This window comes from Rhinolophus ferrumequinum, assembly GCF_004115265.2.
Source record: "Rhinolophus ferrumequinum isolate MPI-CBG mRhiFer1 chromosome 13 unlocalized genomic scaffold, mRhiFer1_v1.p Super_scaffold_3, whole genome shotgun sequence".
Classification (NCBI taxonomy): Eukaryota; Metazoa; Chordata; class Mammalia; order Chiroptera; family Rhinolophidae; genus Rhinolophus; species Rhinolophus ferrumequinum.
Genome location: NW_022680356.1, coordinates 730,246 through 802,334, shown reverse-complemented (window position 1 = coordinate 802,334; position 72,089 = coordinate 730,246). Strand labels below are relative to the sequence as shown.

The window sequence follows — 72,089 nt, the reverse complement described above, 5'->3', positions numbered from 1 at the left end:
TCCAGTCGAACACTAAGTACTCCTGAGAGGGACTTTGCAGATGTAAGTGAGGCCAGGCAAACTGCCCGTGAGAGAAGGGAGGGATGGGTGAGCCCTTTCAAAGCAGATGTGCTTCCTCGGCTGCAAGGGGAAGAGGAGGTTGGACACTCAGAGCACAAGGGCATCATGTGCTCAGAAAGGAGGGCTTCTTCAAGAGCTGAGGACCAGCAAGGACACAGGACCTCAGGTCCACAGTCACCAGCACCAGACTCTGCCAACAACCCAGGTGGGCTTGCGGGGGACTTGCCCTCCCAGCCTCTATAGGCGAGCCCTGCCCAGCCAACACCCTGGCTTCAGTGCGTGAGACCCTACATGAGCGCCACCAGGCTTCTGACCCACGGAACTGCGAGCTGATAAGCAGACTTCTTTTAAGCCACTCGGTTTGTGATGGTTTGTTACACAGCGTTAGCAAACAGATACACTCAGCCCATTTGCAAAACAGAGAACAGCAGTTCCAACCTCAGAGGGCTATGTGAAAATTAAAAGCTAATACATGTAAAATGCCTGAAACCATAAAGGATATCTAAATATGGGCTGTTGTTCATATATGCCATTGACTTGGTAAAATGCCAGATATGTGTGGTTGATTATTTGAAAGTCACCCCATCAATACAGTATCTGAGTCACAGGATACAGTCAAAAGTCTAGAATTTTAAATGAATGAATCACATTCTAAATATGCCTCATCTTTTAAAACTCAGTGCCTACGCATAAGCTGCATGGTTATCAAACATTAGTTAGCAGAGCAAGCCATAATAGAGAAGCTATCAGGCCACATGGTGACAAATACAAGAAGTCTGGACCTCAACCATCCAACAAATATTTAATGGATGCTTGCCAGATGCTGAGCACTGATGCAGGTCCTGGGGACACAGCAGGAAAAAAGACACAAAAGGTCCCTATTCTTGTGAAGCTTACATTCCGGTGAGACAGAGACAGAAATGAAGTACCCATGGAAAACGCAAGTAGTGATATGAACTGTGCAGAACACTAGCATAAGGTAAAAGGATTGACCAGGCCGTCTAGAAAGGCCAATCTGGAGAGGTGCCTTTGAAATTGACATCTGCATGATGGTCAGGTGCCAGCCTGCATTCAGGGGACAACAAATCAGATAACGCTGAGGCCCCCAAGGCCTGGAAAGTGGCAGGACCTGGAAAAGGGCAGCATGGCTGACGTTTTCCGAGCTGGAGCTGGGGAGGGTGGCAAGGAGAGAGCTCAGATTTTATGCCAAGTGCAACCAGGAGGCACTAGAGGGTTTTAACCCAGAGAGTGACATGCTCTGGTCTAAATTTTCCAAGGCTAACACCTGCTGCTCAGTGGAGAGCCCTTGTGAAGGACCAAGTGGAAACAGGAAGTGCAGTGTGTCCCGTGGGGAGGGGGTCTGATGATGATAGCAGAGATGGAGAGGTGAGGACCTACGAGAGTAATGTTTTAGAGGTAAAGCTGGTGAGTGGATTGGGTGTGGGGACATAGTCCCTAGATTTTTGGTTTGAGGAACTGAGTGGCGCCATTTACTGAGACGGGAAGGTTGAGAGAGGACAGACGCAGTTTGGAGCAGGTAGAAATCCTGGGTTCTGTCTCCACCACCTTAATTTGTACTTGCCTGTCAGACATCCAGGTGGAAAGGCTGAGTAGGCCTGGAGTTCTGGGGGAAGGTCAATGTCAGAGGCAGATTTGAGAATTCATGTCCTAGAGATGGACTTAAAGATCTGGTCTGGACAAGACAGAGAGATAACAGAGAAGGCAGGAAGGGAGCCCAGCACCCTTCCCAGGGAGGTTAGAGGAAAACCGAGAAAAATGGAGCTCAGGTGGAGAAGGCATTTCAGCCCAAGGTGAGGTGGGTGCCAGTAGAGATGCATATCCCTGGGTAAGCCTTCAACATACCATGATGCCATTTGGTCCTGGCACATGGTATCTGAGAATATTCTGAGGTTATGGTTTAAACCAGTTGTCTCTGGTTTGGAGAAGACAGGCTATACTCTTGAAACGTTAACAAGAAAAGCATAAAGCAAAACTATGGTTAAGAGCCGGCAGTTAAACTCCCCATTCTTGGCTAATAGGAAGACCTTATGAATGGATTCTTTCCACCATCATCAGAGACAGATAACAGCCTTCACCATTTTTTGCATGGTTTGGTATAACTGGAAGTTTCTCAGGCTTCATAACTGGCAAAACCAAATCAAACAAACCCTTCCTCGCTAAACAATCCCTTAGTCTGACGCACAATGCCTAGAGCTCAGGGGAAGATGCCCCTCCAAGGGGCCATCTTGGTTAGGAGCCCAGCGATGTTTTTCAGAGCAATATTAGCTTCTTGATTTTCACTTCATTTCACATGAACACAAACACCCCAAGCCATCCGAGTGTGCCCCTTGAGAAGCTCATAATTAAAAACTTTGACTGTATTGAAAACAAACAGCACATTTCCTGATCGTTATTAAACATAATCAAACAGAAACTCAAGACAGCACATTAATCTCTAGTGGCTCTTACTGAAAACTTATGAGATGAATATCTTATCTAACAGGGACCAACTCCACCGAGGGCTTGAGAAAGCTCAGCAATGAACACGCTCTAGTCCCCATGTCACTCACCCCACCTCACAGGCATTGCAGGTCTTCCTGCCTCCTGCCTGCCGTGAACCACTCCCTTCTCTGAACTGCTTTTTCACTTTTGTGACAGACAAAGCCACAGATCTGATTGGGCCACTCTCCTGCTTTCACATCTGCACAGCTTTTGGGGGATCTGTGTAGGGTTTAAGGGTTTGTCCCTGAGTCAAACAGAGCCAGATTGAAATCCAGCTCCCAAATGAGTGGCCTGGAGAAAGTGGCCTTCCTCAGCCTTTGTTCTCTCATTTGTACACTGAGACTCACCAGGGTCCTAAGAGAGTCTTGTCCCAGCATTTGGATGGGTCTTAAATGACAATGCAGGTACAGAGCTCAGCAGGGGCTGGGCCCTTAGAAAGTGGCAGCAAGTGGCAGGTGTTTGCAGTGGAGAAGCTGTCATCTAACGGCACCCTTCCTCGTGGACGCTCCCTTTTCCCTCCATGTGGTGCTGGAGGTGCTATCATCCTAGTGACTGCCTACCCTAAACCACCTGTCACTCTGTGGGCAAGTACATTAACTAAGATGTCATCTGGCTGCACAGTAACAATGGCTTAAGTTAGGACTTGGTTTCTGGCATAGGGGACACAGGCTGCTATGGCAGCATCAAAGTATCCCTAGAGCTGGAGTTCCGATCTTTCTGATCTGCCAGCCTGGAACATGGCTTTCAACCTCCAAGTGACGTCATGGTCCAAGATGGATGCTGGGACTCCAGCCAGCAAATCCATAGCCTCTGTGTTCACAGTAGGAGCAAGTGAGGGAAAACAAAAAAGTATAAAATGCTACCCCACCCCCAGCAATATGGAGTCTTACTCAAAGTTCTACATAATAATTCTGTGTATAAGACTAGATCATATGGCCTCTCCTAATTGCAAGCTGATCTTGGAATGTAGTCTTTTCCAGGACACATTGTCACTGGAAATAGAATGCGTTTTTGAATTAAGCAACAAGGGAGAGGCGATCTCAGTTGGCAACTAGCAGAACCTGCCATGGCATGGAGTCAGGCCATCTGTGTCCTCCCACAGGATCTGGACACTGGGAAAGAGAGGGCCCATGTTCCCCAGGGACCATGGGCTGGAGGGGCCCAGTTGCACACACAGAGGACAGAGTGTGTGCCAGGTGAGATTGCTGGCTGACATTCCTCCTCCCCTTCTTGCTTTCGTACTTTACTATAATCCTTTAATATAAACCCACCCCCACCTAGACTGAAGGGTCCTGGAGGGAAAATCCCACGCACCCGCGTGCACAGTACTCAGGTGACCCAGTGACAAATGCTGTCACTGGACGACTGAGTGAACAGCAAACACACTAACGCTCACAGATACAGAACCCATCCCGACAGCAGTCTTCTGCGCGAGGGCTGTGACGTGACTCTGCCGCCGCGGCTCTTCGGTGTAAGAGAGGTGATGATATTGACACTTCTCTCAAGGAGTGACCCACAGTGTCTGGCATGTAGTAAGGCCTCAGTACACGTTGGCCATTTGTGTCATTACCACATGCCATTGACTGTGACATGCACCGGTTTTGCTCACATTGTAACTGCTTTTTCATTACGTGACGTGTCATGATTTTATTAGCAGAGGGTTTTTTTTTCCACCTGGTGATATATAAAAGTCCTCTCTGTATGACAATCAGTGCTGTCTGAGAGCCATTGGAATTGTTATTATCTGGTAAGGAGTAGAGAGTTCAGAAATTCAGGGCCTTACAAGTCAAACAAGTCAACTGCCTTTAGGGCCCAAATGGAAAGAGATGAGACCGGCATGGTCTTTGAAAGTGGCCTAGAAAGAGACGAGGGGCAGGCACAGAGCTCCGGGAAGGCTCCAGGTCGCCACCGTCCAATTGAAGGAGAGAGGTGAGGTGCAAGAAAGGAAGGCATGAAGCAGACTTAAGACCAACGTCTTGGCGAGACCTTGGTATGATTGCAGCCGTGTGGGTGTGGAACTAACTGTCTAGAAGCAAATAGATCAGAAACTGACCATGCTTCTATTGAACCTGAATTGGCCAAGAAACTGTAAGCTGTTTGATACAATGGAGCGTTATTCAGCCATAAAAAGGAATGGAGTATGATACACACTCACACTACGCACTACAACACGGATGAACCCTGAAAGCGTTATGCTCAGTGACAGAAGCTAGTCACAAAGGACCACGTGTCTGATCCCATGTGTATGACATGTTCAAAGCAGGCAGGCCCACGGACACAAAGCAGTTCAGGGGTTGCCAGGGGCTGGGGGCAGAGAATGGGACACATGTTTAATGGCTATTTCTTAACATGTCCCTAAGGGGGAGCTCACCTCTGATGGAGTTTGTGGAATGTTTGTTTTTGTTTCCATATTGTTTCTGTGTTGCTTTCGTTTCGTAGGTGACTCCATCCGCTGGTGACTCACGTGACAGCGTCTGCCAACATTTGCTCAGTGAGCTCAGAAGGCGTATGGAGCAAGACAGCGGCTGCCTGTTCGAATTGCAGGGCTTCTTTGTCCGGTGATCTTAAACCTGAAGGGAGAGTGTGAACACCATGAACCATGTATGTTTTAATATAAAGTTTATTTTTTATGATGAGAAGAGCCACAAATGCTGCCTGGGGTTGATCTAGAAAATGCAGACAAGACCATTGATCCCAGCCCTCAACTCCAAGCCCCGTTAATATTTTAGTGTGTTTCCTCCCTTCTCCTCCCTTTTTACATAGGTGTATCCACACTGAGTACGTGGCTTCGTACCCTGCTATATTTCACTTAACATACAACATAAGCATTTGTCCCATGATTGAAAGTCCTGGCGCCCAGCATGGAGGCTTGTTTTCATCACGAAGCTTCGATGGCCCTCAAGGGCTCACCACACTAGTCTTCAGGGCACAAACTTGCCGGCTTCTCAATCACTAAAACAGTCATGGGGGAAGAACATGGCCACCTTGCTCAGCTGCCCGCCCAGCAGCCCCACCAATCCAGAGGTTCTTTCCTGCAGAAACACGCTGGCTTGGAAGCAAGGAGGCAGACCCAGGCTGCAGCTGCCCCGGGGAACTCAGACCCAAAAGGAGAAAGAACATTGTGCCTATGCTGGATGCTGAGACACTGGACTGCTCCGCTGGACTTCCAGGAGAGAAGAGCGTCATCCGAACTCAGTCACGTCACGGGGGAGGGTGCCCGGCAACGGCCAGCACACCTGAGGGTGCAGGAGCCTGTAGGCCTGGATGTGGGCCGTGGAGATCCGACCCCACTGTGCAGTCGCCGATGTCCTGGCATCTGATTTGGCATCTCTGGAGTCGAACGTCTCTTCTGCAGAAATGCAGCAGCACGAGGATGCAGTGACTTCTGTGTCCCCAGTACCGAGCATGTGCCTGACGTCTATTGTAGCATGTGGTACGTTTATTGAATAATAACTCTTTTTACAAACCCCCTTAAATGTGGACTATTAGCACTCCATCTGCGTTCACAGCATTTTCTCCAGGGACGTACACATGCTTAGCACTTACTCTTCCTGGGGACGGACCAGCCTTCTGTCCCTTCACTAACCGGCCCCCATGGTGAGCTGATCTTCGCTTCAGCCATGAAGGGTGGAGGGCCACGAATGAATGGAGGTGCAAGTGACCGTCGATAAAATTCCCCTTTTCAAAACGGTTTCAGACACTGTTTCAGTGTCTCCTTTAAAGTCCTTCTTTGTTTCTTATTCTTTTATCTCTCCCCAGTCTGTCCTACTAATGGCACACGCAGGTCATGCGAAGGGTTAAATTTGTCTGCAGTGGGCAGGTTTGTGTGCAAGTGACATCATATTATTTCTGGGAAAATGCAATGACACTTCTGTCCTTCAGAGAATACTTTGGGCCATGTGTGTGCTCGCAAGTTAGATGCCGCCGGCCTGCAGGTTTGCATGGGCTGCTGGATCCAAGGCTGTGCCGGAACCTCCTCTACCTGGGAGGCAGGGAGGCAGAGGGGCCCATCTGCCGTGGAAAAGCATCAGCCCCCACCATCCTCACCAAAATACCGACTCCTGAACAGAAAAAAAGGCTTGTAACACAGATGGCACATAGCAGGTGCTCAATAGATAAATGAATAAATAAATGAATGAGTGGGTGAGTGAATGAATGAACGAGTGAGTGAGTGAGTGAGTGAGTGAGCGAGAGGCACTGCATCCTGCTGAGCTGTCCTACAGCATCTGGGCCTCAATAAATATTGAACAAAGCCCATGGGTAAAGATAGGGGACGATAACCAAGTGTATCAAGTGAGACAACCATTATTACAGCCCCAAGAATTTCACTTGGTTGGCACTTCTAGGCTCAGCTCCGTGGTCCTCTGAGGGCAAATTCCTCCTGGGAGGCCTTATGAAGTTAGAGAGTATTTAACAGTTCCCCACATTTATCTCTGGGTCTAAAAGCAAACACAAGCTTTATTTATTACTGTGCTCAACTAAACAACATATTACTGTGATGTGCTCAAGCCAGAAGCTAGAAGTCAGATGGACAGACTGACAGCCAAAGCCCAACCTCACCAACTTCCCTGTAATTTATGAGCTGATGCAAAAGCAGAAACTGATTCAGAATCGGCGTCCAGGGACAATAGCGGCTGTTGGAGGGTTGCGAGGGGTCGTACTTTGCTGTCCGACAGACAAGATGCTTATGTTTGTCCATCCAGTTTTTGATTTCATCATCCAGGGCATTTAGATGGTAGCAAGCTGAGCAACGCACAGTGTGCTTTAATCAGAGCAAGACTGTTTAAAAGCTTTGTGCCAACCTGTGGTTAGTGGCCAAATTCCACTTTTATGTGTGAGGGGTCAGGGAAAAAGGATTTTGCAAAATAAAGACAGAGACTTGGCTGGTGAGGCGACCATGGGTATGGGGGCGACGGGCAGGAGGAAGGGCGAATGGCTGTGGGAGGGGCTGAGAGAGGGCCCCATGCTCCCCCGCACCTACAAAGGTCAGTGAGGACACACCAAACGCTCATATCAGAACCCGCGGCATTTCCACGCAGCGGGGACACAACTCCCTCGAAGGTTATTGACATGGCAGGGACACGACTTCTGAATCTATTCTCTAAAGCCAGTTTAAATTCAAAGGCAAACCTGCCTAGGCTTCTGTATGATTTGCTTCGATGCATTAAATGATGAGTGGTTGTCACTGGGGTCTGGCAGAGAGCTCAGAGGAAATTCTACACTTACGGAGCCTGGGGGCCTTGTCTGCTGTTTATTCTGGCAGGAGTGGGGTTCCCTCCATGCCCTCCGCATCCCCCCACCCTCCGGGACCAGTCCCTACAGGCCTATCGACCAGGACTCCCATTCTCGGCACAGGAGCATGTCCCGTATTTCTTAGGGAGGATTGTATCCCAACTAGCCACAGCGTAGACACCTAACTGGCCTCAGAGGAGAAGGCAAGTTCACAACGTCACTCGAGGAAATCGTCAGCATTGAGAAATAACCCTTACCTCGGCCATCTGGTGAAAGACAAAGGACTCTGGGAAAGCCAGTGTCTCCACCCACTCCCTTACCAGCCCACGAGACTAAAGGAAGTCTTCGGCCACACGCTGCTTACTTCCTGCAATAGGCCCGGTCCTGTGGTGGTACATTTCCAACCTCATCGCTCTGGACCCACCAGTAGTGAGGACCGTCCCTTTCCCCAGGTCTGTTGATCCATTTACATGGCAACTTCCTTCCCCAGCCAGCAAAGGAAAACTTCCATGCTCCCTATGCAGGAAGGGTCTTCCCCTGCAGAAACCAAAAGCCTCCTTCAGAAAGCACTCATGGGTTCTCACGCTTCCCCAGGCCAAGGTGCTATGCCTGGGAACGCAGCCAGGCCCATAGCTCCAGAGCAGCGAGGCAAAGCCTGTGAGAACCAGCCAGAAAAAATGTGGTTAAAGAAAAATCATACACTCACACGAGCAAGAAAATAGCAAGCGTTGGTGAGGATGTGGAGAAAAGGGAACGCTCGTGCACTGTTGGAAGGAATGTACACTGGTGCAGCCACTGTGGAAAACAGTAGAAAAGGTCCTCAAAAAGTTAAGACAAGAACTACCTTATGACCCAGCAATCCCTCTTCTGGGTGTTTATCCAAAAGATTTGAAAACACTGTACTTAAAAAGATATTTGCATCCCCATGTTCACAGCTGCATTACTCACAATAATCAAAAGATAGAAGCAACCCAAGTGTCCATGACAGATGATGGATAAACAAAATATGGCAGATACACACAATGGAATGTTACTCAGCCTTAAAAAAGAAGATTCTGACTCCTGCTACATGGATGGACCTTGAGGACATTATGGTCAGTGACACAAGCCAGTCACAAACGGACAAATACTGTGGGCTTCCACTTACACAGGTACCTACAGAAGTCAGAAGCATAGAGACAGAAGGTAGATGGTGGTGCCAGGGCTAGGAGGGCATGGGAATGGGGAGTGAGTGTTCAACAGGGACAGAGTTTCAGTTTTGGGGAAGATGAGAAAGTTCTGGAGATGGATGGCAGGGATGGTTGCACAACAATGTAAATGTACTTAATGCCCCTGAAATGAACTTAAATATGGTTAATATGATAAATTTTATGTTATGCATGTATATTCTACCACAATTAAAACTTTGTATCAAAAAAGATAAAGAAAAATCAGGTCACATCCCGAGTCTTCAAAGAACCTCCGACCTGAGCAGGCTCCATGGTTGCCGCCAAACACCAACCAACGTCCACCTGTCAGAGATGCCCCGTGGGGCCAGTACCAGGACGTCTGGATTCCCTGGACCCTGATGGGGGAGACTCTTCAGGCTTTCCACACTTCAGTGTCTGAACACCATCCAGCCAGACCGTTCCCCGGACTGAAAGCACCCAAATGCACTCAGCAACAGGTTTCTAGATGTGTCAGCTCCAGGATAAAAGTTGAAACACAGAACTATGCAAAAACAGATAAGACAAAATTGTGTATCCTTGAAATTACTGGGAGGTGGTGGGCACTGGCCAAACACACAGTTTCATTTGAAAGGGTCAGATCCCTACTCTGGTGGAAAACTAGAAGATCAGGAGTTTTATGATATGTGGTCCAGCAGCTTACTGTGTGGGTGAAGAAGCTGAGCCCACGTGGCCTGGGTTTCCCCACAGTTGGTGGCAGAGCCAGGGAGGGCCCCCACTCTGGCTCCATGTTGACTCCGGTTTGTGCCCTCACGGTGGGTTCTCCCAGCTCTGTTGGGCTCATGGTGATACAGTGACCTGGACTTGTGTCACACTCCATGTGAAGCCCATGGGCACAGAGCAGGTGACAGCCTGCCCTGTCCCGGAGTCCTGGCACCGTCACGAGGACATCCCCAGCACTGCCCGGTGGACTCGGTGTTGGGGGGAAGGCAGGGGCTGGGCACCATTTCTCGTGCCTGCCCCTTTCTGTCTTTCAAAATACAGTCAGTTCCCACTTGCTCCTACTAACATTTTTGTGACTTAGCCTATCATTCCTCCAGAGGCAGAAACCCTTCCCATGAGGGCCACACCTCCCAACCCAGCAGCATGTTCTCTAAGGCCGGCTGAGTTTGCATCGATGGAATTTGGTAGCTTGGAGCATGCCTGCAAACCCAGGAAATGACACACCCACCACTGTCACCATCCACAGGGCTATGCCCCGACCTGCTATGTTTCTGCTGGCATCCGTGGGATGTGGGCTGACAGGGGGCTGACTTGCTCCCACCCCCTCCCAGGCCTCACTGTGCACAGCTCTCTCTGATTCTGTGAGACTCTTCCAACACCTTCCAGAAATTCTCTCTCTTACATGATCCCGGGCTCCTAAGTTTTTTCTTTCTTGCTACCAAAAAACCCAACCAGCAAAACAAAGTGTCCCCACCTCTTTGCAGCCTAAGGTACCTGCACACCAATGACAGCATTTCATGTGATGTTTACAGCTTCACAGGCTGCACTGAACACAGAAGTGACCATTTTCCCACGGCAGCAGCGAGTGACCACGGTATCCACCCCACGGACTGACGCTCTGATGCCATTTTACGTCTCAGAGTCTCTCTCATTTGGAGAACTTGAGTCAGTATTTCTGTAGTTAAAAGCCACCTTGAGACTATGGGGATGAGAGCAAACCCATCCTTTTAGGTTAGCAGCTGAACTAGAAGCAGAAAGGACCTTCAGTGTGGCCCGGCTGAGGGTGGCAGGCTCGACCCTGCCCTTGCCATCATCTCTATGTGGCCCCGAGTTAATCTCCCTTACTGGTCTCCTTCACAGGGTGAATGCAGTCAGCAGGACAACGGTGACACCAGATACCACGGGGGCTGGGAGAGGGGGTATGAGCCACAGAGGACCCACTGCAAGTTCAAAGGCATGGGGGAGCTGACAGGCAAGGCCATACCATGTGTGACAGGTCCTCACAGGGCCCAGAGAGGAGAGGGGCCCCGTCCTGCCAAGTCCCCCATTCTGGGCTGCATTTTAATGTGTAAACACAGACACACAGCCTGCAAGAGACTCACCCTGTCCGTGTTACTTAGCATCTCTAAGAGTTGGGGCTTCGCCAGCAAGAAAAACATGGGAAGAATACGGGATAACTGGTGACTGCAAAACATAGAATTGGGTATTTGAATTTTGAATCTGGATATACGTTGAAAGGTATAAAATGAGGTGTCAAAGGTACATAGATTGAACGTGCATTATAAGCTTAATTCATCAGGGTTACAAAAATGTTTTAAGCACTTGGAAAGGGTTTGCTTGTTAAGGAGTACTTAAAAAGAAAATCAAATATATTAGGTGTGTATATGCAGCGTAAAATATTTAAAGGGTATAATTACAGGTTATACACCTAGATTAGTAAGTAGAATAATCAGATTTATACATTGAACTCTAAAGCTTAAGGCAACTAGGCTTTGGAAGTTTAATATTGGAGCATTTGCCTTTCAATTCCAGTGAGTCATATCTGGTCTTCTGTATGTACCTTGCCACCCTCTGGGACCCCACCCTGACTCGCAGGGACAGCGCCCAGTGGTGAGATATTGTATAAATAAGAGCAGGAGGGGGAGTAATTTGCAACAACATGGATGGACCTAGAGAACATTATGTTAAGCGAAATAAGTCAGACAGAGAAAGATGAGTACCATATGATCTCACTTATTTGCGGAATCTAAAGAAAAGAATAAGTGAATGAACTAATCAGAAACAGTTTTGGAGACAAAGAGGAAAAACTGAGGGTTGCTGGATGGGCGGGAGGGGTGGGGGGTGGGGGGGAGGGTGAGGGGATTGGAGGGCAGTCGGTGACCACAGGATGGCCACGGGTTTGAAAATAAATCTGGGCAACGTAATTTGGTGGTTACCAGAGGGTAAGGGGGTTGGGGGGCGGGGGATGAGGGTGAGGGGGATCAAATGTATGGTGATGGAAGGAGAACTGACTCTGGGTGGTGAACACACAGTGTGATTTATGGATGATGTGATACAGAATTGCACACCTGAAATCTATGTAATTTTACTAACAATTGTCACCCCAATAAATTAAAAAATAAAATAAAAAATAAAAAAGTGAATGATGAATGAGCGGGGCATGAAGACTGCACACTAGGCCAGAGGCGTCCGGTGTGGAGCAGGCCCAGACAGGGAACACAGAGCCAGCTTCTTTCCGTGCATGATGGACATTGATTGGCTGATCTTCATTCAATCAGATTGAACAAGAGTGACTTCAATGAGGCGGATGGAGACGGAGGGGCCAGCGGGATTAGACAGCAGGATTTGTCCCAGACTCAGTGCTCTTGCTCCTGGTGGTCCTTAATAAGTCTCTTCCCAGGTGAGAAACAGGCAGCGGTGGCAAGCTGCAGACTGAGAGAGGAGAGTTGTAAGAAAACACAACTGGCTTTGATGTGGAAGGTAGCCAGGAGCTACAGAGGGCGCTGGAGCCGGAGCAATGGCTGGTCAGGAAGCAGAAAGGAGAACATCTGAGAGGGAGGAGAAGAGGGGCTGACCCCACAGAGGTTGCTCCCCTAGGCACCTGAGGGGTGACCTGAGGGGTGATGGGAGGAAGTAGGAAGGGGAGGCAGGAAGAGGCATCCTGTGGGGAAGAGGAGGTCGGTGACGGGTGGGTGCCTTCACTCACAGGGCTAGCGAGACCCTGCACAGAGATGCCCCACAGGCAAGCAGATGGGGTTAGAGCCCCAGACCTGGGATTTGGACCAGAGCAACCCTGCACGGTGGGCAGAATGGGGGAGACGGGCTAAGGAAGACCCTGTCACCAGCAGGTATGGAGGGATGTCTCTGTGGAAACCCTCTCCCACCCACCCAGGGCTGAACACAGGGCCAACAGAGCAACTCTGCAAAGCAGTGACTGTGCCCCATTTTATAGATAAGGTAACTGAGGCCCAAGAAACTGTGCTTTGTGCCCAAGGCCAGAAGCTATCAGGTGGCAGAACTGGGTGAAGACCTAAGCCTGTGGGTCTTCCTTCCAGGCCCTGAAAGCTGATGCCTGCAGCCCCTCGTGTGATGTCCACACTGAGAACAGTTGGCTCAGGCTGGGCATGGTTACTGGATTACCTGAGTTTCACAAGAACTTGCTACATCTGTGCTTTAGGGGGAAAAAACAAAACAAAACAATTTTCAGGTTCTAGTAATAAGTTATGAAATCTACGGAAGTATAAAGAATGCAAAGCTGGCCTGGACCCTAGGTCGGTTCACAAAGGCTCAGCAACAACTCTATGCCCCAGAGAACCAGGGCCGAAGAAAACCTGGGGTGGGCACACAGGGGACGCCAGATCAAGACTCAGCCGCGCCGCAGCCCTGCCTCACTGGGCAACAGGCCGCAGCTGCCCTGGACAGTTAGTTAACTTCTTTCCCTCAATATGATCGCTGATAAAAGCAGCACAGGGAGTCCCTGGGAGCTGGCCATCCTCCCACGTCTCCCAACATGCGAGTAACCTGCCCAGGGCCTCAGCTCACTCTCTTTGAATGAAAAGGCCACCAGTTCCTCAGACTTCCACATAGGAAGTGCCGTTAAACTCTTGCATAAATGCATACAGCATGATGGAGAAGGCATATGTCAACCAAAATGTAATACCCTCCTCACAGAAACTGCCTGGCCCAGCCCCATGCGACCGGGGGCGAGAGGTGACAAGAAGGCTGTGGGTCTCATCCAGGCAAGGTTTCTGGGAAGCAGGGCCAGCTCTTCACCCCTCCTGCTGGCTGGAGGCCCGAATGCTGGAGAGCCGTGAGACGGGGGAACCAGGGTGTCCAGGCCCTGGAGATGAGGGGCCTGATGACAGGGAGTAGGGGGCGAGCATTCAGCCTGGTAGGCCGGGGCTTATTTGCATAGTGGCTGGCGTTACTGTCTGATACCTGTGTCTCTCGGTGTGTTTCCACATTTGCGTGGTGTGCGGTTCTTTTAAGGAACTCCACAGCATCCTGCAGGCTTTTATCACCTTAGCTGCATTTACATCAGGGAGAGTTCCACACTGTACAAGTGACACCCTTCCATGCCCTGTGCAATTAAAGTGTTATCCTGCTAAACAAAAACTGATATCCATACAGCCTGAGCACACACGGCCATGCCATGCAAGTGTGTGCTGATCCGCAGCGAAGACAGGGAGGACCCATCTCAGCCCGGGTCCCCGAGGCCTCTCCCCTGTCCCTGCCCACCCGCTGCTAAGGCTCTGCCTCCCAGGGGATAGCACATCTGAAACACAACTGGAGCACCCCAGGCTTTCCCTTTACCCACCCTCTCCCCGCCCCAACACAGACGCAGTTCCACGAGCAAGTCATGAAAAGAGCCAAGCGTGAATTTGAGTTGCCATGGGTCACTTCTTTTTGATCAGCAGGGAAGTCAAGTTCCCAGGCTGTTCCTTCCAGAGCTGTGTTTGGACACAGGGAGCCTGACCCCAAAATGCTGGGGCGAGTGGGGACGACACCTCCACACCTCCGTGTGCAGCCAGAGGTGGGGCTGCTGTGGCTGGCAGGAGGCGACACAGGAAGAAGAGAGAGTCTGAGAATGGTTCCCACAAAGGCAACAAACAGCGGATTTTAAGGAAACTCAGGGAAATCAGCTGGGACTAGTGGGACAAATCCAGGAAGGGAAATGAGTCCTAAAACCTGTCTGGCCTTTAAACCCATGAGTCATTTTATATAAAAAGTCAATGTGGCATGGTAAGAATTTAAAATTTTTTTATTTAGATTTTTTTTTGCGGGGGGAGCGGGGAAGTATTTTTTATCAAACAAAACAGTGGTTGTAAGAGTGGGCAGCCTGGAATTGAGGGCAGGCGGGTGACTCAGTTCCAAATAATCTGCTAAAATATCCTGTTGGCCCTGGTGACAGACCGGCAAGGATGTCTTGTCCCAGACACAATCCCTCCAAGGACTCAGCCACATGCGGCCAGCTCCGCAGCTCCTGTGTCTCTCCGGCTGCAGAGGTTCTGCCTGTGTCCAGAGACGGGTGTGGGGACAATGTGGCACATCTGATCGAGGAACCTCAGACTGCAGACAGGATGACGGACAAGCAAGAGAAAGCACAGTCAGTGCAGTCACCAAGGCGAGGGGCTGGGGACGCACAGAAGTGTGCCCCGAAGACACAAGGAGAGCAACGTTTCCCGCTTCCCCAGCCCGTGGCCATTCGGTCCAGAGGATCTCAGTGAAATGCAGACTCTGGTTCTGCGGATCAGGGGAGTCCAGGAGTCTGCATGTCTTACCTGCCCCTGGGGTGCCGCTGCTGCTGGTCCAAGGACATGGAGCCACTCAGGGGCCGGGGGATGAGAGGCACGACATCTGATCTCAGACGGCACTGGGGCGAAATAGTGGCACCAGCCAAGCTCTGCTCCAGTCCCCAGGGGTCAGGTGTAAACATACACACACACACACACACACACACACACACACACACACACTCGTGGTCACACAGGAAAGACTGTTCACACCCGACATCACATAGATAACACATTCAATCTGGAAGTTTGGACATCGATTCTTGAAGTTTCTGTTTGAGTCTCAGTTACAGCAGTGACTTTTATAAAGCAGACATCTGCAGTGCATTCTGCCATCCATGTCCTTTGGCAGCTGTGGTGGTAGTTGGCATCAACATGCTATATGGCACTCAAGTGCTCAAAGCTTGAGACCCCCCAAGATGAGCATGGTTCTCCTATTCTTCATAAACCTGGCAGCTGTTGATGCCAGCAACATGAAGTGTGGCAGGCACTATGGCAGAGGACATTCAAGGTCACTGAGTCTGGAGCAGGTCCCAAGGCGCCTCTCTCGAATCCCTCAGTAGTTAACTACCACCTGCAGTTACCTTGGCACTAACAAGGAGGCACTGTTCTTTATCCTCCAAATGTATCATACGGTCTTTAAAAGGAAAAAGACTTCCAATGAAAACGTGGTTTACAAGTAAGGGAAGCCAGCGGTGCCATTTCTTTGAATATCTTCTTGGTTTAGATCTAAATTATGTTGTGATTTTTCTATCAGTCCTCCATACTCTGAATGAAACAAAGCAGAGCATGTGGCCAAAGGGAGCCCTGGCCAGAACAAGGCAGGGCCGGAGCAGGCACAACGCACACTGAGCTGGGGGCCGCGGGGCTGTGGTACAGGAGCAGCCATGTGGCCTGCACGCAGGGAATGCAGTGCAGGGCCCTGTGGGACCACGATGGGCTCAGATTCCCCAGTTACCAGCTGCCTGAACTCGGGCTAGTCATTTGACTTTGCTCAGCATGGTACCAGCTTCGCTGGGTCACCACCATGATGGAAAGCAATCTCATACACAGAGGGCCAGTGTATGACCAGCCCTGCGTGGCAGTGGAGGACGCTGCTCCTGGGTCTTTCTCCTTTCCGAGAGTTTATACCTGTTTGCACATTGTCACTGACCTCTGCAGCCTGTCTTTCCAAGATAGAGAAAATGTCCCATCTCTGGTTTCTTTCTTATTCTCATCACCTCCTTTTTCTCTCAGGTGGGGGAATTAATTTATGTGCCCAGCATTACATCAATGACATTTCTTTATGGTGCTGTTGGTGTGCTCATGAGGAAATCGTTGCCTGTCGCGAGATCATGAAGATATTCTGCTGGTTTCTTCTAAAAGTTGACTGGTTTTACTTTTCACATTTAAACCGACCATGCCTCTGGAGCTAGTTTTTAGCAACATTACTGTCCATATTAATTTGGTGTTTAAGTAAATTTGAATATCAATTTGGTAGTATTTGTCATAGTTTTTTTTCTTTTTGGTTTTTAAATAAGAAACCAGGAATTTAGACAGTACTCATTTTCTGGGTGGAAAAAATATTATAAACCCTAAAATTATACTCTTGTTCTACTTTAACTTTAAAATAGTAAAAATATCAAAAAAACAACATTTATATTTTATGAGGCCAAACAAAAATCAATTTGTCATAAGTATTAATTACATGTCTCAAGAGAGAAAGCTTGTATGCGGTGAATGAATGATGGTGACGAAGTCACTTAGACTGTTTTAAGGAAGGGTCCACTCAACAACATTTTATTGATATATTATAAATACACATTTGCAATAAATACATTTCTATAAAATATTTATACTTGTTAGCTATGTTATTTGTATATGTTTATGTATTTATTCATATTTATTACACTAAATACATTTATATTGATATGCCCGTGAAGATATGGGATTGGCTTGGGTGAAACTGGAGAAATTCCCAAAAATCTCAGTCTAACCACCACAGGAAGACACTCAAAGATGTCATTTGGGTGCCATATCAGTCTTTCCTCTCTTCCTCAGCATCGTCATTATTTCAGAGCCACCATGCTATTCGTCCTTGTTGTGAATACGAAGAGAAATGCAACTGTGGAGTAACCTGATAGCCTTGGGTAAAAAGCAAAATTATACGTTGTCTGATTTACAGCACCACCAATCACCTTTTATTCCAACCTGAAAATGCTGTCGTCAGCGATCCTCGCGGGTTCACCTTAAAGCAAACGAAAGCTGCCTGAGGGAGGGCTCAGGCCAGGGTCCCAGGTTTCCATGGTAAAGAAGTGGTCATGGCCAGCGGCCAGCAGCCAGCACCAGGGCCCCGGCCACTGTGTCCGGCTGAATCGGAATGCTGGCTTGCCTGAAACAAAGCTATCAGGATATTCTGAAACTTTTCAAGTTTCTTTTATTCCGGCCCAGGTGAAAGACAATTGTACACCCACATGTCTTGTGGATGTCTGAGAGGACTCCTATTCTCCCCTGAATCACTTTAACCCGAACTCCTGAGTAAGACTCATGACCCAAACACTGTCCTGCACACTGGCCTTGAACACAAGTTCTAAACTGGTAACGTCTTTCAGAAGCAGAATTACTAAGGACACAGAAATGTCAGCATGGGACATGCCGGCTGTGTGACTCCATGTGGGGATCACAAAGCTCTATTTACTCCACTGTTCATGCCCATGTGGAAGGCACCTACTGAACACCCAGCTTTTGCTTAATTATAATGGATCCCAAGCGGCTCTTCCTCATAATAATTTACCTTTACGATCTGCTTCTTTTCACTTCAAAGTAGGAATAATAAAACTGAGGCCTGCGCTCAAGGGCGGACACTTCCCTGCTGGACACAGTTGTCACAGCTGGCCGCACCAGCTTGCCCACCATAGTTAGAAAGGGCCCCCTTTGACAGTGTTTCCAGTTCCTAACGGCACGTTTCTTTGCTGATTTTTGACAGGTGTGTCCTAGTTCATCGCCAAGCACGCCAGCAGGGTCAGCTCCCAACAGGACAGGGGAGAGCCGGGAGCAGCCTCTCCTATTCTTGGCTGGTTTCTTGATGAAGCACAATAGACGATGGTATGAAATCCCCAACCGCACCTGCTCTTTCCCTCAGTGTCAGTGGGGAGACCCCCTGTGCCCTGAGGGCCTTCATCGCCTCCAGGATCCCACTGCTCATCAGAGAAGATGTCGTCATTCCCATCACTTCTGTAATGGAGCCTTAGCAACAGGAAGTGACCCATTTAAACTCCTAGGACTGTTCAAACTTAAAACCTGTGTTAATGAATTCAACACCAGTTCCCTTCTGTCCAGCACAGGAAAGAGATGGTGAATCCTCAGTTTTACCCCATGGACTGCCCAGGTCCCAGTTCCATCCTAAGCTATGATTGAAGGATGTGGTTCAAAGAGTGTACAGCAAGGAATACGGAAACTGTGGCCAAAGTCTTGCAACTATGGTGAAAATTTTGATTTGGCTTTTTTTTTTTGGTGGGGAGGGACAACAGCTTGGAAATGAGAGGGTGGGAGCACTGGGGGCTTTCGTCTTCGTGGCTGCAGTGGTATGAGACGGCCCAAGTGCCATTGCCACATGGCCACGGTGTCTCCGCACAGAGAGCCACAAGCACACATTTGCTGAGTGTGGAAGCACGTTAAGTACTGAGAGTCACATCTCACGGCCGCTTTGCCTCTCACAGCCAGGCTACCTGGAGGCTGACTGGCCAGCTGGCTGCCTTGTTCTTCTTCCCAGCCCTTCACTAAACCACAACCTGTCAGCCTGGTTACACATTTTCAGGGGAAGGGGTTTGGGTTCCTCTCGGAACCCAAGAGGATGAAGGCCAGCAGACCATTTTCCACACGAGTATCATCTGCCATTTCATGGTGGTTGTGCTGATTTAATCAGTCTTGGCAAAATTTTGTCCTTCCCACACTGCAGTCCAAGACACTTGGTATCAACTGCTGTTGAAAGCACAGCCCGTGCTATGTCAGGCACAAAGGAAATAAAAATCGCTGACACTCTGTTTTGCAAGGACAAATTGCCTCTGAAATGGCAAGTTTGCCACCGATCTCATTAAAAGTACCATCAGATTATCAGGAAAAATTAATACAAGCTGTTGATCATCAGCTATGCCGTTCCAGCTCAGGAAGGCAAGTACTGCATGTCAGTTTGCTGCTAGGGGGAAGGACAGGCGTTAACAAAGAAAGTCACATTCAATGAGAAACCATCACCAGGGCTGGCATTTGCGGTCACGGTGAACAGATCAGCTTGAAGAATAACCACGCCACTGCTTGTGGGTTTGAACTTGAAAGCAAGGGGATCAAGTCCTCTTTCTAACGTACTGATGGGAAGAAGAGCTATTTGCCTGAGAAGGGTAGAAACTGGGGCACTGAGCATGCTCGGGAGAATAATTATCTTAAAAGTGCCATGGAAATACTCATTTACAAAGATGGGTGTTTGTGTCCACAAGGTGCCATGATGCCTCCAGCTGTCCCTGTGCTCAGGTCCTCTCAGAGCCCCTCCCCAGGTGACCGGCCTGCAGGCTCTGTGCAGGCAATAATCTAAGACCGAGGACAAGTGTCCCATGGACGACCCTCCTGTGCCTTCTGCAACATCCACTTAACGAGCACTTATTGGGCGATGGCCACGCACGTGAGGCCCTGGGCATAAGTGAGCAGGACACCAAGAAGGAGAACTCATTGCTAAACAAATGTCATTGAGTTTCCGGCCTTCACAGGTGGGTCATCTGGGCTGTGGGTTGCCTCTGAGTTAAGGTCATCCACACTTTTCAGGAGGAGCCCATTTCCCAGCTCTTCTGCCCAAGTATCTGTTGTAGGTGCTGCTGTGCTCTCCTTAGACCAACAGACTCAGACCTGCACACCTGACACCAGGGGAAGCCACCATCCCCTGTGGGCGCCAACCCCAGGGTCTTTGCACCAGACATGCTGTGCCTCGAGCTCTCTTCCTCCCAGTAATCTCAGTACATCATTTTCTCACTTCCTTCAGGTTTTACTCAAAAGCCAGCTTAATCTGGGTGAGGCCTTCCCTGGCCACACGTTCGAAAATCGTCCCATCCCCCAACCCCACTTCTTCACCCCTTATCTGCTTTATGTTTATCCCTTTTGATGTCTACACTTCATGTGTTATGTCTCATGTTTATTTCCACCTGCCTCACTGGCCTGTCAGCTCCCTGAGGACGGGGGCCTCGGTCTGTGCCTGGAAGAGGTGCTTGCGCACAGCCGGTGCTCAGCTGGTATTTGCTGGGTGAATGTCTGCACAAATGAATGAAAGCTGTCAGTATTTCCAGTGATCTTTCAACTTGCCTCTCTAAGGTGTACAATTGAAGCTTCTTATCATAAGCAGACAACACTTTCATTCTGCTTCCTGTTCATTTTTATAAAATAATAGAAACAAAATGCAACAGGCCATTCAAAAAATGGCAGCAATGTGGCTTGGAGAACGCTGCTGAAACTGGACTGGGGACAGCAGAGCCATGAAAGGTTTGTCAGCCAGCTGAAAGGACAGATTTTGGCCCTACTATCGGCCCCAGTATATTACGACCAAGGTTGTTCACGGGTATTTATTTTAAAGGACACATATTTTTACAGGCATATATAAAAGTCAGGAGGGTCTGTGTCTGATTTAACCTTGGTTAGAGCTGACCTGCTGGCATGTCACTCCTGCTAGAACTTCATAGCCTTGGGGATGGAGAGGGGAGATATAATTTATTGTATCATATCCACCATAGCGTCTTACATACAACTTTGCTGTAGTCAATGCCCCAAACAAAAATGTTGAAACGACTTGACCTTGGAGTTCTGGGTTGTGAATCGCAGATCCCTCAACCCTACAGCTGTCCCCCCCGCACTGAGAAGCAGGAGGAGGTCCCCAGCCTGGGAATGAAGAGCCAGGAGCCCGTCACCCGACTGGCCTGAGATGAACGCAGCTCCAGCCTCCCGTCTCTCCCAGTCCTGGAGTCCCACTGTCCCCTGGTTTCTCTTGCTGTGCTGTTTGGTTTGGGCTGTGGCCTTCATGCATCCACAAGGAACCCAAGCCCCTTCCCCAAAAAAATTTGTGTGAGGGAGGCGGGTACCTGGGCTGACAGGTTCCCATCACCCCAGCAGGGAGCATTGAGGATGAAAGGCTTGTATCTGTCTCTCCTTTTCTGGGTTCGTCTGGGGTACCTGTGCCTCTTCTGAGGGTGGCCTCGCACCTCCAGTTCATCCTGGGTTCCACTGTGTCCTCAAGGCTCAGCTCCACCAGCCTCAGCACTTTCCTCTGAGCTCTGAGAGGTGTCACTCTGTCAGTGACACGGGAACCAAGAGGACCAGCAAGTGACACTTCCAAGCAGTCACATCCAGTTCCTCAGAATGGTCCGAGAAGAAGCCAGAAAATTGCTCTGGGGCTGAAAGGAATTGGAGATGGTCCAGAAGCACAAGCTTCAGGTCCTGCCTCCGGTCTGGGCCCCAGAGACCGAGCCTCCCACCAGACACCTGTGCAGTCTAGGACACAGCCACGGACAACAACTCCCGTTTACACCCGAGAGGCTCTGTTCAGGCGGCCCCCATGGACCAGAGGATTCAGAAGCTCTTGGGGGCCTTCTGTGGGCCTCAGCTGCTCTCCATGCAGTACAAGGCTGTTGGGTGTCAACTGCTGTGAGGCTGGAGCTCAGAGCTATCTGATGGATTCATAAAACATCGCTTCACATAACAGTTCTAATTTTTCATTTCTCTTCACTCGACATCCTCTGGCAAGCTCTCCAACCCTCACCCTGGCTTAAAACCTGAGAAAGCCCTGTGATGAGAGTCCATATTAGGGAACTTTACATCCAGCCCTCAAATCACCCTTCCCTTCCAGGGCTCCACCTGGAGCTGGGCTAACCTTGACTTGGAGCTGGGCTAACCTTGGCCAAGGCTGTGGCCTGGAGAGCCGTGTGCTGTTGCAGTCCCAACTCCACAGGTGGGTTGTGTGTTTTCTCAACATACCCATTTTAGGCTTGTGTGGTATCAAACTTTTCTGCCAGTAAGTAGAAAAGGCAATTTTTGTAAAAAACTGAGAAACGATTTGTAGGCGAGAGCAGATATTTCAGAAATGACTCAGAATCATGTTTTGCTAGAAGAATGCTAATGAAACACAGAGCATATATTCATGAAACTGATAACACGCCCTCAGAAAGAAAATAAATGACTCTTATTAGACATCTGAACTTGAGCAAAACATTCCTGTCATTGATTAAAACATAATAGACTGGCTCCCGCTCTAGCAGGAATCGTGCTTTAATGTCCCCATGAAAAGAAGGTGATGCTTTGGACGACACTGAGAGAACATATCTTTCTGATCATCGGAAACAGTTCATTGGCCTCTGAAACTCACTGTGAAGCCTAGAGAAAATGCTTCCAGAAACATCTGACCCAGGAGGCAAAGAGCCAGCTCCCCTTCCACACCAAACCTCACACCCAGGGACCCACATAGACACAGCAGCCACAGCACCCTGAGGGCCCCTGGGGAAGGGGCACTGCCATCCTCGAGCCGACTACCCATGAAAAGTCAAACCAGCTAGTAAGCTTGAACGTGGCAACACCAAACTTCCTAATTTCTGACTGGTATAAGTTAATGGAGTTGTGGCATGTTTGCAATTCAAATCAGCCACCTAGGGCATCTCTGTAGACAGCTGTGCCCTGTTTGGGGTGGCAGTCCACTAATGCTGTCTGGATGCCAGATGCAGCTCCTGTTCTGGAAGCCCCTTCCTGCTGTCTTTCAGAGAGATGGTGTGGCAAACACCTGCCCTTCAAGTTGGTGCTGTGGCAGTAACCCCATTCTCAGTGCCATCTCATTGCTCCTGAGGATTTTCTGCAGCCATGCATGGGGATGGCTCATATGTAAGAGGGTCGGGTGCAAAAATCTCAGAGGAGGGCAGGTGTGTTCACAAAGCCATGCCCAGTACTCTGGGTCAGAGGGCAGACATGACTCCTTCCTGAATCCAGAGGCGTGAAGTCGGACTGGCTCTGCCCAGATGTCCCCAGGAGCTACTTCCAGGAGGGTCAGTCAGAAGGCAAAGCAGCCTTTGAGCGACACACAGTCATCAAAACCAAGGGCATAAAGGGTGAGAATGCTGGGGATTTCTTTTTTGAACCTATTGGATTGATCTGATTTTTCTTAAAATCATAATCATTGTGATTATGTCTAGGAAAAACAACAGTTTTTTTAGAGAGACATGCTGGAATATTTACAGATAAAATGATACAATGTTCAAGATTTGCTTTTCAAAAACTCCACAGGGTGGCGAGGTGGGGTTTTAGATAAAATTGACTATAGGTTGATGATTGCTGAAGCCAGGTGACAGATACATGGCGGCTCATTACAGAACTCTCTCTATTTTAGTATATGTTTTAGATTTTTGATGATACAAAGTTAAACATTAAATATAATAAAAGAGATAGTGAAGGTCTTCCTCTACCTTATCAGATAGTTATCTAGTTTGAGACTCAGCTTCCTTTAACTCTTTAAACTTGTTGGCAGATATCTAAATCACAAGTTTTTGTCTTGCAAAAAAGAAACCACAATGTTACAGCCTCTGTTCTTCCCTCCCCTCTTCTCCTCTCCCCTTCCCTCCCCTCTTCTCCTCTCCCCTTCCCTCCCCTCCCCTCCCCCTCTCCCTTTCCCTACCTTCTCCTCCTCCCCTCCCCTTGCCTCTCCTCCCCTCCCTTCCCCTCTCCTCTCCTCTCCTCTCCTCTCCTCTCCTCTCCTCTCCTCTCCTCTCCTCTCTTCTTCTCTCTTCTCAGCTCTGCTTTCTCCTCAGAGATTCCAGGTGACAGACGTGTAGCACAGTGCCTCCCATTCAGCAGACATGTTCCAGAATACTGATGTCACCCTCACCGCCCAAACCACTGTTCACCAAGCACCTAAGGACACATTGCCACAGGAAGCAGCCAGGCCTCCACCTTCAAAAACACCCTTTAAAGAAACAACCTCAAGTCTTGACAGCTGACAACCTACAAAATATTTCCAAATCCTTGAATGAGAGAAAAACGTGGTGCTACTGAGAGATTCCCTTGCCATCTTCTGGCAGCCCCAGCCTGGTAGCCTTAAAGTCTAATTGAACAACTAGGCTTTCTCTGAATTCTTCACTTCCCTTGCTCTCTTGAAGCCTCTGCTAACATCCCAATTAGTCCTCCAGACTCAGCTCCAAGGACCTGCCCAGCTCACTCAGCCCAACAGAAGGAGACTTCCTTCCCTCCTAGACACTCAATGAGTATGTGAAGTGAACACACCCACTAGAGAAGAGCTGGACAAATGCTAACAATGATGGTTGGACTTCACCCACGTCACTGCCAACTCCCCATCAGACTGCTACCTTGCACAGTGCCTTAGTCAGCATGGGCACCCAATACATATTTCTGGATTAATAAAACACTATTTCTTTCCTATGTGACAACAGATGTTTTTCCCTAAGATGTTTCCTTTCAATTTCCAGAAAGTTTTATAAACTGAGTCTCTCTCCTGACTTTGGGGTGGGCCAATGAGCACTCCAGACCCAGTGGTACCCAGTACTGGGTGTTGAAAGGATCAGGCCAGCCCCAGACCAACCAACATCTGCTATGTCCCAAAGGCTGGATGAGTTTAGACGTCCCAGCACACAGCATGAGAATCCACAAATTTCTCCCTCTTACAGCTGCCAACCTGATGGGCAGGAGACAGAGACAGCTTTTGAGAAAGAAATCTGAACTTGATTTAACCATGTATTTATCTAAAAGAAAGTGAGTTAAACCAACAGAGTCCAGGTTGCTTTCAGTGGGTAAGTTTAAGCTTCACCTCCATCCCGACTGCCGTCAACAGGAAAGAATGAGATCACTATAGAGAATTCTTAGAATCAAATAAATTACCATTTTCTGCACAACTGAGTTGCAGTGTTACATTTTCCATCTGCTAGAAGTATGTGTGATGTGGGAAGCCCAGCACACAGAAGTTCCTTAATTCATGCTGCTGATTTAATAAATGTTGGTCATGGATGTGCTGAGAAGATCACTCGTGGAAACACCCTCCCTGGCATGAGCTTGTGCCAGACAGAAGCCACATTGCTATGAGACTGGGAGTCCGAGAAGGACACCTGCCTACAGCCCAGAGACCCGGATTTCCCAGGCCCAGCCCTGGCCCCAAGCATCTCCGGGATCTCTGTTGATGTGTTCAACTGTTCTGGGATTCTGTTGCTTTCTTTAACATGCGGGAATTACTTAGGACAATTTCTAAAATTCCTCCATGGACTAGTAATAACAATAATGTCAGCAAACACAGGTATTTGTTGAGTACTTACTAGCTGCTTGCTTTTTTTGCATAACCCTTAAAATAATCTTACGAAGGAAGTAAAACTCTTACTATCTGTATAAGACATAATTGTTTACACTAAAAATTCCTACATAAATTCCTAAATCATTTAAAAATTATTAAAAATGATAAAATTTAGTGAACATATAAAATGTATAAGCATCAAAGAACTAGGAAGTATAATTAAAGAGATATCATTTACTATAGTTTCAGAAAATTTATAAATTTCCTTAAAACAAATCTAGCAATAGATGTGCAAGACCTCTAAAAGTAAAAGTACCAAACTTTATTTTATTAAGAGATACTAAATAAGACTTAAATAGGGACATCCGGTTAGCTCAGTTGGTTAGAGCGCGGTGCTCTTAACAAGGTTGCTGGTTCAATCTCCACATGGGCCAGTGAGCTGCACCCTCCACAACTAGATTGAAACAACTACTTGACTTGGAGCTGATGGGTCCTGGAAAAACACACTTGAAAATAAATCAAAGTTTAAAAAAAAATTTAAAGAAAGAAAGACCTAAATAAATGGAGAGATATACCATGTTCATGGATAATACGATTTAATATTGTAATGTGAACTATACAGTCAGTGTAATTCCTATACAATTCCAAATACGTTTCTTTAACAGAACATGAAAAGATGATTCTAAACTTGTTTGAAAAAGTCAAGGACCAAAAATAGCCAGGCTGTTTCTGTTAAAGAAGCAGGAAGGTTCTAACCTTACCAGATGGCTGGGCTTTGTGAAGATGCAGTAATTAACACTCTGTAGTGTTGCTTCATGGACAGGAAAAAGGACGAAGGAATAAGAATGAGATTCCAGAAGAAGACTCATACATATAAAGAATTTTGGTAGATCACAGAGGATAAAGGAGGTTAGTGAGGAGAGGAGAGACTGATCAATAAATGGAACTGGAAAAAAATAGTTATTGGTGTGGGGAAGACAGATCTTGGCTATATCCTTCAAATTAATCTGGAAAATAACCCCAGGTAGGCTAAGGAGTTAAATGTCAAAAACAAATCTCAAAATTCATAGATAATACAAGTGGCTATCTTTTGCATCTTCCAATAGCTAAAGATTTTCTTAGACAAGCACATAAAAATTGACTGTAAAAGGATGCATTGAACTATATCAAAATCAAGAACTTTTGTTCACCAAGAGATACCTTTAAAAATTGAAAAGACAGGATAGAAACTGTGATAAGATATTCATAATACCAACCACAAAAAAAAAATAGTGTCAATAATATAAATAAAACTGCTACAAATCAATTTTCTTAAAAAGGCACAAACAACCCAGGATAATAATGAGAGGAGACACCAAGAGATATTTCAGAGAAAAGGAAACATTTTTCCCAATAAACCTATGATGAGATTCACGAAGAAAAAAGCAAATCAAGATCACAATGAGATAACATTTCATATCCACTCAATTAGCAGAAAGTAAAAAGTCTACCACTATTGAGTGTTGGTAAGTGTTGGAGAAGATGAGTCACCTGGCATTGGAGATTGGTGCAACTGCTTTGGAAAAGGGTTTAGCATTTTCTCCTAAAGTTGTAAATTCACGCTCTCTGCTGTGATTCCCTTTCAAGGTTCTCAGCAAAGAGAAACTCTGAGGCTTATATAACCACAGACGTGCATGAGCGTGATTGCGTAGCCCTGGTCCAGGTAGCACAGAGCAGGGCCCCTCATTCCAAAGCCCCCTCAGGCGGAGAGTGGGTGACGTCACTGAGATGTGTGCACCTCCCGGGTATGGGGATCGGGAGGAGTGAACTGCACTGACAAAGTACCATGGATGGACCCTAGCAATGTAACATTCAAGTGAAACAAGTTGCCTCCAAAAGTTACATGTAGCATACCACTATTACAAAGTTAAAACAAGATAAAAATATACATACAGAAGCATAAAGCCCAAGAAAGAGAAACACATAACTCAAGCTGATAATGACCTCAAGAGTAAAGAGAAGGGGGGAATGAGAATTTGGGGACCAGATAGTGAGACACAGGTAACTGTCCTGGTCATAGCTTTCATTTTGGGTGGTGGGTCCATGGGTGCCCATTACACAATTGGAAATAACTAATTGGATGGCTAAATAAATGCTAAGACAGCCACACACAGGTCAGGGCTGGACAGCAACTAATCTAATTTTTGAGCTCTGAGGAATGAGGAGTGGGCACCCTAGAGAGTACATGCTGTTACCATCTGCACATTACAGGCAAGGACACAGAGGCTCGCGCTGGTGAAGCAAGTTGCAGCAGGCCACACGGTTGATAAATAGCAGAGTGGGGACCCAAAGCCAAGGCACTGACCACACCCACATAGTCAACAGGCAGCCATGAGTCCGTGGTGTAGACACGGCCTGTTGACTAGAAGGAGAAGCCCGGTGGTGTCCACAATGGTGGGTCTCCCACTGTAACCTGCGTCACTTGTTCCCATGTCAGCTCTTGAGGCTGTTCACGGGCCATTCTAACCTGGAGGTCTGATACCCCCACCCCCACCCACCCCATACCCTCAGCTCACAAGCTGATACCCCCACCCCCATCTACCCCACACACTCAGACCATGTCCTGGCAGCTTTTCAATTCCTTTTCATATTCTGTTTGAGCAGTTTCATTTCCTAGGCCTGTTACTTCAGAACTCATTCACCAGGCACATGTGAAAGAAACGCTGCCTTACCCTGACTAAGCATATGAGTAAGTTTGTGTTTTAATAGCACCACGTAGGAGGTTTCTTTATAAATGAATGGGGAGGTGGGGGGCGCCTGCACACTACCACAGACAGGAGCTGCAGCCTGTGAGCGTGCTGGCTGACGCAGAGTTACCCTTCAGTTTCGGGGTAAGCTCTGCTTTGTATTAATAGTATCTTTTGCAAAAAATAAAAAGACCACAAGCAATCTTTTTATATTCCAGCTCTTAACAAAGTCTGCTGTCCAATGGGACTTTGTTGCCCACATATACAGACGGGCAATTGACCAGGAGCCCCTTCTGGTCTGAAAGCTTGTGTAACACGGGAGGGGCTGGTCTCCTCGGCATGTTGACTGCATGGCCCTGAGCTCCAAATTGCAAAATCACTTTCAAAGAGATCGGACCATGACTGGATGTATGATGGGCTGTGCGCAGCATTCCTGAGGGCTGGACAGAGTCAGGGAGTGCTTTCACCTTGTGCTCTCTGTCCCCAGGTGGCACACTCAGTCCTTCCCTATCCCTGAGGTCCCATCTCTAGAGGGGACGCCCAGCAGATGGGCCGCTGAGCACAAGGAGTGTGGACAATGTGCAGCCTCCAGGGGGAGGTTGAGAGTGTCCCGCGGGAGTTTGGTCACCCACCCATCTAAGTGAGTAGCCTCAGGACAGTCCCCATCTTTGTTTACCGTGGGACAGCATCCTCTCACAGTGACAGGGCAAGGGCCTCAGTCTCTCATGGTGGAGGGCTGACCCAGCACTCTGCAGTGCCTTCAGTATCCATGTCTGTCTCTTGTAGACAGCCCCGGCCACAGAGACACAAGGTCCTGCGTTCCAGCGGATGGTCATTTCCCTGGCAGTGGGTCCATGGCCAAGGCCGTGCTGAGCCGTCCCAGGCAATCCCGGCGCTGAGGGGCCTGCCTACACTCCTCCCAGGGGCCTCAGCCCCACCTTCTCCTTTCTCCTGCAGACCCTGATCAGCCGTCCTCCCTGAGCCTCTGCAGGCGTCCAGGCCAGGACGGCATTGGTTAGGACCATGCTGCGGCAGAGCAGGCAAAGCTTCCCTCTCCCACTGTCTCATGGGGAGTGAGGCGGGGTGGACCCCCAACCCAGAGTAGCCTCTTGTGGCAGGATTTTCCTGAGGAGCCTTCTCTGTGTTATGGCTGAACGCTGTGTCAGCTGGCAGTGGAACAACGCTTGGATACATGACCTTGAGGTCTTCCTGGAACCTTCTGTTGCTTTCTAAGCAGGCCCCATTTCAGAAGCAGAATGCAGTCCCTCTTCCTTTCTTTCTTTTAATTACCAAGTGCATGGTCATTAGAGATACCCAGACGCTACAGAGCTGTATAGGAGTCAGACTCCTTCATCCTTTCCCGTCCCTGGCCCCACGAGCGCCCACCAGCAGCGGGTCAGTGCTGCCACCTCCCAGGCATTTTCCATGAGTACCTAGTGGGTGCAGCCGTGGCTGGAGGCATAGCAGTGAGGTCTGGGGACAGAACCATCGACGCGGGGGGTGGGGGAAGACGCTCCAGGGGAGGAACAGGCTGCAGGAGCCCCTGTCACAGTACAGTGACTTTCCCTTACATGGATTACACAGTACGGGGCCAGGCTGTTTGCGAATCTTACTGCTCCCTTTAATTTCAGCAGCTTCTCCGATATTCCTAAGGATGGATGCTTCTCCTAACAGTAGCAGACTGGTATTTCCTGGTGCTTTGGGGTCTTTGCGACATTTCTCTCATCTAACTCTCATCTCAAAGTTACTGATGATGGGTGTATTTTTTTGACAGTAGCACCAGAAACTTCTCTTGAATAAGTGGATGACCTGGCTTCAGAATATACCATTTGTTTCCAAGATTCTGACATGACAAACGTTACAATGACTGCAGAGTGATCAGCAAAAGCACGAGAGTCACGAAGCATATGGACAACGTGGTTCCTCCCAGAAAGCGGATAGTGGCTTTTCTGTCTACCCGCCCAGCCCCTGGAAGGGAAAACAGCACACGCATGTGTCCCCACTTCACCCCCGCAACTCTGAAATTATGTATGTTTTGTTTTCAAATAGAGAAACTTTGTATTATTTCAACAATTCCAAATCCCGATTCTAATTTGTGTATTACAAAATTGGCGGCACTGGGTAGGCAGGAGCCCCACACCACTCTGTTGTTTCATGACCTTCATCAGCAGGCAGTGTAACCCTCCCCAAAACATTGTCAGCACGCAGGGGGAGCCACTCGGGTCCCCCAGGGTCGCTGCCAGGCTTTGGCGTGCCTAGACAAGCCCAGACACCAACCCACACAGGCCAGCGTGCTGGGACTTCTCTGAGTGACTGGGGTGTCTGAGAGCTGGGCCCTGAACGTGGAAGTGACCCAGGGTTACTGGTCTCTTGGAGAAGAGGCCCTGTTCCCGAGCGCCCTCAAGGGTGAAGGCCTTCTGTGTGGAGTCTGTGCCCCGGGAACCTGACTGTCACTACGGGAATGCGGCCTCCTCAGCCCCTGCTCTCTGCAGGACAAGCATGCCAGGCCCATCCATTGTTGCTGTGCTGTTCCTGCTCCAGCCAGGTCGGCTGTGGACATGCTAGGCCCTTAGTCAGGGGACCCTCCACCTCCCAGGCCCTTGGTCAGGGGACCCTCCACCACCCAGGCCTTTGGTCAGGAGACCCCCCACCACCCAGGCCCTTGGTCAGGAGACCCCCCACCACCCAGGCCCTTGGTCAGGAGACCCCCCACCACCCAGGCCCTTGGTCAGGAGACCCTCCACCTCCCTGGCCCTTGCTCAGGAGACCCCCCACCACCCAGGCCCTTGCTCAGGAGAACCCTCCACCACTGTGTGCTGTCACACAACACCCAAAGTTGTCCTGATTGCCTTCCAGGCCAGGCCAGCAACCTGCTGGGCAAACGCTGTAGGATGGGTCCTGCATGTCACTCTCTCCCTAAAACTTCCCATCACACTGCAAAAGCAACCTCCTGGTTCCAGACCGCTGAGGGCTTCATTCTTTCTCTTTGTTTAATGTTCTCACCTTCATCTGCGTCTTTCCCCTAGAACTATCTGCAAATAACAACACAGTGAGAGACTGGTGTGAATGGCACGGCGTCAGGAGGCAGCTCTCCAGCTCCTCTGAGCCAGGCTGGCTGGACCTTTAGTCAGGAGTGAGTATGCAAACGAGTCTCTGCAGCTGTGGGCCCTGGGTGCCTCTGCGTTAGAGGCACTATTACAGCTCTGGGCGCAGAAGCACCAGAACCTGGCAGCTGGTTCAGGATGTAGGAGCCTGCGGTGAATAAAAGGGGTGAAATTGGGGCAGGGGCAGGGAGGAGGAGAGCGATGCGTGGAGTGGGATGAGGGAGGGAAGGGTGGGGTTTCTGAAGACAACACTTGACGACTGGAACAGTGGAGTTTCTAGGAAACAGCTGCGAGATGAAGACCTGGGCAGCTGAGGGTCACCCCACAGATGTTCTGAGGAGGCCATGGCAGGCCTGCGTTTGGGCAATGAATAACCCATCACAGCCATCCAGTGCCAGCATCGGTCCCCATGCGGAAAGCCACAGCTGCCAAGGCTAGCAGCCCTTGCATTGGGGCAGCTATAGCTTGGGCCCTCAGGAGCGCGCACATTACCATTTTAAAATCATTCTGATAAAAGCTGTCCCGGCCACAGCGTTCCAAGTCATCTGAGAGGCAAATGGCTCACATGGTATGAAAACACACAGCAACCCTCCCCCAATTTTACAGCATGTCCACGTATCTGTCAGGCTAAGTTACCACGTGTTTTATAACATTATGACGATCTCTGGGCACCAATGAATGAATGAAAAGAATTATAAATCAGTACTTTCTTTAAAAGTTTTCTTATTGAACTTCTAAGAAACCATCGCAGATTATAGTATTTCTGTGAGGAGCCTGGGAGTATCCTGCTCCTTGGTGCAGGTGGTGCCTGGTGGCAGGGGCTGGTGTACACAAGGATCATTTCACCAGAATCCCCAGGAGCCGGGCAAGTGACTTTGCAAGGATATTTAACTTCCTGCCTAGCAGAGTGCTGTGTGCAGTGCAAGAAACACTCCAGAGCTGGGGAGAAATGGGACTGGGACCAGCCAGAGCGGCTGGGGGAAGAAGAGGGGAGCAATGACAGCACAGCAGGCGTCAAGGGACCAGCCTCTCTGGGCACCGGACACAGTGCAGAGAGATGCAGAGGGTAAGACGGTGTCCTCGGTGAGGCCTGGCCTGGCCACTTGCCTCTGTGCAGCCTCTTGCCGGGTATAATTGTTTTACAATCCGTTATTGCATCTGACATTATATTATGTCACGATCCTTCATTTATTGTACCTGTCCCATCCTGATGACAGAGCTTTGCCCACTCACGCAGACCATGCCACGGCATTACTCTCACAATGCCTACAGCACAGTATTCCCACGTACCAAAGGACGTAAATAAGCACACTGTGCTAAAATGATTAGAATGCGGAGTTTAGAGTTCAGTACCACTCCTTGCCTTTGTCTTCCATGTGATTTACTTAATGGAAGGTTTATGTAACTTTTATACTGGTTGTGATTAGTATCCAGCTCACAAAGTTCCTGAAGATCTTGGAGTGAGTCTGCAGAGCCAGTATGGCAGCTCTGCACCTGGGCGTCCCCCTAGGAGGGTGGGGAGGCACAGCGGGCTGAGGCTCAGAGCCCAGGGGCTCCCACCAGGGGCTCCCACCAGGAAGCGGGCACTCAGAGTCTAGAAAACCCACACACTGCTCCCTGGGCAGACGGCACCTGTCCCCATGTACACCTGAGAACAGGAAGCATGTGGCCTGAGGGGCCCCTAGGAAATGTCAGGGACGTTGCTACAACAGGCCATGCAAGGATCTGACTGTGGGAATGTCCTGGAGGGGAGCAGCCAGAGCCCACGAGAAGGGCGAGGGGGTGGCCAAAGCTACCGGACAGTCACAGAAACAGGCAGCAACTCTGAACTCGGGACTCAGGGACCCCTAAAGGCTGAAGACGCTGGGTCATGAGCAGGGAGAATGGGAAGGGGACATGGCGACAGCTCACGAGGACAGCCACCTTCAACGTGAAATTGTAGCACTGGCTTCTGCCCTGGGTAGGAACTGTGCCAGGACCTGCGTTCAACTGTCACCTGGCCTGACTTAGGTATCATTGCCATTGTCCCCACTTAACAGACAAGAAAACTGGGCTCCAAAGGCCAAACCCAACCAAAGGGGACAGGACTTGGTATTTCATTTTGCGTCGCTTTACTCTGGTGTAGTCCAGGAACTGCATGCTCATGGCACCACACGTGAAAAGTACAAGTGAGTAAACGAAGCCCCAAACGGGCATCCAGCCCCACTCACTGCTCCCAAATGAAGGGTCACTTCACACCTTCACCATTCTGCCTCAGGATCAGCCCGATCCACCCAAAGATACTGGTGCCCAGGGTCCCCTGTGTGGTCACACTGCCTGTCCCCGTGTGGTCACACAGCAGCCCCCTGTGTGGTCACACTGCCTGTCCCCTGTGTGGTCACACAGCAGCCCCCTGTGTGGTCACACTGCCTGTCCCCTGTGTGGTCACACAGCAGCCCCCTGTGTGGTCACACTGCCTGTCCCCTGTGTGGTCACACAGCAGCCCCCTGTGTGGTCACACTGCCTGTCCCCTGTGTGGTCACACAGCAATCCCTTGTGTGGTCATACTGCTGAGTTGCACGGGGTTCGAAGTCAGGAAAACCTCCAGCCGCCTACCCCTGAAGGTCAGATAATAAGGCAGCTGTGCCTATATACCCACAGAGAGACAGAAGAGAGCCTGGAAGATGGTCTGTACCTAGATCTACAGACACTCCCAATGCCCTTTTCAGCCCCCAGGGCTAGGCACACCCTCCCAGGAGATGGAAACAGCCCCGTGCTCAGTTGTGATCAGATGGGAGGCACGTGGCTGAAAATGGTGCCCTTCTCCTGACGCTGGCCGGGCACACAGCAGCCAGTGATGCCCTCCCGTCCACCCCAACCTCACCCTGGCCAGGCTGGAGAACGTCCACATAGGACACTTGGGGACCAGTAATGAAAGGCCACCATGATGCCAATTTATCTTACGTGAAGCCCACTCATCAGTGAGCCCGGCCCTGTCCCCACCCACAAACACGTGGTGCTCCACTTGAAATTACAGTCCCTAATTCATAAATAAGAAGATGGAGTCCAGATTACCCAACATTTAGAAAGGCTCTCAGTGTGAGGAACTCCCAAACAAACATATAGAACCAGAGAGATACAGCAAAATCAACGCAGGAAGCAGAAGGAGACGTCCCAAACGGCAATCGTTTCATTTTAAATTAATGTTCTGCTCTTCCAGCTAATAATTCAGTTTTTAACTACCATAAAGTATCGACAGGCATAGATCCATCTGAAATTATCTTCAATAATAAATCAAAAATTAGCAGTGAAAACATATTATATAAAAACATAGAAGTCCACCTTTGGCAAGGAAATCCAACCAAAATCGATGCAAGGGCTATGTGGGGTGAGGAGGCTGTGGCAGGCGCCTGCTCTTTTTTAGTACTTTTTAAATTAAACTTTTCAATTTGAGGTAATCAAAGATTCCTATGCAGTTAGAAGAAATAAGGCGGAGGCCCTGCATACTCTTGGTAACATCTTGCAACATCAGAGTACGATGTCACGCACAAGGGCTCCGATACAGTCAAGATGCAAACATTCTGTGGCCAGAGGACCCTCGCGTCAACTGTTCATATCCACACCCAGCCCCCACGCAGCCCACTGCCTAGCTCCAGCACCCACCTGTCGGTTCCCCATTTCTATAACTTTGTCATTTCAAGAATATTACATAAATGGAACCAAACAGATGCACCCCTTGGGGGTTGGCTCTTCCCACTCAGTATAGTAGGAGTGACCCAATTGCTCCACGTCCTGGCCAGCATTTACAGATGCCACTAGTTTCTATTTTAGCAACTCCCATAGGTGTGAACTGACACCGTGTAGTGATTTAACATGCATTTCCCTAAAGCCTAGTGACACATCGTGCTTTCTAAAAAGACTTTCTGAATTTACAAGTTGTCTCCCACATACTGACTCTGTTCCCCACAGCTCTTCTGGAAGTGTTGGACTTCTTGAATAAACACAACTCTCTAATCTGTGGTTCTTGGCAGCTTTTTCACATGGAGTCTGACACCTTAATGAGCGACCGGCCTGTCTGCGGTGAGGTTTGGTGGTGTCCGCAGCACGTGCTGATTCGGACTTGGTACAGGTTTGTGCCAATGCTGCTTCCTTCCTATTTGAAATAAGATGACTGGTGTCTCATCTGAGAAGTTCTTCCACGCTCCCTCCCAGAGCTTTAGTGTCCTTTGGCGACTTTCCAGACATCATGGCAGAAGGTTTTCCCCAAAGTGATCATTTTGAAATTGTCTCAATGTGGCATCCATTTTCAGTTTTGAAGAGGGCATCTCTTCTGGTTTGGAGGTTGTTTATTTAGATTCCAGCCTGGTAATGCTCTTTCTTAGAGACGGAGGCTCATGGCTTTGGAGTTCATGGTAGCCATGAGCACTGAGTCCAAAACAGGGTCTCCTGCACTGGGCAACTGAGAAAATATGCCACCCCATCTGGTCTGGTCTCAGACGAGGAAGGTACACCCTGGGCTCCACTCTGCCTCTGCAACACACACCTTGCTACCCTAGGGCCTTTGCACTTGCTACTCCTGTGCAAGGAGACTTTTTCCTGAATCTCCACAGGACAGCTGCCTTTCACCATCCGGTTCTTATCCTCCATACACATCACTGCCAGTCACAGCTGTTGTTCTACTCTGCTTCTTTTGTGGTGGTGGTTTTGGTGGCTCTTATCAAAATTAAACTATCCTGCATATTTACTGGTTAGGTGCTCAGTCTTGCTCCCTTGTTAGAAGGTGAATTCTGTCTAGGCAGGAACCCTGACCTTCCTCTTCTCAACCATGTAAAATATCCAGCACATCTTGCGTACCATGCAAATATTTTCAAGTGGATTGGGCTGAATCTCATTGAAACAACCTGAAAGGAAATTCATGAAACTATGAAAAGGTGGGTGTAATTTTGCTTTCAGCTGAGGGATCGTTCAACAGAAATGAAGGTGTTCAGATGAACTATTTGACATTAACGGCTCTGGACTTGCAGCCAGAAAGGAACATTGCAGTAAGGCCGGCCCGACACAGGAGGAAGAGTTAGCCATCCGCCTCTGTGCCAGGCCCCCTCAGTGGGACACCCTTATGCCCTGACCCTGCCTCCAAGGCACACGCCATCTGAGCCCCTGGTGGGTGCAGACAAGCACACGCACCTGAGAGCACAGGGTGAGACAGTCCTGCAGGTGGAGCTGTGCAGAGGTGTTGGGGGCAGGGGCAGCATCCAGGGGCCATCCTTGAGGGGAAGCCACAAGCTGTGCAGAGCCCACCTGCCAAGGTTCAGGCAGGAGCAGGGTGGAAGAGGACATCAGGCTGCCAGCATCCTGCCGGGATGGGAGGCCGGTCGCCCTGGGGCAGGGAGTGCCTTTGCTATAGTGTTGCTGTCATTGTTAATGACAAGAAGAATGGTTAGCACATATGTAGTGAACACTTATTTTTGCCAGTCACAGTGCTAACACATTACATACTTGGTCTCATGTAATCCATCACAGCAATGTGAAAATGTGGACACTGTTATTCACGCTACTTGATCAATGTGAAGTGGAAGCTTTGACCTTTGGACTGACTGTCCCAAGGTGACACAGCCACTACATGGTGGGCTGGCCCAGAGCTCAGGTCTGTGTCCTCTGGATTGTCAGATGGCCTGGACCACGAGCGAGCTCACAGAGGCTACAAAGTGCTCAGCTGAGTCTCCCACTCTACTGACACTGGCAATCTGTATAGGGAGCTCTGGTCTGGTCTCAGACGAGGAAGGTACATGCACAAAAGCTGGGGACAAGGACAGTCCATAATCTAACAGAGCCCTCTGCACCTATAGTGAGAATGGAATCAAAGCCTGGGTGACTTGGCATACACGTTATCACAGTCGAAAAGGGTTGTTTTTTGGGTGGGTGTTTGCTGAGTTTTCTTTTCTTGCTTTTGTTGATTTTATTTTTTTAATCATTTATTTGTAGTGATGCTACGAAACTTTTGCTATTTGCCTGATATCTATCAATCCCAAATGAGCCTCAGAAAAGCCATCCATGCACTCGTGAATAGCTTCTGGCACCCATCAGACAAGACTTTCACTAGAGAAGGCAGGGACTCGTCCACAGTGGGACACTTCTCTACCTCACCCTCCAGATGGAAGGAGAGGCTTGGGGGCACGGGGTGGAGAAGAGCTGGAAATCTGTGACAGAGGCTTGGGGGCATGGGGAAGCCCCTCCCACATCCATGAACCAGCTCTGCTGGCTCTTCAGAGGTCCTGAGCTATCTGCCTGGTAAAGTCTGTGATGGGAACACATCTCAAGCCCTGGTCTGAAACTTCAGAGAAATTCAAGAACACAGGGAAGGACCATTAAGATCCGCCAAAGGATGAAGTCGGTGACAAGAGGCAAGATGGAAAGAAATGAAAATTCGGGAGAAGGGTTTTCAAGTATGTGATGGTGAATGGCAGCTTTTAAAATTTCTACCGAGTAATTTTAGAAACATGTGAATTTCATAAGTTACATGCTGGCGGTTCAGATGGAAAGTGCACATTTGACCACAGCAATTTATGGCGGCCACAGATGACACTGGAGCCCCCCTTCATGTAAGACCCTCATGGATAAACTGAATGGGGTGGTTTTGCTGAAGCCCTAGAGATGGGTGATGGATGTAAATAGGTGCCTGTCCTGACCCTGACTGGTCTTGCCCAGAAAGAGACAGACGCGACGTCCGTGTTGAGGTCCACAAGGCGGTACAACGGAAAACAGCCTGAGTGATGAGCCCCACCACCAAAACCCCGAAAGGCCACGTGGTGGGGACACCATAAGCAAAAGCCACAGTGGGTAGAGAGCTGTGTGTGTAGGAAAAAGATTCTGCCCAAAGGTTTTATTGCAGGACATTGTCAAGGACCTAGTGTTCGTGGTGGGTGGAAATGCTCCATGTTCAAAACAACAAACCAAAGAAAGCGTTTCTGAGGAGAATGTGTCATGAATCAGGAGTCACAAGGAATCATCCTGTTTGGGGCACCTCAGGGCAGATTGACAAAACAAAATGATGGCCAGAGGGATTCTTAAAAAATAGAAGTTAAACCTCTGGGCAGAATGATTATGGGAAATTTTTGTTTCCTTTTCAAGGTTTTCTTGGGTGAGCTTGTAAACTATTCGTAATGAGAGAGAGGCAGGAAGACGGTATTTTAAATGAAAAGCAAATATCACGACCCCTCATGTGGCCCTCCATGTCTCATTATAATTTTTATCAGCCTCCCAATCACATCAGTTCTTAGACATCAGATTTCCTCTTGGATGACAGCATGTATCCTTCTCTGGCCCATTCTCAGCCAACAGCAAAGCCAGGCTTCCCAGAGATGTCCAGCCATGTCCTCAGCCTCAGTTCCCTGCTGTGGGTGCCAATGTCTGACCACGAGCCAAGTGGCCTTGACAGGACGGGCTCGTTGCTATGCCAGCCGGGGAGAAGCACCATCCAGCCTAGGCCGTTCCGCTCAGACATGGCCCCCAGCCATTGTCCATCCCATGAGCTCAGGGGCTGCTGTCTGCCAGGATCAGGAGGCTGGCAGGTACCTGGCGGGAGTCTGCAGCACACACAACCTCACTTCCCGGTCCTCTCATTGTCCTAGTGTTTACGATGCCGTTTCAGAAGACACAATGCTCCCCTCAATCCAATTTCTACGGCAGCAAAAGTGAGCAGGCTCCCTCCCCTTCCTCCCTGCAGACAGAAGGCTGTCTGATCAAAAGTGGGCCGCACAGTCCGAGGACAGGGCTGTGGTGGGGGTGCAGCGCTCCCCACAACAGTGAGTCACCTTCAAACGCATGTCCTATGGACAGAAAGTAACTCAGCCTCCCATCAAGTAAGGACTTCCGTGTCTGAAGACTGTAAAACAAAACATATTTGGAAATTCCAAGTCTGGTGGGTAAAGCGTTGGGGTCACTACAGACCCCAACTCTCTGAGCCTGTTTTCATCTCTATAACACAACAGTGATAACACTAACACCAAATAGGGTGAGTGAGGATTAAACACAGCATGTGAAGCGGAGGCGGGTGGCGTGCTCTCAGCCTGAAGTGGTTGTTACCGGCACAGGCTTTTCTAACGGTGAGTATGGAGAGAAGGAGGCTTACCTCCCAGGAGAGGGTGTGGGCACGAATGGCCGCTGCCTGAGTGACCACTCCACAGAAAGCGTCTTGGGAGGGAAACCAGTCAGGGATTCCACTCAGATCACGCCTGTCAGGAAACAGGGACCTGGGCCCCAGGACCCACGGGGTTAGACAAAGTGTATCATCTCAAATGTGCTTTCTTTCACTGGGGACAGGGTGTGTGCCAGAGGCGTGACAAGAAGGTGGAGTTCCAATGGGTGATTTTGGACAAATCGCTCATCATAGCTGAGGTTCAGTTTGCTCGTTTCTACAGTCAGAACCAAGAATAAGGTGCTGAACACACAGCTCCTCCAGTGACCCTGAGCTGTGTGGATACTATGTCAAAGGGGTTGTCAGGGATGGTGGGGATGCAGGTGAACACGCACCTGTGAGGAACGCACTTTGGCAGGTGGTGGTCCGGCGACAATTTCTCAGACACAAGCTGTGCATCACCATCCTCCATGGAGCTTTGGGTCCTCTGGGTAGGGGTAGAGAGAGCGGGACCAAGCCAATCATGCCCACATAGGGTGGTAGATATAAGTGAAGAGACTCCTTTTTTTTGGAAATAATGACGGTCAGAGAAACGTGGTGGCCTGGCCACCGGGCGCTGGTGACATAACCCTGGACCCATGTGTTATGATCTCTTCCCTTCAGCTGAAGTGTGCAGGCCCACCCAGAACATATCATGCCTGTGTGACATCACAGAGTGAAAAGGGTTTTTTAATAATGACCTGACTCAAAAGAAAAAGACAAAATCTGATGTAATGAAGTCCAAGAGGACACGCGAATTGTACAGATTGCTTAGAGCATAAGAAACTGATTTACCCATGTGAGACTCGATTAGGATTAGAAAAAAGTTAATTACACAATCCTGTTTCTTCTCATCATCATTCAAAATTCAGAAACTGTAAGATGAAAAAAATTCAACTGCATTTAAAAGCAACAAGAACGTTTTCATAGCAAAAAAAAAAAATGCTGTGGGCAGACTAGGATAAAACACTGTAATTCATAATCGCCTTAATGTCTGAGGAGCTCCCACAAACCAGTAAGAGAAAGAACAAAGCCCAACAGACAAACAAGCACAGACCAGGAACAGACATTTCACAGAAAAGCAAATGCACAGGGTCCTTAAACATGAAACCATCGTAATAAAAATTAAAACCACAGAGGTCGCATTTGCTGGCAGAACTCCAGCCATGTACCAGGCTGGCTCTTATTGTCTCCCAAGAACCGATGACTACATTTTCAGGAATTTAGCAAGCTAGTTGTTAAAATCAGCCATTACTAAAATTTTAATTACATAGACTTATAATGAATACATTATATTAAAAAACAAGGAACTAGGACCCAGACGTCTCAATTTTACTAGGACCTGCCGCTGTTGTTTCTTTTGCTCACATGTCCTGTGCCTGTGAGGTGGAAACACACACAGAGGTGTGTCAGAGCTCATCTCATCCCAGCTTCACATTTGGGGACATCATGGTAGCTAGAAGTGAGCCTGAGTGGAAGTATTTACACCATGGAAATCGGCAGACTCTACAGATCAGGGCTTTTTGGTTGTTCGTGTTTGGGGGTTTTTAGGGGAGGTGGCTATCATTCATTCCATGCTGATGAGGGCAGCTAGGCAGCGTATGCCCGAACTAGGAGAATGATGCTTCGCCCAGCAAGTCTCCTCTGAGAATCTGTGTGAAACGAGGGGACGGTGGCTGGTCCAGCAGGGCTGGTAGTAGTGAAGTGCCAGGAGCCTTCTCGGGCAGGTGAGTCCAAGCACAGGCGTCTCCACATGGGAGTGCCCTGACACCATGCAAAGAAGGGAAAGCATTCAGTGTGGAGACATGAACAGGTCTCCAAGGAACAGGAAGTGCCAACGCAAGGCACACACATGAGGCTTCCTCTGTGTAAAGGGGGAAAAGCAGGCATTTCTGCTTGCTTGCATCTGCATGCAGGGACTCTGAGGGATAGACTGGTACCGAGGAAAACTCACTGCCCCACTCAGGACGTGGTGATGGGGCCGACAGGATGGACGGGATAGATACTTGTTTCTGTGTACATTTCTGTACAGTTTCGACTCTTAAACTTTGTGAACATATTATCTGTTCAAAAATGTTCCAATGGAAAGATAAGTAAGCGATTTGTCATAAGTAAGCGATTTGTGATTTGATTTGTCATACATATCTCCATCATCCTCCCTGCTTTCACAGCAAGTGTCACAGACCAGGGCTTCGGGCCTGGGTGGAGGTTGGGGCAGAGGGCGCCCGCTGGCGTAGTGACAGCAAACATCCCAGCACCTCTCAAAGGGGCCTCTCAGGATTGCTGTCCATCTACCTGCAGCTTCAAGCGGTCACGGCTGAGGCAGAGACAGCACAGACGAGTCCTGGGAGAGCCCTGAATCAGCGCTCAGACACAGGGCTCAGGTCCAGGACTAACTTGCATATGTTATCGCCTCCCATCGGGAGCTGGGTTTCCATCCCTGTGATTCTCAAGGGACAAGCAACGTGCCTGGACCCTAACTGCAGGATGTGTGCTCACCTTTTCCCATAAATCAGCTCCAAGTCCCCAAGGAATGCATCCTCTCCGAAACCATGTGCTGGCTGGGTTGGAAATACTGCCCCAAAGCACGGATGTCCTGCCAAGACACGAACCATCAACCGTAACCCCTCCTGCTCCCCGGGCCACCACACGGGTCCTGTTACATTCAAGTGGCTCACATAAAGTTCAGTGTCTCTCACTTTATCGCTACAGGTTACAAAATTTATTGATCTTTATAGCCATGGAAGGCAAGAGGACATATATTTAAGTTCATGTCTTTATTATTTATTACTCACCCAACTGTCCCATGTGAAACGGCTCAGATTTATCCTCATGGCCAGTCGCCACCGTTTATGGCCACTTATAAACATGTCATTTAACCTGGGACTTCTCGTGGTTTGGGACACTTCAGGAGTTTGCCGAGTTACTCTGATTTCAGGATCAGAACCAATAAATGGTTTAAGTACATATGCAGCTCATTGGGATGAGAATTTAACATTCACTAGAGGAGACTGTAAACCATGGGCCACAGAGACTTATGGGAGGGCCCAGAGCTCCCCACATTTCTACCTCCTTCCATGTGGGAACCAAAGGTGGTGCTCCTTCTGCCCAACAGAGGTTCCCATGCTTGGGGAGTGACACCTCTGCTCCGTCAGGGAGGTTTAAGAAAGTAATGTTCAATGGAACAGAATAGAGAGTCCAGAAATAAATCCACGCCTATATGGCCATTTAATCTACGACAATGGAAGCAAGAATGTACGATGGAGTAATGACAGTCTATTCAATAAATGGTGCTGGGAAACCTGGACAGACACATGCAAAAAAATGAAGTTGGACCACCTCCTTACACCATATACAAAAATAAATTCAAAATGGCTTAAAGACTTAAATGTAAGATCTGAAACCATAAAATACCTAGAAGAAAATATAGGAAGAAACTTCTCAGACATTACCCGGAGTAAGATTTTTACTGATACATACCCTCGCTCGAGGGAACTAAGAGAAAAAATAAACATATGGGATTATATCAAACTAAAAAGTTTTTTCACAGCAAAGGAAACCATCAATAAAACAAGAAGGGATCCTACTGAAAGGGAAAAGATATTTGCCAATGATATATCTGATAAGGGATTAATATCACAAATCTATGGAAAACTCACTCAACTCAACTCCAAAAAAAAAACAAACGATCCAATTAAAAAATGGGCAGAGGACTTGAAGAGACATTTTTCTAAAAAGGACATACAGATGGCAAACAGACATATGAAGAAATGCTCAACCTCACTAACCATCAGAGAAATGCAAATAAAAACCACAATGAGATACCACCTCACCCCAGTCAAAATGGCCATCATCAATAAATCAACAAACAGCAAGTGCTGGCGCGGATGTGGAGAAAAGGGAACGCTTGTGCACTGTTGGTGGGATTGCAGATTGGTGCAGCCGCTATGGAAAACAGTATGGAGGTATCTCAAAAATCTGAAAATGGAACTACCTTATGATCCAGTAATTCCACTCCTAGGTATCTATCCGGAGAAATCCAAAACTTCAATTCAAAAATCTTTATGCACTCCTATGTTTATTGCAGCACTATACACAATAGCTAAGACATGGAAACAACCAAAATGCCCATCGGTAGATGACTGGATTAAGAAACTGTGGTACATTTATACAGTGGAGTATTACGCAGCCATAAAGAAGAAAGAAATCTTACCATTTGCAACAACATGGATGGATCTAGAGAACATTATGTTAAGTGAAATAAGTCAGACAGAGAAAGATAAGTACCATATGATCTCACTTATTTGCGGATTCTAAAGAAAAGAATAAGTGAATGAACTAATCAGAAACAGTTTGGGAGACAATGAGGAAAAACTGAGGGTTGCTAGATGGGCGGGAGGGGTGGGGGGTGGGGGGGAGGGTGAGGGGATTGGAGGGCAATCGGTGACCATAGGATGGCCACGGGCTTGGAAATTAATCTGGGGAACGTAATTTGGTGGTTACCAGAAGGTAAAGGGGTTGGGGGGTGGGGGATGAGGGTGAGAGGGATCAAATGTACGGTGATGGAAGGGGAGCTGACTCTGGGTGGTGAACACACAATGTGATTTATGGATGATGTGATACAGAATTGCACACCTGAAATCTATGTAATTTTACTAACAATTGTCACCCCAATAAATTAAAAATAAATTTAAAAAAAAAAAAAAAAGTAAGTAATGTTCAATTGCACCTCCATCTGCCAAGGAAAAACTTGCTACTCATAAGTGGGAAAGGAAGTCTGGGTTTCTTTCAAAATGTACCATTAATGCTGTTTACCATTAAGCGAAAATAAACAAAACAGACATCTCTATGCTGGAATCAGCCTCCGTTCATTATAAAAGCAGGAGATGATTTTAAAAATACCAGCCCTTACGGAAGAAAAACAAGCACCCACAGACAACACACCTGACAGGTTCTCATGTGATCAGCGTGGGATTTGAGGCTCAGTGGGGACTCCCTTGCCCTTTGCTCCTTCAGGCTGAGTGTCCAGCCAGCCCCTGAGTCCTGGGTCATGCTTCCTGTGTGTCCCCTTTCTCTGATCTGTCCTTGGCTCAGCACACTCTGCCACCCAACTGACCTTCCTTAAACTTGGCTTGTGACATCAGCTCCAGGCTCAGCTGCCTTGCAGGATACTTGGACCCAGAAGATGAAGCTGAAACCCATCTGTATACAAGGCAGCAACCCCCTCTATGAGTCTCCAATCTCGCACACGCATTGTGAGATTTCCACTCCAAGCAGCCCAGGGACTCCGAACACCCAACTGCCTCCAGACTGGCTTAGGCTGACCCACAACCAGACTGGCTTAGGCTGACTGGCTTACCCACAACCAGAATGGTCCCCCAATCCTTTCTAAGGTCTCCTACCTGTCAAGAACAGAAGCCCCAGCCCTGGCGGATGACACTGCCCTGACCCCTAGACCATCAGGAATGAGCGGGCAGCCGGTCCTCCCTTACTCTGTGCTGCACACCTCACGTCGGACCATCAGCCTCATGCTTCGTGCCATCCACTGTCTGATGGCATCTCTCCCTCAGGACTGTACACCTGCAGGCAGGTGTTGTGTCCCTCGTGTAAGCATCCCTGGGATCTAGCCCAATGCTTACAGACAGAAGGAACTGGACAGACAGGTTTTGGACGGAGCTAAATTTATCGGCAAATATAAAATATTCAGGCTGTGAGTTAGAAAAAATGATGCAAACTTATTCACTTCGCAGAGTTCCATGGAAAATTTATATGTTACTTTTCTTAAGTCACTCAGCTGTCTACTTTCCTCACGGTCTGGCGATGACCTTTCTAGGAGGAAATGCCAGACGACATCTGTAGAAGAGATGTCACCCGTCTAGAAGTGACCTCCCCTCCCTTTTGCCTCTAACCGACACGTTTGCGTCCCCTTTCCCATAACATGCTCGCGTACGAGATGGCATGCTCCTGTCTGCAGGGTCTCAGCTGTAATGTCTCTGAGGTCCCAGCTCACAGGATACAAGCCCAGACAGTGCCTGAAGCAGGCAGGCAGCAGACTCAATCCTGCAGAATCCATATGTATTTGGGTTCTAAACCCACTTAGTACAGCTGGGGAACGCCCTGTCTCTTTTAGGCACAGCTGGTTTGTTTCTGCTCTGACTGAGCCAATCTGTAGTGGCCAGAGTGAAAACTCACCTCCACAGCTCCCTCTCTCCATCCTGGCAGGGCCAGTCCCTTTGCAGCAGGAAAATAAAGCCTCTGTCTCGGTCAGCTCTGGCTCCTATAACAAAATAGCGCAGACCAGCGGCTTACACAATGGACATTTATTTCTCACAGTTGAGATACTGGAAGCCTAAGACCAAGGTGGAGGTAGGTTCATTGTCTGGCTTGCAGCTGTCCGCCTTCTTGCTCTATCCTCACGTGCTGGAGAGAGCCAGCTCTGGTCTCTTCTTTTTCTATGAGGCCCCACTCCCACGACCCCATCTGAGCCTAACCACCTCCTGGTGGCTCCACCTCGTCACCATCACATTGGGGGTGGGGCTCCAACCTATGAAGTTGCGGGGCCACACATCCAGTCTAGGACAGCCTCGTTCAGCTCTGCGGCTCCCCTCCAGCTGGCACCAGGGCCTTACGGTGCGGCCGCGGTCCACACAGCAAGCGGAAAATAAAGCCAGAAGGACGCCTCCCCTTTCATGTGCGAGGGCACGGGCAGCCCATGAGCACCCTCCATGGTTCCCACCTAGTGACAGTGAAGGCTCCTAGCAACCGGTACCAGGAGCTCAGACGGAAGCACAGCACAATAGCAGGCGGTGTGTTTGCCCAGAAAATGAGGGACACACAGGAAACAAAAGGAGAAGGAATGAAAACCACAGGAGAAAAGACTGCCTTCAAAGACAAATGCTCCACAATATGACCTCAAGAAGTAAGCGAGACAGGCCTTTGCCAGGACCATCAGACAGCCCGGAACTGTGCCTTTAAATACGGGGTGGCCGTGGATGGGAAAGAGTCAGCTGGGCGTCCCCCCTCCCAGGGGCCCACTGTTCTGGACGTGAAACTTTCAGATCACCCCTTGTATGTGTTTACTAGGGTCGTCATAACAGAGTTCCACAGACTGGACAGCCTAAATGAAAAAACTTACTGTCTCCCCGTTCCGGAGGCTGGCGTCTGAGATGAAGGTGTCGGGGGTGGCTCCCCTCTGAGGCTGTGAGGGAGGGTCTGTTTCAGGCCTGTCCCCAGCTCCTGGGGGAGGGGGCATCTCTGTTTCCCCTCAGCTTATAGATGCGTCTCCACAATCTGCCTTCCTCTTCACATGTGTTCTCTTTGTTTGTCTGTCTGCATCAGATTTTGCCTTTTGATAAAGACACCAGTTGTGTTGGATTAGGGGCCCATCCCGCTTCCAGTATGATCTTGTCGTAACTAATCACATCTGCAACTATTATTTCTACATGCCATCACATTCTGAGGTCTTGGGGGCTAGCACTTCACCATGTGAATTTGGGGGCAGGGGGGTGTGGGGAGGCACATTTTGTGTCTGGCACTGGATTAGCCCTGGAGACAGAGAAATCAGTGAGACCTGGTCCTGGGAGTGAAGCTGACCCCATGGGGAAACTGAGAGCTGTACCCACCTCTGTTCCCAGTTGTAACCACATCAAAACAGGCACGAGACCTGAAGGGTCTGCCTGGGCACACCAGGGTAACACTTTTCCGACAGGTGAACAGGTAGGGTACAGGGAGGTTTTCCAATTCTGTGATCTAAACATTTAGGCACTTCGTCTACTGTGTTTCCCCCAAAATAAGACAAAGTCTTATATTAAGTTTTGCTCCAAAAGATGCATTAGGGCCTATCTTCAGGGAAATGTCCTCCTGAAAAATCATGCTGGGGCTTATTTTCTGGTTAGGTCTTATTTTCGGGGAAACACGGTAAAACTTGTGTGAGCCCTAGATTCTGACAGCACAGGGAGGAGGCAGGCAGGTGAGCCAATCTCTCCACCACAGTGACAGAGAAGCTCTCACAGGGGTGGGACACAGGTGGGGGAGCCACTGCTCGAGGCCGTGCTGGAGCTGGCCCCTGACAAGGGGCAGGACCGGCCAGAGAGCACAGGATGGGGACAGGCTGGTGGAAGGACCAGCCACGCAGACACACGCAGAACCACAGTTCCCAGGCGTGTTTCTGAGAACCTCAGTTTTACACATTGTTGAGACAGTTTCTTGTCACCGAGCTGTGTCTGTGGGAAGTGAAAGTGTGCAATACAGTGGTTTCAGAAATTAGGTGTTTATGCACCTAAAAAGCTTTGAAAACTCCTTAATAGGATAGCAGACAATGTTAAACGTTAAAAACAATTTTAAGTAAAATAATGTAACTATGTTTCTTAACTTCTGATAATTTCAAGGGAACCCTAAAAGCATTGAAAAGTGAGTTTAGTTTTATTAATATGTGCTGGAATTTTCTGCCATCTAAAGGACCCAAATTAAACACACACACACACACACACACACACACGAGTCTAATATTTAATATGTGTTTTATTAAAAAGGAAAAACGTCACTTCGTCCTCCTTTTAAGTAGATATGGTGGGATTTCTTGGGTTAACTGAGTTCTTCCTCTCTGTGGTATTTTCTCCTAGGTCATGTGACAGGGTCATTGCTCCCTGTTCCCCACTTCAACCATAGGGGGCTTAGCAGAAAGTGGAGGAAACAAGTCTCTGCCTGCACCTCTGAGAGCAAAGCTGAAGCCCTGGGATGGGACGGGTTCAGGAGGCACGTGTGGCCTCACAGAGCACATCTGTGGCCTCAGCTGCACCGCAGTCTCCGGAGTGGGCTGGGGGTCCTGGGAGGGGCCTGTGCCCCGAGTGTGTGCCATGCCCACTTCCTGCCATTTGGGGATCAATAAGCAGAAGGATGCCCTCTACTTATAAGGACACCAGGCACCTTGGGTCAGGGCCCACCCTAACACCCTCATTTTAACTTAATCCCCTCTTTAAAGATCTTACACCAAATACGGTTCCATTCTGAGGTTCTAGGGGTTACGACTTCAACATATGAATCGGGGCGGGGGTGGGGGGGGAGGGCACAATTCAGCCCACGACAGAGGTTAATGGTGCCTTTCTGACTGAAGAGATTAAAATGGTTACATTTTTCTTTACACTTTTCTCTTTTTTTCTTATCTAACGTTCCCCCCAGTGAACATGTATTACTATAAAATTAATTTTAAAAATAATATGGCACTGTGAAAGTTCTTGGTAAATCAAACACGTGTTAGACAGAGTATGGAGGCAGGAGCCCTCCGTACCGGCACTCCCTCCTGAGGGGACTCCCGATGTCCCCACTCCCGATAACCAAGGAGGCAGAGGACCAGGCAGTCGGTAGGTGCCATCCCATGTGATGAGGGTAAGTGCCAGGCAGAAGCTGACGGTGAGCAGGTGAGCTCCATCGCCTCCTTGCGCAGGGCTGCGCCTGTCATCGTCTGTCTTTACAGCCAAGATGCTGATGCAGTCAGCCAGAGCTGCAGCAGCAGTGCCCCATGGGGCGCCCACCTGAGCAGTGCTGGAGATCCGGGGTAAATCCCAGTGCAGGTGTGAAGGCTGGCTCACAGTGGCCTCACTGTGACATGTGACAGCTGACACAAAGGCTCACAGCTAGAGCAAAACTCACTGCTCTGCCTAGGTCCAATGACAAATAGGCCAGCTCTGGACTTTGGTCTCCAAGTGGAATGAAGGGACTTCCCTATTTCCCATCCTAAAGGTGACTCGCGAGGTCGTGCCTATGCCGAGGTGCCTGACGTCTCAGAAAGGTGGGTCACCCTGTGGTGAAGGACGAGAACCCCTCGCTGCCCATTTTCATTGTGAAAACATTTTTTACTAGAAAAGAAAACCTCTCATAATCTTTCCCTCCCAGACAATATCTTGGTATCTTTTCTTTTTTTCTTTCTGCTTTGTTTGCAAATTTCTTCATCATCTCTGTACATTGCTTATGCACTGAGGGATTTAAACAGCAGATCAGGAAGACGGAAGGGATGGCATTGAGGGCTTTCTTTTTTAATAGAAAATGATTTTGCAGTCTTCCCTCCTCCTAGCACGCGCACGTGCGCGCACACACACACACACACACACACACACACACACACACACACCCTGGGTATTTTTTTAACATTAACCAAACATCAGAACAACACCAGCCTTCACCTAAACTCAGAAAGAACCTCTAGCTGGAAGGAAAAGGCTTTGGGCAAGAGAAGTATCACCACCAAAATCCTCACTGAGAGCAATTTGGTTACAGGTACTGTATTTAAAGCCTGATATCTTTTGTACCCTGAGACCTGGTAATTCAGCTTTTAGATACGTCTCATGAGGAAATAGGGATGTAGAAGAGATGTGACCCCAAATGTTGTTTGTGACAGTAAAGAATGGTAGCAACTTGACAACAAATCCACTCACCACACAGCAACCAGGAGGCAGGATGGGCTCCCCTGTACCCCTCACCCTCACCCACCCCTCACCCTCACCCACACAAGAGTTATGGGACCGAGGGGAATGTCAGCACCCAGGTGCATCCCCAGCCTATGGCATTGGAGTGTGGACAGAGTGGCTTTGTGGCCAGATCCCAGGTTCTAATCCTGCTCAGGCAGCCGCCCACTCACCCCTAGAGCATGAGTCCCGAGCCCTGGTGGCTGAACCACAGAGGATGGCCAAGCAGCGGGGTTCCAGCTGGGGACTCAAAGAGGGTCTTAGCCCTGGGGACACAATAATTTGATTCGAGAGGTCACTGAAGCCAGCAGCTTTCACTGGGGATCCCCGAGTCCTGGAATTAGGGTGCTGGAGGGGGTCCAAAGAAAACAGTCACGGGTTTGCAAGCAGAGGCTGTACTCATCGGGCCTCTGCCAGAAGGGCACAGACTGAGCTGGCAGGCTCAGGGTGGGGGCACGGTTTCACTCGGGCACACGCAGTGTGTTTTCACAGTTGACAGGGAGGCGAGAGATGGCTTTCTTCCCTATTGCAAATAGAAAGCGTGCTGGTGCCAACCACATGGAAGGGGCTTCCTGCTCTCCACCCAGGGCAAGCTCATCACGGGGACACCCTACCCTGGATGGTGGTGAGCTCAGCATCGGGGCTCCCTGTGCCCTGTGAGGCCCCCAAGCCCTCGACCACTGAGAAGGCCCAGCTTCCCCTCCACAGTCAGTTCTTCCACTTCCCCTTCTCTCTGAGAAAGTACATATATTCACGACTGTCATCTATAACCGTCTTTTGTCACGTCTGTGACATTGTTTTCACAGCCTTTCTCAGGGTTCCTTTCATGTCCACTGGAGATGGGGAATCTCTCCAAAGGACACTTGATGATCTATTTAGAAACGGGAAAGTGACATCATTTTCATGCATGAACAGATTCCCGGGGCCCATGGCAGCCGACCCAATTAAGTGTCCATTTGTGGGCACAACTCCTCCTACAGGCCAGCCTCCCAAGATGACACTGACCGGCCTGCTTCTCCTTCCTCCTTTTCTTCCTCCCCCTCTTCAAAGAGACCAAATGGAAATAAAGCTGAGGTGTCCTGCTGGTGGTCTGGGTGTGGAGCAGACAGCCCAGAGATCCTGCAGGGGCACAGGTCCCCACATCTCCACACAACGTCACCAAGGAACAGTCACCCTCCCTGGGTGTAAAAGAGAAAGGAAGGGATGGAGGGAACTTTCACTGAGCACCTGCCACATGCCCAGTGCACTCACAAGCCTTCCACCTGCCCCACTCTCCTCTCCCCTTGGCTCTGCAAGGCCTTTGGAGGGTATTGCCTCCATTTCATCCACATATAACAGGGTTTTCCCATTTTTTTCACCTTCCTAGTCTTGCTTCCACATTTTTCACAACTGCAAAGCTACAAATCAAAGAATAAAGAGTATTATTTCCTCAAAACCACTATTTTCTTTAAATAAAATGTTGCCCCAATCCATGGCACCCAGATCTTTTGTAATGTGACTCTGCCCATATTTCCAGCCATATCACTTGCCATTGTTCCTCACCCACCTTCTCCTTCAGCAGCAGTGGGGTCTCCTCCGTGATTGTTGTGGCCTCTTACCTCCACCTCCTCACCAGCTCCGCACTCTCAGCTCAGATGTGGCTCTCCCCTCTCCACTACACTGTCTCCTCACCTGTGCCGTCACCCTCCCTGCAAGTGAGCTCCTCCCTCCGTGGTCCCTCTAGGACCTTTGCCTCCCTCTGCTACAGCACCCTCCCCCCACACTGAAATCATTTCTTTGCATAACTCTCTCCCACTAGATAGTGGATTCTGGGGTGGGGCCACTTCTTTCCCATCTTCCAGTACCTACCATCCTTCTCACACCTGGCAGACCCACCATTTTTACTGAATGATTGTTTTTCATCTGAAAAACCACGTCAACCAACAATGTGTTTGCCATGAATTAGCTGGTTGTGTTCCTTTAAGAAATGTCAAGAGTCTATTTCCTGATATAAATTACAGTTTATGTAGAAATAGTAGCTTTGTTAAGCAATATGTTCAGATGCTAATCTTAGTTAAGCCTGTTAGAGTAAAACATTTCTCAACATGGATTTTTAAGAACACTACAGTGAGTGTGCTGGTTACAAGATTTGCTCATAGAAGCTAGGCACAGTTGTAAAAACCCGCATAATGTGGTATATAAAACATGGCCACTTCAGTGATACTTTCATTGTATTTGGAGTTCGCTCACATTCACACATTAATAATTCACCAGACTGGAACCTGTCACAAGTTAGTTAAAATGAGCAAGTTTCTTATAATTAAAAATAGGATGCCAGAATTTCAGCTTATGGGAAGATGAAGTACATGTACTTTTCCCTATTTCTCCTGCTAAGTCCAACTAAAAACCCTGGGCATTAAGCATAAGTTAGCTGATAGATGAGATAGATAGATGATAGATGATAGATAGATAGATAGATAGATAGATAGATAGATGATAGATAGATAGATAGATAACAAATAAATGGTAGAGCCTCTGAAAGGTGGAAAGTAACAGAATAGTGATGAGTTCTCTGATTTAACTTTCTGCCTCACATATTCTAGACTTGGAGCTGAATAAGCCAGAAAACTGGAAACATCAAGGGCAGGTACAAGCAAAAATAACTCAAACAAAAGCCTTCTTGTCCAGCCAAAGACAGAAGGCTGCCCCACTCTCCTCTCCTCTTGGCTCAGCAAGGCCTTTGGAGGGTATTGCCAACTGCAAAGCTACAAATCAAAGAGTAAAGAGTATTAAAAGCTGTGCCCCCCACCCCATCCCCACACACACACAAGCAAAGACAAAACAGAGAGCCTAGACTTGCATCCTCACCAGCTTGTAAGGAGGTGCCCCATGCCCCTGGCAGGTGGTATCAGAGAAGGTTGAGAGTAGGGAGCTGGGCTTCCATCCCCACCCAGCAGTACGGAGAACCCCTTGCCACCACATGGTGTCAGTGGAGATGACGTGGGAAGTCTGTTTTCCACCCCAACCCTGCATTTATAGGGCCTCTCCCTCCCTGCCCAGGTAGCGTGAAGTCAGGGTTTTCACAAGAGCCCAGCAGTAATGAGGCCAAGGCCTCCCTTCCCTACTGGTGTTGTCTCTTAAGGCCACATAAGGAGCAGTAACAAGCCCTTCAGAACCCTCTCAGCAGGGAGGTGTCAGTAGAGACCAACACTGAGGAGAAAGAGGTGCTAGAATTATCTGACAAAGATTGTAAAGCAGCCGTCATAAAGAGGCTTCAACAAGCAATTACAAATGCACTTGGAACCAATGAAAAAATAGAAACTCTCAACAAAGAAATCGAAAGCCTCAGAAAAAAAAAAAGAGGGAGGATTTTTTTAAAGAACCAAATAGAAATTTTAGAAGTGGAAAGTAAAATAACTGAAATAAAAAGCTCCATGGATGGACTCAACAGCACAATGGAGGGAACAGAAGAAAGAATCAGTGAGCTACAAGGCAGGACTATTGAAATTACTCCATCTGACTAGTGGAGAGAAAGCAGACTAAAAAAATAAATTAACAGAACCTCAAGGATATGTGGGACTAAAACAAAAGATCTATCTTTCATGTTATTAGTTCTGGAAGTAAAGGAGAAAAGGGACAGGGCTGACAAACTAATGAGAGTCCTTTAATAATTGTCGGGAACGTCATCTAAATGGCGGCGTGAGGTGAGCCTCTGGAATTTACAACAAATTGAAAGGACTCCCTGCACAGCAGATAGGCAAGACGAAGAGGCCCACTACTGAATTCACCTAAAGGTGGGCGAATCGCGCGAGCAGGGGAGGAGGAAAGGGAGAAGTGCGGAGATGGAGCCGCACAGGTGCAGGACACAGACCTAGATCAGTGCTCTGAGCTCACTGTATCCCGGAACTACTGCAGCGGTGGGAGAGGAAAGAACTCCGACTGCTAGGGCTCTGTTTATGGCCCACAGGGCTGAGGGGACAGCATATAACATGGCTGAACCCAACACTCACGGCAGAGACCTTGGAGCAAAGACTGAGGGAAGAAGGCTGAAAACAGTGGTTTAAGCCCTCACTGCAGCAGAGAACGGAAGCCTTAAGCACTGAGACTAGGCACCCTCTCCCTACCCTCCCAGAGCTCGCCCTGCCCCCATCTACCCGGTGCTAGAAGTCGAACAGTAGCAGTGTCAGGTCAAAAGAACAGAATATTTGCAGTTCTGAGAACTGTGGTTCACAGACACAGATTCGCAGCCCAACTAGTTCCAGCAAAGGGGAGGGAGCTGTGGAAGCAGGACTAGCTATGGTGGTTGTAGCTGCCAATGCTCTGGCCCCTCTCACAACTCACCCTGCCCCTGTCCCCACCTATCTGGGCAGATCCCTAAAGGAGTAAACAGAGCTGCTGAAACACACGGGCTCTGAATCTGGTGCAGGAAGAGCTTTGGAACTTCAAAAGCTCTCCGCATCCCCACAGGGACGCGGCACCCTATGACCCAGGCAAACTGTTAATAGAGGAGAAGCCTGCCTTCAAGGGAATCCCCCCATTGTGTGAGAAGCTGGAATAGTGCAGAGAAAACATAACACTACAGTGTGAAAGAGAAAAAAGGGCTGCAGTTGGAGAGAAAATAAAACATTCTACCAACAAGTACTGGAAAACAAAAGAAAGACCTCTTCCTATCAACCTGTTGCAGAACCCACTCATGTAGACGTCTAGGAAGAGAAATAATAAATCATTCTTTGCCATGAATAACCAAGGTAACAAGACAGCTCAGAAAGAAAGTGAAAAGTCTCCAGAAAATGAAGTTTAAGATACGGAAATATGTGACTTAAATGACAGAGATTTCAAGATTGCAGTTCTGAAAAAACTCAACGAGATGCAAGAAAACACAGAAAGGCAGTTTCATGAACTCAGAAACACAATCAAAGAACAACATAAGCATTTTACCAAACATATTGAAATTTTAAAAAAGAACCAAATAGAATTTCTGGAGATTAAGAACTCAATAGAAGAAATTAAGAATGAAATAGCCAGCTTAGGTAGTAGAGTTGACCAGATGGAGGAAAAAATCAGTGACATCGAAGATAGAAACCTGGAAATGACATAGATGGAAGAAGAAAGAGACTTGAGACTTAAAAGAAATGAAAGAACTCTACAAGAACTTTCTGACTCCATCAGAAAGAGCAATATAAGAATAATGGGCATACCAGAAGGAGAAGAAAGAGAGAAGGGAACAGAGAATGTATTCAAACAAATAGTCGATAAGAACTTTCCAAATTTGTGGACAGAACTGGATCCTCGAATCCAAGAAGCAAATAGAACACCTAATTACCTCAACCCCAACAGGCTTTCTCCAAGGCACACTGTATTGAAGCTGTCTAAAATCAACGACAAAGAAAGAATCCTCAAGGCAGCCAGGGAAAAGAAGACGGTAACCTACAAAGGAAAGCCCATTAGATTATCATCAGATTTTTCAGCAGAAACTCTACAAGCCAGGAGGGAGTGGAACCAAATATTCAAACTATTGAAAAAGAGAAATTATGAGCCAAGAATAATATATCCAGCAAAGATATCCTTTAGATATGAAGGAGGAATAAAGACCTTTCCAGACATACAGAAGCTGAGGGAATTTTCTAATACACGACCTGCACTACAAGAAATACTAAAGGAGGCTATTCGACCACCATCAACAGGGACAATTTGTGGCAACCAAAGCATAAAAAGGGGGAGAGTAAAGGCCTGAACTGGAATATGGGAATGGAGAAAGTAGGCGTGCTGAAGAAAATGGAATACTCTAAATGTCAAACACAGAAATAATAGACAACAACAAAAAGGCAAAGAAACAATGGAGACACAGCCTTACCAGAAAACTAAAGATAGAATGACAGGAAAACCTCACATATCAATAACCACCCTAAGGTAAATGGGCTGAACTCACCAATAAAAAGGCAGAGTAGCAGATTGGATCAAAAAACTAAACCAAACAATATGCTGTCTCCAAGAGACGCATCTCAGCTATAAGGACAAGCATAGATTCAAAGTGAAAGCATGGAAATTGACACTCCAAGCAAATGGTATCCAGAGAAAATCAGGTGTGGCCATAATGATATCAGATGAAACAGACTTCAGGGTGAAAAAGATAACAAGAGACGAAGATGGACATTTCATAATGGTAAAGAGGACTATACAACAAGAAGACATAACAGTCATCAATGTTTATGCCCCCAATCAGGGAGCACCGAAATATACCAAGCAACTACTAACAGAACTAAAGGGAGAAATTGACCAAAACACAATTATACTAGGGGACCTAAGTACATCATTGATAGCTATGGATAGATTATCCAAACAGAAAATAAATAACGAATAAGCAGCTCTAAATGACATATTAGATGAAATGGACATAACTGACATTTATAGAGCACTTCATCCTAAAACATCAGACTATGCATCTTTTCCTAGTGTACATGGAACATTCTCAAGGATAGACCATATATTGGGACATAAAACTAACCTCAGCAAATTTAAGAAGATTGAAATCATACCGAGCATATTCTCTGATCACAAGGCTTTGCAATTGGATATCAACTGCAAAACGAAAGCAGGGAAAAACACAAATACATGGAGATTAAACAACATACTTTTAAAGAACAACCGGGTCAAAGGAGAAATTAGAGGAGAGATCAAAAGATACATAGAAACAAATGACAATGAAAATACATCCTACCAAAATTTTTGGGATGCAGCAAAAGCAGTTCTAAGAGGGAAATTTATATCATTTCAGGCCTATCTCAAGAAACAAGAAAAATCCCAAATAAATAACCTCATGTTATACTTTAAAGAACTAGAAAAAGAACAAATGAAACCTAAGGTCAGCAGAAGAAAGGAAATAATAAAAATCAGAGCAGAACTAAATGAAATAGAGAACAAAAAGACAATAGAAAAAAATTAATCTGACAAAGAGCTGGTTCTTTGAAAAGATTAACAAAATTGACAAACCCTTGGCTATGCTCACTAAGAAAAAAAGAGAGAAGACACTAATAAACAAAATCCGAAATGAAAAAGGGCAAGTTATCATGGATGCCACAGAAATACAAAGGATCATCCAAGAATACTATGAAGGACTATATGCCACCAAATTCAATAACCTAGAAGAAATGGACAAGTTCTTAGAAACATATAGCCTTCCTAGACTGAACCATGATGAACTGGAAAATCTAAACAGACAGATCACCAGTAATGAAATTGAATCAGTCATCCAAAACCTTCCCAAAAGCAAAAGTCCGGGACCAGATGCCTTCACTAGTGAATTCTACCAAACCTTCAAAGAGGATCTAATACCAATCCTGCTCAAACTCTTCCAAAAAATTGAAAAAGAGACAGTACTCCCTAACTCATTTTCTGAGGCCAACATTACCTTAATACCAAAACCTGGAAGGGACAAAACAAAAAAAGAGAACTACAGACCAATATCTCTGATGAATACAGATGCAAAAATCCTAAACAAAATTCTAGCAAATCGAATGCAACAATGCATTAAAAATATCATTCATCACGACCAAGTGGGGTTCATCCCAGGGGCACAAGGATGGTTCAACATACGCAAATCCATCAATGTGATAAATCACATAAACAAAATAAAGGACAAAAATCATATGATTATATCATTGATGCAGAAAAAGTATTTGACAAGATACAACATCCATTTATCATTAAAACATTTAATAAAGTAGGTATAGAAGGAAACTACCTTAACATAATAAAGGCCATATATGACAAACCCTCAGCTAATCTCATAATTAATGGTTAAAACCTGAAGCCTTTTGCTCTACGTTCAGGATCACGACAGGGATGACCCTTATCACCTCTGCTTTTCAACATAGTGTAGGAAATTCTCACCAGAGCAATCAGGCAAGAGAAAGAAATAAAAGGCATCCAAATTGGGAATGAAGAAGTTAAATTGTCACTCTTTGCAGATGACATGATGCTGTATACAGAAAACCCTAAAGACTCCACCAAAAAGCTATTAGAAACAATCAACGAATACAGTAATGTGGCCGGCTACAAAATCAACGTACAAAAGTCCATTGCATTCCTATATACTAACAATGAAATCTCAGAAAAAGAAATTTAAAAAAACAATCCTTTTGCAATTGCAGCAAAAAGAATAAAATACCTAGGAATAAACTTAACCAAGGATGTGAAAGACCTATATGCTGAAACCTATAAGACATTTTTAAAAGAAATTGAAGAAGACATAAAGAAATAGAAAAACATTCTGTGCTCATGGATTGGAAGAATCAATGTAGTTAAAATGGCCATATTACCCAAAGCAATATACAGAATTAATGCAATCCCCATCAAAATCCCAATGGCATTTTTTAATTAAATAGAACAAAAAATCATCAGATTTGTTTGGAACCACAAAAGACCCCGAATAGCCAAAGCAATCTTAAGAAAAAAGAACAATGCTGGAGGTATCACACTCCCTGACTTTAGCTTGTACGACAGGGCAACAATAATCAAAACAGCATGTTATTGGCAGAAAAACAGACACGTAGACCAATGGAATAGAATTGAGAACCCAGAAATAAAACCACATAAATATGGACAGATAATTTTTGACAAAGAAGCAAAAAACATACAATGGAGAAAAGGCAGCCTCTTCAATAAATGGTGCTGGGAGAATTGGATAGCCACATGCAAAAGAATGAAACTGGACTGCTGTCTGTCACCATGTACCAAAATTAATTCAAAATGGATCAAAGACTTAAGCATAAGACCTGAAACAATAAACTGCATAAAAGAAAACATAGGTACTAAACCTATGAGGCTTGGATTCAAAGAGCATTTTATGAATTTGACTCCAAAGGCAAGGGAAGTAAAAGCTAAAATAAATGAATGGGGCTATATCAAACTTAAAAGCTTCTGCACAGCAAAAGAAACCATCGACAAAATAAAGAGGCAACCAACTGAATGGGAGAAGATTTTTGCAAACAGTGCCTCCGATAAGGGGCTAATATCCAAAATATACAAGGAACTCATGCAACTCAACAACAGAAAAACAAACATCCCAATTGAAAAATGGGCAGACAACCTGAAGAGACATTTCTCCAAAGAGGACATACAAATGGCAAATAGACATATGAAAAAATGCTCAACATCAATCATCAGAGAAATGCAAATAAAAACCACAATGAGATATCACCTCACCCCAGTCAGAATGGCTATCATCAACAAGAGAAATAGTAACAAGTGTTGGAGAGGCTGTGGAGAAAAAGGAACCCTCATACACTGTTGGTGGGAATGCAGACTGGTGCAGCCCCTATGGAAGGCAGTGTGGAGGTTCCTCAAAAAATTAAAAATAGAATTATTGTATGATCCAGCAATCCCACTCCTAGGTATCTACCCAAAAAATCTGAAAACATTTATCCATAAAGACACATGTGCTCCAATGTTCATTGCAGCTTTATTTACGTGGCCAAGACATGGAAACAACCAAAATGTCCTTCGATAGATGAATGGATAAAGAAGTTGTGGTATATATACACAATGGAATGTTATTCGGCGGTAAGAAAAGATGATATAGGACCATTTGTGACAACATGGATGGATCTTGAGAGTATAATGCTAAGTGAAATAAGTCAGACTGAAAAAGCAGAGAACCATATGATTTCACTGATATGTGGTATATAAACCAAAAGCAACAAAAGAACAAGACAAACAAATGAAAAACAAAAACTCATAGACACAGACAATAGTTTAGTGGTTACCAGAGGGTAAGGGGGGTGGGGGGTGGGAGATGAGGGTAAGGGGGATCAAATATATGGTGATGGAAGGAGAACTGACTCTGGGTGGTGAATACACAATGGGATTTACAGATGATGTAATACAGAATTGTACACCTGAAACCTATGTAACTTTACTAACAATTGTCACCCCACTAAATTTTAAAAAGAATAAAATAAATAATTGTCTGTTGAATAATTTCCAGGGTGTTTAGTGACACTTGGAGGGCTGGAGCAGGGAAAAGTGAGTATCTGCCATCTTGTTCTACACCCACAAGAGCTAACATTTGCTTGTGGTGCTTACTCACCTTCCACAGCCAGCCAGCCAGAGGCAGACCCTGATGGGCTCTGCTGACCACCTGTGTGAAGAGGATGAGCTGCCTTGGGGCAAGCCTTTGGGGAAGATAGAGTTTCACAAAAGTGAATGCTCCTTTAACGCAAAGTTCCAAAGCTGCTTTTATTTTAATCATACAGGACAGAAAGTTTTCTGAATGCATTGCACTGTCATGAAATAAAGCAAAATCTCCATTCCTGTTGGTGCTCTCCCCGCTTTGCCACACTTCAGTCTCCTGCCCTCAGTCTGGCTCAGCAGGCAGGTTTGTCTCCCACCTGCTCTGTACATCTCCCCTCTCCTGCCTTACTGTCAACCTGCCAGCTGTCACTCTGACTTCAGGGGACCTAATTGGGAAGGCTCCTCATTTCCATCCTTACTTCTGATTTGCTGAGGGTCGAGGACATCCCGTGGCCAAGATTGTTTTTATTGCATGTCAATTAAGAGTAAATTGACTGTGAAGGAGGACCTCAGAGACGTGTGTGACGAGCAAGAGCATGGGTACTTGGAGTTTTGATAACATTTTGGCAGTTTGGTGGCTGTTTTTACTACATTCTTATTGTTGGCTATGTTCCAGAAAACCAAGCCTTCTCGAAAAGTGGCTTCAAGAAAAATGAAGCATTTTTGTAATGCTTGTAAACACTGCCACCCCATACCACACCTAAGTTGCAAGCTCATGACACAGGCCCAGTAGGTCCTTGTTGGATAAAATACACAAAAGTGAAGATCATTTTTTCTACTTTTCTATTACAAGAAAATAGCTGAAAGGATATTTTACAACTCTCTCCAAAAGAAATTGTTTCTGTGCCAAAATCCAACACGAGATATTTCAACCCAAAACAAAATCTGACAACATCACTTCATCACAGCTCTTCTACAAGAAAAGAGTATGAAGGCAAAAGGGGGTTTTCAAAAATTTGTTGGAAATCAAATCTAATTATAATTAGTGTTAACTGCATACTGGGTAGTGCCATTTCCAAAATGTGGAACATCCTACCCCAGACCCAGATTTAATGAGGAGGGTCAGTGCCAGGGAACTTCAATCTCTGAGATGAAAACCTGGGAGACCACATGCCAGCCCTGGAGTTAGGCCCGGCTGGTAAATGGACAGGTGTGATGCAACAGGACAAAAATAGCAGACTGCCAAATACTTCTAGACTCACCCCTTGTCTGGCTTCTGTCTCCCTCTCACACACAGTGACCAGTGTTACTTGGATGGCACAGCACCCCTATGAACACTCTGACTACCGTGTTTCCCCGAAAATAAGACCTAGCCAGACCATCAGCTCTAATGCGTCTTTTGGAGCAAAAATTAATATATGACCCAGTCTTATTTTACTATAAGACCTGGTATAATAATATAATATAATATAATATAATATAATATAATATAATATAATATATATAATATAATATAATATAATACCAGGTCTTATATTAATTTTTGTTCCAAAGATGCATTAGAGCTGATGGTCCGGCTAGGTCTTGTTTTCAGGGAAACACGGTCATTAATCCTGGCTTCCGGCTCCCACCATGCTGCCATGCGATGTAGCAATTGAATCATCTTGGGACCCTGCTTCTCTTCTCAGGCTCAGCTGTGTCTCTCTTCCCAGGGCCTGAGAAAATGCTTTTAAGGAAACTGGCCGTAAGAGGCATTGTGCCCCTGGGCGGCTCCCTTCCAATGTGGCCTGGCGCCAGCCTGAGCAATAGTTTTGGCCCAGCAGCTTCTGCATCTGGCTGTGCACGAGTGTGTTTGTGTGCATGAATGTGAGTACGTGTGCATATGTGAATGTGTGTGCATAACTGTGAGTGTGTGCATGTGAGTGTGTGCATGCACACACATGAGCATGTGTGTGAATGCATGAGTGTACATGAGTGTATGTGTGTGAGTGCATGAGTGTGTGTGTGCATGAGTGTGTGCATGTACACGTGCATACATGAGTGTACACAGAGGTTCACAAACAGGAACACCCTCGTGGACACTTTTTTCTTGACCCGGACCCCAAACAGCCTCTAGCAGCGCACCCCCGCCCCGTCTCAATCTCCTACTCAAGCCCTCCTCCGCACACCTGCCCAGTAGGACTTTCTCAAACCCAAAATGAAGGCAGACGCACGTCCCCTGTTCAGAACATTTTGGGGTCTCACTGTGTGGAAAGGGGGGACTAGACCCACCGTTTATCTCAAAACCTGACTTCTTGCAGTCTTCTCCCCCTTTACACTGCTCAGAAAATGCCCACTCACCTTTCAAGATTCAGTTAAGACTCTGATCCTCTATAAAACCTTTGCCAATCAGTTCATCTGTCTCCCCATCTCTGCAAGCAGATGCGACATCATATTGTGTATTCCACAGGTACTGCAACCCTACACGAAGGCAACTCCCTATTGGATGAAAGCCCTAGGGAGCAGGACCTCTGCAAACTATTTTGCAAACCCAGCTTTGCACCTAAGTACCTAGCACACAACAGCACTCAACAGATGTTTTGACAACTGAATAAATGTGTCTTTCAGCTGGCAAGAAATTTCTGGAATACAGGACACGTTAAAAAGAAAAGTTGGAACACAAGGGGCTCTCCCATATCAGGGAACATGTGCAGTAGGGGACCTGCTGCATCCCCCAAAGAATGCACGGATGTGCTTACCAAAAGGCCCATCACGTGAGGGCCAACCATGCAGAGGGTGCTTACAGCAACCAAAGACCAGGTGAGAGGGTCCAGAACCATGGCCAGCTGCTCCCCAATCTGCCCTGGCACAGGGCGTGAGGGGCTAACAGAGGCAGGCAGAAGAGGAGGAGAACAGCAGACTATCTGCTCCCCTGCCCAGGGATGATCCCCAGAGCCTGAACCAGGCCTGTACTACAGAAGGGGACACACAGAGAGGATTTTAATAGCTGGCTCCCTTTCCTGCTCCCACTCTCCAGGGTTCCAAGGCTCTCACTTCCCTTTTCCAACTTACTCCAGGAGAGGATCTGAGAAGAGACTAGCCAGAGCACACATGCTGTGGGGACAGAGCCAGGAGTGCAGTTTCCAGGCTCTCAGCCTCACGTGGAAAGGTGCTGGCTCAGGTAGTAAATGGCCATCAATTGTGGCTGGATGGCCATCAGCTGTGGCTAGTTGGCCGTCAGCTGTAACCAGTGAGCCATTGGCCACTAATATAACTGCTGTGGCTACGCTAGCAGAAAATGGGGGCCAGCAAGAAGGTGGTGGCTGAGCCTGCAAGCGGCACAGTGAGGAGTGAGAATTGTGTGGCTCCTGTTTCCTGTGTCTCCAACCCAGCCGCCAGCCAGAGTATAGTGGTGTGACTCCCCTACCTATGGCTCTGTGGGTGTTCCTTTTTGGCCTCACCATGTCCTGCATTCTTATGTGGGGAGTGGGACCAGAGACCCCACCGGCCACCCTGCGTGACACACGCCTTCCTTTTCTCTCACCCCAAATCTCTAGAGATGATAATAAATTACGCTTTATAAATTAAAACGTCCCTAACTGGGGTTCATAACCAGGAAAGCATACTGAGAGGACCAGAAACTTCCAGGACCCCATTGGAAATGAGAGCAGACGGATGCAGAGCCCACATCCAGAGACTGACTTCCTGCCCCTCACACCCCATCTCTAGACTGCAGTAAAGGAGAAACGCATTTCTACAATCTCCAACACAAAACTGGGAAACATCCACAAAAGGACTAGTATTTAAAGAAAACGATCATCAAGAAAAAAGCATCACAGAAAATTCATACACAGAAAAATAAATTAAGAGGAAACAGAAAAAGAAAAAGAATTAAGAGGAAACAGAAGAAAACCTAAAAATAAACACAATTAATTTGGTACATGAAGGTAAAGGGGATCAAATATATGGTGATGGAAAGAGAATTAACTCTGGGTGGTGAGCACACAATGTGATATATAGATGATGTATTACAGAATTGTACCCCTGAAACCTATGTAGCTTTACTAACCGTTGTCACCCCAATAAACTTTAATTTAAGAAAAACACACAATTAATTTTATACCGTTCAAAAGAGCAATTTAAATTTTTTTAAGTAAAAAGTACCCAGAAAAACCTTTTCTTTTTAACGTGTCCTTTATTCCAGGTTTTTCTTACACCTGGAAAAACCTCCCCCTTTTCTAGGTGTAAGAGACCATAGGCTTTATGAAGGAGGAGAAGAAGGAGAAAAAGGAGCAGGAAAGGAGGAAAAGGGGGAGGGGGAGAGAAAAGAAAGAACAGAATATTCTATACCCAACCAAACCATCATTTCACTGTAAGAGAAAATAAATTCCATTAAGTCACAGCAAATTGGATTATTGTTCCCCATTTTTCACTCCCTCCCTAGGCTATGGGACCTGAAGTGCCTCCCAACAAAGGAGGAGTACACACCCCCACCCTATTGGTTTGGGCCTTGGCCTTGTGACTTGCTTTAGCCAATAACATGTGAGCAAAACCTATGCTGTCGTCATTGCGTGGTTTGGCCCAGCTCTTGAACGCCTGTGATTTGCCAGGAGAAGACTGTGCCCCAGGGAGCCACTCCTCCCAGAATGAGATGCACGGAGCAGAGCCAAGTCTGACTGACAGCTGAACCCGGGCCCTGCCAAGCCTGTCCAGGAGCAGCCAAACCCCAGCTGACCAACAGACCCACAAGCAAGCAAAACATAGGTTTGTCATTATAAATCATAGGACCGTGAATTCATTGTTATATAGCATTAATGCAGCAACATCTGATCAACAGAAACACAAAAGGTTTGCTGCTCAGGCCCCCCTCTGACAGAATTACTGAAGAAAAGCCTTCAGCAAATGCAGTGCAATCCGAGACAGGTGGGGAATTTTATAAAGTGGTAAGAAAAGAATAAAATACATAGTTACATCTAGGTAGGTACTGATTATAAGAAAAAAATAACAATCATCTTGATGGTCATTCCAGAGGACCTCAAAATGACAAGTGGTGAGGGCAGAGAAAGGAAAGTTAAGATTCTTGTCCTGTTCAGATGGGACAGTGGGGATGAGGAGTGTAAATGTAATTAAGTCAACATCGATAGGGGAAAATGTGTCAATGTGCAAATTAAAGTTTTAAGGGCAACCACTAGATAATTCTAGAATTGAGATGTATTATTTTCAACCCAGTAGAATAAAAAAAGCAAGAAAATTAAGAAGACAATCAATCAAAGAGAAGGCAAGAAAGATTTTTTTTTTTTTAATTAAAAAGGAGAGGAACAGGCAGCATTTTGGAACTAAAACAGAATAACCTGACAGAAATAAATTCAAACAGTAGTAATTGCTAACAATTCAAGGTTAAATCCTTCTCCAAAGGCAGACATTCTGGGATTACGGGACACTCCTGAAACAATATAATGCATAATGATTTTTTTTTTTTTAAATTGAAAAGAAAAAAGCATTGCAGGCAAACACTAACAAATAGATACCGTGTTTCCCCAAAAATAAGACCTAGTCAGACAATCAGCTCTAATGCGTCTTTTGGAGCAAAAATTAATATAAGACCTGGTCTTATATTATATTGTGTTAGATAAGACCCGGTCTTATATTATAGTAAAATAAGACTGGGTCTTATATTAATTTTTGCTCCAAAAGACGCATTAGAGTTGATTGTATAGCTTATTTTTGTAGGTCTTATGATCGTAGGTCTTATTTTCGAGGAAACATGGTACCGGGCCAACATTACTTCCACACAATAGAATTCAAAGATAAAAGCATCAAAAAGGACAAAGAAAAACTATGTTTAATTAATAAAAAAAATCTATGTAACAATCATTAAGCTCGATGCACCAAAATATTAAATACAGAAACTGATAGAAAGTCAAGAAATGGGCAAGTCCACCTGATAATGGATAGCTCCACACACCACTTCCAAAACACAACAGATCAATGGAGCTCCCAACAGTGAGGATCAAGACGGTTTGAATCATAGAATCAATTGGAATGATTTAATAGAGAACTTTGTACCCAGAAAATACACATTCATTTCAAACACACAAAACCCACAAAGAAATTGACTACTATAAGGCTTCAAAGAAAACCTCCACAGGCTTCTCAGAACAGAAATCTCACAGGGGATCTTTATTGAGTACAATTCCATAAACTATAAAATATAGCAAAAGAAGAGACAAAACCCCAATTCATCTGAGAACTATAAAACAACAGTAAAACTCAAGCAGAATTGTAAACTATTTTAAAGCAAACCGTGCTAAGACATCAAAACCTGTACACTGCAGTTAGAGAGTATTCTGAAAAAGATTACAGTCTTGAATGCAAATGTTAGAAAAAACTTAAATAAAAATGGATGCACTAAGTGTTCAACTCAAGAAGCAAAAAACAAAAAAATAGCAGAGCAAAGAAAGAAGTACAGAATAATAAATACAACAGCATAAATAAATGAGTTGCGTAATGTACCCAGGATGCTTTTCTTGAAAACTAGATCAATAGCTAGATAAATAACTCTTAAAAACTCTTAGAATTTAGTTGGGGGAGGGGTGTAAGCAAGTGAATATGAAATTGATGGGATTGCAAATCCGTGGGAAATTAAATGAATTCTATTGAGATAATCAATAAAGTTTACTGGGAAAAATTAAGTTGAGATCCTACCTCACACCATATACACAAAAATGAATTACAAAGGAATCAAAGAACAAACATTAAACACATACTATAAAGTCATCACAAAAACATACGAAAACATTTTCGTAAATTTAGGGCAGAATAGAAATAAAATGCAAAGGCGATAGGGAAAAGGACTACATACGTTTTCAATTGTATACAGCAACAACAAAAATACAGTTTATAAGCAACATAGTAGAACAAAATATTTGCAATATGCATAACGGTGAAAGAAGGTGCACACAGAATTATAAATAATTAAATTTTTAAAAAGTAACAACCTCTTTTTATAAGCAGGAGGACGTGGACAGGAAATTTACACAAAGAGAAATACAAATGGGCACTAAGCTTAAGAAAGGGTGCCAGCCTCCCTCATCTCTGCTTTCAGGACTGCCACCTACACCTGGCTGGGAAGAGAGAGGGCAAAAAAAAAGCACACAGTCACGCTGGAACACTTCTGGGAGGTCTGCAAAGTGGCGATGGAGAAAAAGAACTTGGGTGCGCTACAAGGAGGCCTTATCCGAGGATGTCTCCCACCAAACTCTGAATTGTACCGAAAGGGCCCCTGGGATCCACCACAAGTTCTGCCTCAGAAGTTTTGGAAATTTGAGAGCAGCACAAACTCTTTTGTTTCCATCTGCTTCATAAATGGGATCCCACATTCTGCAGTGAGTCTTATGTGTAATTACTCTTGAAAACTCACCCATGTGTAAATCACACCACAACATTTTTGTCCACACCAAAAAACCCAGTCCTTCCTCCCAGGGTTGCAACATGAAATGGAGTCAATGTCTTAGAAACCACAGACCCAGGCTTGCCCACACGGGCACCACTCCCAGGGCCCAGTCACTGAGCCAGTGTGTGAGATGCTGAGGGCTAAGCATAAGATGCACAATTCAGACAGCCAACTAAGGGCATCAGAGGACATGGGCCAGGCGGGGGGCAGAAGGGGACAGAATAGTTACATCAGTATTCCCAGGGTATGTCACACAACGTCTCAGGGCACAACAGCATGTCCTGGAGACCACCCCTCATCCTCAGGAAACAGCATTTAACCATCCTATTTGTTTTTAATTGTAGTAAAATACAAATAACATAGAATTTACCGGGTTGATCACTTTTGTGTGTACTGTTCAGTGGCATAAGTCCATTCACACTGTTGTACCACCATCCGCAGAACTCTTTTCATCATCCCAGTTGAAACTCCACACCCATTGAAATAGTAACTACCTACACTCCCGGTCCCCAGCCCTTTGGATCCACGTTCTACTTCTGTCTGTGTGAATCTCACTACCCTAAGGCCACATCTGAGCGGAGTCATGCAGATTTGTCCTTTTGTGACTGGCTTATGTCACTGAGCATAATGTCCTCAAGGTCCATCCACGTTGTAGCCTGTGTCAGAGTGTTCTTCCTTTCTAAGGCTGAGTAATATTCCATCCTGTGTAAATACCACACTTTGTTTATCCATTTATCCATCAGTGGACACTTGGGCTGTTTCCACCTTTTGGCTGTTGCAAACAGTATCTGATGTGTTTTGAAAACCACCAAGAAGATTCCACAAGCTCATAGTAACCTACTGCAAAGACTTTCAATAAGCTTTGTTTTCCCAAAAGTGGTCTCATGTCTATTCTAAAAGTGTCATGTTACATCTGTGGTCACCTCTTCCTCGTGCATAGTGACCACTCTGCCTCAGCCCCTCCACTTACAAGCTGTAGGACTTTGAGCGACACCCTTCACCTTTTACCTTTCTACACCTCGGTTCTCCCGTTGGTAAGGGGAGTGGTAAGTGAGCTACTGCACAGACTACCTGGCCCCAAGCTGACACAGTTGCAGTGCAATGCTGGTTTCACACTGAAAAAAGCACACTTTGAAGATTTAAAAATTGTCAGTCTTCTGTACTGTCTCGGTTCTTTTCATGCCTCTACATGACATATTTTCTAAACAAGTAGAGTGAGTGTGTGTGTGTGTGTGTGTGTGTGCGCGAGTGTGTATGTGTGTGTGTGTGTGTGTCCACTGAGTCAACTTGTCAACCTTTACACAGACTTGCCAGCTTAGCAATCCACACATCCTTCCACAGAATGTCTGAAAAGTAGGGGCCCTGCAATGAGAGCCAGTCTCAGCACACATCATTTTAGCCACCTATGGGCTTGGTTCTAGACCCACCTCTATGTCCGTCTCACCACCCAGCATTCAGAAACACCTTGGCTAGCCCTGAAGGAAAGGGACTAAGCCAACAATCCCCCAGCCCCTTTGGGACAAGGCTTTCCACAGAACAAGGGGGCTCTTGAACTCAAGGTCATCTCAGCTAGCACCAGATTTCCGACGCTCCATTAGATGGCCCTCTCCTAAACTGCCCCCATTTCTGGCTATGTTTGCCTCTTTTTGCAGTTAAATTAACAAGCAAGCAAAAAATACTATCTCCTCTCAGCCGAGAATAACCTGTGTAATCCCATCTCTGGCAAATTTGTTCCTGTATTCAATCAACAGTCACACAGTGAGTGCCCAGATTTGCCAAACCTTGTGTTGGGGGCAGCAGCAGGCCACTGTCCACCAGCGACCTCTTTTGCCTCACAGTCAGGACCTTACCTCCTCCTCCAGGACCTTCCTGTAGGGAAGGGTGACATGGCTCACCTACTGCAACAACAAACCAGGTGTAGCTTTTTGCAGTAGCTCCCCCACCCAGCAGCCAAGTGCCAGGAACCCCACCTTGCTTCAAGCGGGAAGGACAAGGAGGCAAGCCAACAGGGAAACAGTGTCCTGTCGGACTGACTTTCCCCTGGGGAATGGAATCACGGAAGAGGTTGAACTGCGGGGGCAAACCTCTGCTTGTATTTTAGCTTCTCCACTTACTAGCTGTAGGGTGGACATTATTAAGGTGTTTCCCTGCTCACAACACTTCCCAAAGGGGTTGGAGGCTCTGTGACTCTGTCCCCTGGCCATAGCTGAGAAAACCTGGGGGAAAAGGCCTAACCCACCACCCTCAAAATATAGTGAACAGCCAGTGGCAGACCCCCTTTTTCACATAGGCCTTAACTGGCACATTAGTCCCGGTACACTTAGTAGATGTTACCAAAACATTTCATCCAGGAACAGCAGAATATGTGTTATTTTCACATGCACATGGAACATTCTCCAGGCCCGCCCACACGTGAGGCCACAAAACAAGTCTCACTAAATTTAAGATTGAAATCATATCAAGCATCTTTTCTGACCACAGCAATATGAAACTAAAAATCAACCGTAGGAAGAAAACTGGGAAAAACACAAACACATGGAGGTTCAACAACATGCTACTGAACAATCAGTGGGATGATGACAAAATAAAAGAGAAACGTGTAAATGCCTGAGATGAATGAAAATGGAAACAGCCTTCCAAAACCTATGGGACACAGCGAAAGTTGTTCTAAAAGGGAAATGCAGGCCTACCACAAGAAAGAAGAAAAATCTCAAACACAAAATCTAACCTGACACTTAAAGGAATGAGAAAAGGAGCAAACGAAGCCCAGAGTTAGTAGAAGGTAGGAAATAATAAAGATTAGAGCAGAAATAAATGAAATAAACACCAAAAAAGAATGGAAAGGATCAATGAAACTAAGAGCTGGTTTTTTGAAAAGATAAACAAAATTGACAAAACTTTAATCAGACTCATCAAGGAAAGAAAAGGGGGGCCCAGATAAATAGAATCAGAAATGAAAGAGAAGTTACAACTAACACCACAGAAATACCAAGTGTCATGACACAAAGAACAATTATACATTAACAAATTGGATAATCTAGAACATATGCATGAATTCCTGAAAGCATGCCATCTTCCAAGATTGAATCAGGAAGAAACAGAAAATCTGAACAGACCAATTGCTAGTAACAAAATTGAACCAGTAATTTAAAAAAAAAAAAAAAGTCCAGGATCAGATGGCTTGACTGGTGAATTCTACCAAACTTATAAAGAATTAATACCAATCCTTTTCAAACTATTGCAAAAAATTGAAGACGAGAGAAGACTTCCAAACTCATTCTACGAGGACAGCATTACCCTCATACCAAACCCAGAGACACACATGAAAAAGAAAATTACAGACCAATATCCCTGATGAACATAGATAACCAAACTTCTCAGCAAAATGGTAGCAAAGTAAGTTGAACAACACATTAAAAGGATCATACACCACGATCAAGGGGGATTTATTGCAGGGATGGAAGGATGATTCAATATCTGCAAATCTGCAAATATGATACACCACATTAAAAAAAAAGATAAAAATCATATGATCATCTCAATAGATGCAGGAAAAGCATCTGACAAAATTCAGCATCTATGATAAAAACTTTCAACAAAGTGAGCATAACATAATAAAGGCCATTATGACAAGCCACAGCTAACATCATACTTGATGGTGAAAAGCTGACGGCTTTCCCCCTAAGATCAGGAGAAGGACTCTCATACGAACGGCCACCAGACACATGAAATGCACTCAATGTCACTAATCATTAAGGAAATGCAAATCAAACCACCATGAGATACCACCTCACACCTGTCACATGGTTGGTGAGCGTGTGGAGAAAAGGAAACCCTCATACACTGCGGGTAAGATTGTAAATTGGTGTGGCCACTATGGAAAATAGTGTGGCAGTTCCTCAAAAATGAAAAATAGAACTACCTTATGGCCCAGCAATTCCACTCCTGGGTCTTTATCCAAAGAAAACAAAAACACAATACAAAAAGACATACGCACCCCAGTATTCACTGCAGCAGTGAGAGGCGTGCACTTCCAGTTATAAAATAAACAAGTCACAGGGATGTAGTGTAAGCACAGGGAGCAGAGTCAATAATATCGCCATAGCTTATTAGCACGGTGACAGATGAGCACTAGACTTCTCGGGGTGATCACATCATAAGGTATGTAAATGTCGAATCTCTATGTTGTATACCTGAAACTAATGTAATATTGTAGGTCTACTGTACTTTTTTAAAAAGAAAGTGAGGTGATACTAATAAAACACAGCCAGTAGGTATTTAAAAAAAGCAGGAAGCTGAAGAGTTGGTTAGACACGTGGTGTGAGAAGGACTGAACCCACCATTGCTGGCTTTGAAGATGGGGAAAGTGGGTCACAAGCCAAGGCATTGCAGCAGCCTCTGGGAGCTGGGTGGGGCCCTCTGTTGACAGAACAAGGCGTTCAGCCCCACAGCCACCCAACAAGGAACTGAGTTCCACCAACAACTGACATGAGCAGGGAAGCAGATTCTCCCCTACAGCCTGCAGAGAGGAGCACAGCCCTGCACACACGTTGACTGTCACATGGCGAGACTCATACCGGCCCTCTGACCTGCAACTGTAAGGCCATAGCTTTGTGTCCCTTTAAGTAATGGCAGCAAGAGAAACAAATGCAAGTGATAATAACGCCTGAGTGTGTCAGGCCGT

General features: G+C 46.8%; 1 long non-coding RNA gene across 2 annotated transcripts; it reads right to left on the bottom strand.

Moving 5' to 3' along the window:
- Nucleotides 1-12,095: 12,095 nt before the first annotated feature.
- On the bottom strand, nt 12,096-51,662 carry LOC117019275 (uncharacterized). 2 transcript variants are annotated; one of them, XR_004422459.1, is made up of 4 exons: nt 51,530-51,662; nt 46,659-46,868; nt 45,716-45,800; nt 12,096-12,395 (listed from the first exon to the last, which is right to left on the bottom strand). It is a non-coding gene; the product is annotated as an uncharacterized LOC117019275 (long non-coding RNA). The 2 variants fall into 2 exon arrangements; XR_004422460.1 differs by lacking the exon at nt 12,096-12,395 and adding an exon at nt 42,057-42,119.
- Between the last annotated feature and the right edge of the window lie 20,427 nt (nt 51,663-72,089).